The sequence below is a fragment of the Miniopterus schreibersii genome (assembly GCF_964146895.1).
Source record: "Miniopterus schreibersii genome assembly, chromosome: 2".
Classification (NCBI taxonomy): domain Eukaryota; kingdom Metazoa; phylum Chordata; class Mammalia; order Chiroptera; family Miniopteridae; genus Miniopterus; species Miniopterus schreibersii.
Genome location: NC_138102.1, coordinates 76,148,181 through 76,220,269, shown reverse-complemented (window position 1 = coordinate 76,220,269; position 72,089 = coordinate 76,148,181). Strand labels below are relative to the sequence as shown.

At 38.5% G+C, this 72,089-nt stretch overlaps 1 protein-coding gene across 2 annotated transcripts; it reads left to right on the top strand.

Annotated features, from left to right (window-relative positions):
* The first annotated feature begins 17,120 nt into the window (after positions 1 to 17,120).
* SPRYD7 (SPRY domain containing 7) lies at positions 17,121 to 42,406 on the top strand. Of its 2 annotated transcripts, XM_081130134.1 has the most exons (5): positions 17,121 to 17,498; positions 28,986 to 29,102; positions 31,551 to 31,717; positions 35,783 to 35,885; positions 39,708 to 42,406. In XM_081130134.1, the coding sequence occupies exons 1-5, from the start codon at positions 17,393 to 17,395 to the stop codon at positions 39,803 to 39,805; spliced, it is 591 nt and encodes a 196-aa protein (XP_080986260.1). In that variant the 5' UTR covers positions 17,121 to 17,392; the 3' UTR covers positions 39,806 to 42,406. The 2 variants fall into 2 exon arrangements, with proteins under 2 accessions (XP_080986260.1, XP_080986261.1); XM_081130135.1 differs by lacking the exon at positions 35,783 to 35,885 and having other exon boundaries at positions 17,316 to 17,498; positions 39,708 to 40,627.
* The last annotated feature ends 29,683 nt before the right edge of the window (positions 42,407 to 72,089 follow it).

Below are 72,089 nucleotides of genomic sequence, written 5' to 3'. Positions count from 1 at the left end.
GGCTGACCTGTGCAAAGTGAGAGGGGTGCTCCTGATCAAGTACCCATGCAGGAGTGCCTGCCCCTGACTGGAGAGGGTTTATACCAAAGTACAGCTGTATGCAGGCACAAAAAAAATGGAAGAAAGGGCAGGGCCAGTAGAGCACTGAGACTCAGGTATGCAGAGTGGCCCCACCCAGACCCTTCTCCGACTATGAATAATTTAAACAACAGAGCACACATGCAGGGCTGCCTGTGGAGTGAGGGGCATGGCTGGGTGCACAAGGAGCTGTACTGCTCTGAAAGGAAGAAGAACTAGCAAAATATTGAGGTGTGTGTATGCAGGCCTGCCCCAATGGCAGATTGGGCAGTGTTACTAAAGCCTTGGCACACAAGATTGCAAAGCAACCCCACCCAGACTCAGCTCAGACCACAGACGGTTAAAGTAACAAGTGGCACCAGGAGCACATGGAGCAGCCCTGTTTACATCAGGCAACCCCATCTGGATTAGAAGGGCAAGAAAGCAAGCACACACCAGGCTACCCCACCTAGAACTCAGCCTTTCAGGTGATGCATGAGGCACCACACACAGGTGCCCCGACTATAACTGGCTTGCTAAAATTATTCAATACATGGTATACATAGAAATCACTCTTTCAGAACTCGGAGAGACAGCTATTCTATCCAACCCATAGGAACAAACACAGAAAGTCAAACAAAATGGGGAAACAGAAGAACATGCCCTAAATGAAGGAAAAAGGGAAAACTCCAGAGAAAAACCCTAATGAAATGGAGATAAGTAATTTGCTTAATAAAAATTGAAACATTCATAAGCATGCTTAACAAACTGGAGAATATAATAGAGGAACTCAGAGAACACTTCAACAAAGAGGTAGAAAATGTGAAAAAGAACCAATCAGAGATGAAGAATATAATAGTTGAAATAAAAAAGACATTATAAGAAATCAACAGTAGATTAGTTAATACAGAAGAACAGATAGCAACCTGAAGGACAGTATAGTGAAAATCACCAAATCGGAACAGCAAAACCAGCCCTAGCTGGTGCAGCTCAGTTGGTTTGAGCATCATTCCATGGGGTGTCAGATTTGATTCCCTGTCAGGGCACATACCCAGGTTGTTGGTTCAGTCCCCAGTCAGTACATATGTGGGAGGCACCTGATTGATGTTTCACATTGATGTTTCTCTCTCTCTCTCCGTCTCTCTCTCCCCCCTTTCCTCTTCCTCTCTCTGAAATCAATAATAATGTAAAAATAGAAGAGCAAAATCAAAAGAGAATTTTAAAAAATGAGAATAGTATTAGAGATTTCTATGATAACATCAACAACACTAACATTCACATTATATGGATTCCAGAAGGAGGAGAAAGGGCAGAAAGAATATTTGGAGAAATAATATTTGAAAACTTTCCTAATCTAGGAAAGGAAACAGACATCCAAGTCCAGGGAGAGCAGAGAGTTCCAAACAAGATGAACCCAAACAGACCCACACAAAAACATATTCAAAAAAGGGCAAAAGTTAAAGAGTCAATGTTAAAGACAGCAAGAATGACAAAACAAGTCACATACAAGGGAAACCCCATGATGCTATAAGCTGATTTCTCAGAAGCTACTTTACAGGCCAGAAGAGAGTGGCAGGATATATTTCAACTGCACAAAGACAGGAATCTACAACCTAGAATACTTTATCTAGCCAGGATATCATTTAGAATTGAAGGAAAGATAAAGAGTTTCCCAGACAAGCAAAAACTGAAGGAGTTTACCACTATCAAATCAGCCTTATAGGAAATGTTAACAGGTCTTATTTATGCAGAAAAGGCCATAGCCAGAAATAAGAAAACGCAGGAAAGGGGGAAAAAAATCTAACTGGTAAAGGAATACTTTTATTACCTTAATAAATAACAATCACAGTGAATCAAATACTTAAAAGGTTAATAGGAGGATTAAATGAAAATAGTAGCAAAATTAACTATAACTACAATAAGTAATCAGGGGACACATTAAACAAAAAGATATAAAACATGATATCAAACACATAAAAAGGGGAGGAAGTAAAAATGTAGTGCTTTTACAATGCATTTGAACTTAAATGTCTATCAACTTAAAATAGCCTGCTGTGAATATAGATGAATATATATGAACCTCAAGGTAAACATAAAAAAAAAATACACAAAAATGAACAGAAAGAAATCCAATCAAAAACTAAAGAAAACCAACAAGTGAAAATAAGGGAGATCAAGAAAAGAAGAGAGTGGAGAACACAAACAATGAAAAATAATTAACAAAATAGCAATAAGCACATACCTATCAATAATTACCCTAAATGGGAGGATTCTAAGATGGCAGCAGATTGAATGGAAGCTACACTAAAACTCTCCCGGGATCAAACTGGAATTACAACTAAAGTATAGAAAAACCATCCTGAATAATCAACTGAACACTAACGGGAGAGCACGCTCATAATGAAGGACATAAAGCAGAGACTGCATAGAGACTGGTAGGAAGTGTGGAGGTGTGAGAGGGCTGGCTGGGCTCCCACAGGCAGCAGCTGAAGGTCCAGAGGAATATCTCAGCTGTGGGGGGTTCCCACTGAGAACTCTGGGGGTCTAAACCTCAAGCTGGGCAACTCATCCCAGAGCACCAGAACTAAGAAAGGTGCCCACATAACATTTGGCTATAAAAAGCAGCATTGTTTCTGTCTGCTAGGGAGAGACAGCTGGAAATGCAGGCACCCTCTTAAAGGGTCAACACACAAGTTTTCTGTGCAGCCACTCACCTTGGGCTCTGGCAGAAGGAGAGCTGTGTGAGGAGAATCCAGGGATTCTGGCTTGGGGGAAAGAATTCAGAGGGCAGCCATCTGGATCCCTGTGCCATTTGCCCATGTGGCAGAGGACACCTTTCTCAGGCAAACATTTACCTGGGGGGAGGCAATTGCCTCACCCTGTTGGAAAACCTCTTGCCTCACCCTGTGGAGTTTTTACAGTCTGAGGCTCATTAAGAGACTAAATAACAATCAGCCTCTGGGTGCTTTGAGTCTTTGCCTGATCTGCACTTGGACGAAGGGCTTGGAAAAGCAGACAATGCTGAACATCCTGGTCCTTTCCAAACACACCCAGCCTCAGCAGAGGGAGTCACAGCTGTGGAGTGTTGAAAGCTTCAAACAGGGTTCTCAAGGCCAGTCATAAACAGCATCTGACATTGGCCTGCACCAGAGACCATCCAAAAGACTGGGAGTCTGAGAAGACCTACCTAATACATAGAATCAAACCCAAACAGGCAGTCAAAATGGGGAGATAAAAAACAAGCCCCAAATGAAAGAACAAAAAAATGCCCCAGAAGAGATAAATGAAATGGAGATAAGCAATATATCAGATACAGAGTTCAGAATACTGATTGTAAGGATGAACAACAGCATGAGAAAAGATATAGAAACTATGAGGGAAATTAAGAACGACATAGTAGAAATAAAAAATACACTGGAAGGAATAAACAGCAGATTAGGGGAAGCTGAGGACTAGATCAGCAAATTAGGAGACAGGGTAGAAAAAAAGCACTTAATCAGAGAACCAAAAAGAAAAAAAACACCAATTAAAAACAGGAGGACAGCTTAAGGGAGCTGTGAGACAACATAAAACGTAACAATATTTGCATCATAGGAGTGCCAGAAGAGAAAGCAAGGGATAGAGAAGCTGTTGGAAGACATAATGGCAGAAAACTTCTCTAACCTGGTGAAGGAAAAAGTCACACAAGTCCAGGAGGCATAGAGAGTCCCAAGCAAGAAGAACCCAAAGAGGCCCATGCCCAGACACATCATAATTAAAATACCAAAAATTCAAGACAAAGAGAATCTTAAAGGCAGCAAGAGAAAAGCAAGCTGTTACCTACAAAGGAGTTTCCATAAGGCTGTCAGCTGTCTTCTCATCAGAAACTCTACAGGCCAAATGGGAATGGCATGAAGTATTCAACATAATGAAAAGCAAGGATCTGAAATCAAGATTACTCTATCCAGCAAGGCTATCATTCAAAATAGATGGTGAAATAAAGAGCTTCCCAGACAAAAAAGGACTAAAGGAGTTTATCACTACCAAACCAGCATTGCAAGAAATATTAAAGGGACTGCTGTAATAAGAAGTAGAAATAGAGAGAAACATAGGCATAAAGAAATAAAATGGCAATAGGTAAGTACCTATCAATAATAACCTTGAATGTAAACGGATTAAATGCTCCAGTCCAAAGACATAGTGTAGCTGAATGGATAAGAAAATATGACCCAAATATATGCTGTCTACAAGACCCACCTCAGAACAAAAGACTCACACAGGCTGGAAAAAAACACACAAACTTCTGGAGGACTTTAAGGGAGAGATCGACAGCAATACAGCCATAGATGGGGACTTTAACACCACATTGACTTTAATGGATAGGTCATCCAGACAAAAAGCAACAAGGAAACAGTGACTCTAAATGACACACTAGATCTGATGAACTTAATTGACATTTAGAAAACATTTCACCCCAAAGCAGAATATATATTCTTCTCAAGTGCACATGGGACATTCTCAAAGATGGTCCACATGTTGGGAAATAAAACAAGTCTCTACAAGTTCAAGAAGATTGAAATCGTATCAAGCATCTTCTTGGATATTTATACCATGAAATACTATGTAGCTGTAGAACAGAAGGATCCCTTATCCTTTGAGACAGCATGGTGGGACCTGGAGAGTATTATGTTAAGTGAAATAAGCCAGTCAGAGAAAGACGAGTTTCACATGATCTCACTCATATGTGGAATCCAATGAACAAAATAAATTGATGTACGAAATAGATCCAGAGACATAGAAACATGTAACGGACTGATGAATCTGAGCGCTAAGGCAGGAGTGGGTGGGTGGACGGTGAGAAATTAACCTAAGAACTTATATGCATACATGCATAACCCATGGTCACAGACAATAGTGTGGTGAAGGCCTGGAGGGGGGTGCAGTGTGGAGGGGAACAATGGGGGGAAACGGGGAACATTTGTAATTCTTTCAACAATAAAGATAAATTAAAACATAAAAAAATAATTACCCTAAATGTAAATGGATGAAATGCTCCAATCAAAAGACACAGGGTGTAATGGATAAAAAACATGACCCATCAATATGCTGTTTACAAAGACTCACTTCAGATCAAAAGACACAGACAAGCTGAAAGTGAAGGGATGAAGAAAGATATTCCATGTAAATAGAAATGAAAAGAAAGCTGAGGTAGCCATACTCAGATTAGACAAAATAGACTTCAAAACAAAGAATGTAAAAGGAGACAAAGAAGAACATTACATAATTTAAAAGGGGTAAATCCGAGAAGAGAATATAACAATTGTAAATATCTATCCACCCAACATAGGAATACCAAGTACATAAAGCAAATGTTAATAGACATAAAGGCAGAAATTAACAGTAATATTATAATAGTTGGGGACTATAATACTTGACTTAGTTCAATGGGTAGATCATTCAGAGAGAAAATTAATAAGAAAATAATGGCCTTAAATGCTACATTAGACCAGTTTGACTTGAGAGACATTTACAGAGAATTTCATCCAAAAACTACACAGGTTACACATTTATCTCAACTGCACATGGAACATTTTCAAAGAGAGATCACAAAGTAGGTCAAAAAAAATCCTCAATAAGTTCAAGAAGATTGAAATTATATCAAGCGTATTTTATGACCACAATGGCATGAAACTAGAAATAAACTACAGGGAGAAAACTGGAAAAAACAAATACATGGAGATTAAACAACATATTTCTAAAAAAACAATGGATCAAAGAGGAAATCAAAGAGGAAATAAAAAACTTCCTTGAGACAAATGAAAATCAAAACACAACCAAAACACAACCGTACAAAATCCATGGGATGCAGCAAAAGCATCAGGCAAGAACTGTGGGGCAGCTTTCTCCCAGACAAAAGTACTGGCAGAGGTCATTGTTCCTTTGCTGAGATCTCCCTGCCACAGTGCCAACAGGCAGTCACCATATCTGAGTCTCCATCAACCTGGCCCACACTGTTTGCCCCTCTCTGGTGATTCCCGAGACCCACACCCACCCAATTTGCAGCCCCACCGAAGCTGTTTCCAGTGGCTTTTCCATACGAATAGCCTGTCCTCGCTCAGGCTTCAGACTTTGCTAAAATATCTCAAACAAACAGCAGCTGACCTCAGCATTCCCCATACTCTTGCTAAGTACTCCCATGCCCAGCCCTAGCAGCAGCCTGCCTTAGTTCACAGCAAGAACTTGACTTCTCCTCAGCACTTCCAAGCCCAACACAAGTAGCAGCCATTTGCAGATCGCTTTGTAGCTCATGCTGGGTGGCCTCAAGCAGGGCACAGGCAGTAGTTGACTTTGCACCTCCCAGGAGACCCCAGAGCCAGTGCACCTGGTGGTCAGGTTCAGACCACACCAGATTACAACCCTACCACATCCATGAGCAACACACTCAAGGGGCAGACTCAGTGAGCACCAAAGCCCCAATGAAGTAAGTCCTTCTCTATAGGGGCATCTCCTGCACAGAAGCTCTTCCACTGTAGTTGCAGTTGGTCCTCACAGCTGGCTGGCCTGTTTGACAATCTCTACCAGTGATGCCAACAGTATTCAAGGCTCAACTACAATAGGAGAGTGCACACAGCCCACACAGTGGCACACCTAGAGTGCCCAGCTCAGGTGACAGAGAAGGCTGAGCCACTTGGGCCCTACAGGACACCTACTACACAAGGCCACTCTACCAATTCCAGGAGACATAGTACCTCTACCTAATACATAGAAACAAACACAGGGAAGCAGCCAAGATGCGGAGACAAAAAAAATGTTGCAAATGAAAGAACATAAGAAATCTCCAGAAAAAGAACTAAATGAAATGGAAGCAAGCAAACTATCAGATGCAGGATTCAAAACAATGGTTGTAAGGATGCTCAAGGAACTTAGTAAGAAATTCAAGGAACTTAGTGAGAACATCAAAGACATTAAAAAAAGGACCAGTTAGAAATGAAAGATACACTAACTGAAACAAAGAATAATTTACAGGAAATCAACAGTAGAGAAGAGGACGCAGAGAATCAAATCAGCAATTTGAAATATGAGGAATCAAAAGACACACAATCAGAACAGCAAAAAGAAAAAAAAGAATACAAAATATGAAGATAATGTAAGGAGCCTCGAGGACAACTTGAAACACACCAACATTCACATCATAGGGGTATTGGAAGGAGAAGAGAGGGAGCAAGAAATTAAAAACCTAGTTGAAAAAATAATAACAGAAAACTTCCCTTACCTGGTGAAAGAAATAGACTTACAAGTCCAGGAAGCACAGAGAGTCCCAAACAAGATGAACCTGAAAAAGGCCCAAACCAAGACACATCATAATTAAAATGCCAAAGGTTAAAGACAAAGAGAGAATCTTAAAAGCAGAAAGAGAAAAGCAGTTAGTTACCTACAAGGGAGAGCCCATACAACTGTCAGCTGATTTCTCAACAGAAACTTTGCAGGCCAGAAGGGAGTGGCAAGAAATATTAAAAGTGATGAAAACCAAGAACCTACAACCAGGATTACTCTACCCAGCAAAGCTATCATTTAGAACTGAAGGTCAGATAAAGAGCTTCACAGACAAGAAAAAGCTAAAGGAGTTCATCACCACCAAACTAGTATTACATGAAATGTTAAAGGGACTTCTTTAAGAAGAAGAAGGAGGAGAAAGAAGAGGAGGTGGAGAAGAAATAAAAAACATGAAAAATTAAACGGCAATAAATACATATCTATCAACAATTGAATCTAAAAATCAAAATAAACAAACAAGGAATCTAATGAACAAAACAAACTAATGAATAAAGTAGAACCAGAGGCATGGAAACGTGGAACAGACTGACAAATCTAAGAGGGAAGGGGGGAGGGCTGGCGGGAGGAGATTAACCAAAGAACTTATATGCATACATGCACTACCCATGGACACAGACTATAGGGTGATGAAGGCCTGAGGCAGGGCGGGATCCGGGTAGAGGTGGGCAATGGAGAGAAAAAGAGGGGGATATCTGTAATACTCTCAACAATAAAGATTTTTTAAAAATAGGATATATGAAAAACTTACAGTCAATATCATACTTAATGGGCAAAAACTAGAAGCATTTCCCCTAAGAACAGGAACAGGACAGGGATGTCTGTTTTCACCGCTCTCATTCAACATAGTGCTGCAAGTCCCAGTTACAGTGATCAGACAAGCAGAAAAAACAAAAGGCATCCAAATTGGAAAGGAGGAAGTAAAGCTGTCATTCACAGATGACATGATACTGTACATAGAAAACTCTAAAGACTCCACCAAAATAGTACTAGATCTATAAATTAATTCAGCAAAGTAGCAGGATACAAAATTAATATCCAGAAATCGATGGCAGTTTTATACACCAATAACTAACTCTCAGAAACAGAAATTAGGAAAACAATCCCATTTACTATTGCAACAACAAAAAATAAGGTACCTAAGAATAAACTTAATCAAGGGGGTAAAACACCTGTACTCAAAAGACTATAGAACATTGAGGAAAGAAGTAGAGGAAGATGCAAACAGGTGGAAGCATATACTATGCTCATGGATTGGGAGAATTAACCTCATAAAAATGTCCATAGTATACAAAGCAATCTATAGATTTAATGTAATTCCCATTAAAATACCAATGGCGAATTTCACAGATCCAGAACAAGTATTCCAAAAATTTATATGGGACCAAAAAAGACCCTGAATATCCTCAGCAATCTTGAGAAAGAACAGAGTTGGAAGGATCACAATACTGGCTATCAAACTATACTACAAAGCCACTGTAATCAAAAGAGCCTGGTATTGGCATAAGAACTGGCATATAGATCAATGGAACAGAACAGAGAGCCCCAAAAACAATACACCTTTATGGACAATTAATATTCAACAAAGGAGGGAAGAACATACAATGTAGTAAAAACAGTCTCTTCAATAAATGACTTTGGGAAAATTCAACAGGTACATGCAAATAAATGCAACTAGACTACCAACTTACACCATACACAAGAATAAACTCAAAATAGATAAATAGATAGAAGACTTAAATATAAGAATTGAAACCATAAAAAATCCTAGAAGAAAACATAGGCAGTAAAATCTCAGACATCTCTTGGCACAATATTTTTGCCAATCTCCGAGGGCAAGGGAAACACAGGAAAAAAAATAAAAAACAGGGCTGCATCAAAATTAAAAGCTTTTGCACAGCCAAAGAAACCTTCAACAAAAGGAAAAGGGAACCCACCATATGGGAGAACATATTTCCCAATAAATCATCTGAAAAGGCATTAATCTCCAAAATATATAGAGAACTTACACAACTCAACATCAGGAACACAAACAATCCAATTAAAATTATAATGAGGTATCATCTCACACCTGTCAGAATGGCTACTACAAATAAATCAACAAACAAGTGCTGGCCAGGATGTGGAGAAAAGGGAACCTTAGTGCGCTGTCGGAGGAAATGCAGATTGGTGCGGCCACTGTGGAAAGCAGTATGGAGTTCCTCAAAAAATTAAAAATGGAACTGCTTATGACCCAGTGACCCACTTCTGTGTATATATCCTAAGAATCCCGAAACACCAACTAGAAAGAATATATGCACCCTTATGTTCATAGCAACGTTATTTACAATAGCTAAGATCTGGATAAGTGCTCATTAGTAGATGAGTGGATAAAAAAGATGTGGTACATTTATGCAATGGAATACTATGCAGCTGTAAAAAAGAAGGATCTCATACTCTTTAAGACAGCATGGAGGGACCTGGAAAGTATCATGTTAAGCAAAATAAGCCAGTCAGAGGCAGACAAATACCATTTGATCTCACTAATATGTGGAATCTAATGAACAAAATAAACTGATGAACAAAATAGAACCAGAGTTCTATTCTATGAATACATGGAACAGAAAAATGTCAGATGGGGTGGGGGAGGGTTGATAAAGGGAGTTGAAAGCATTAACTAAAGAACATATATGCATAGCCAATGGACATAGACAATAGTGTGGGGAGGGTCAAGATGAGGGGGAGAGGGGGCTGGGTTGAGGTGGGCAAAAGGGGTGTGTGTGAATGGGGGACATCTACAATAATGTCAACAATAAATTTTTTTTAATTGAAAATAGATAATAAAATAACTAGGAATAAATTTAACCAAGGATGTAAAAGACCTGTACTCGGGAAATTATAAGATACTGAAGAAATAAATTGAACAAGATACAAACAAGTAGAAGCATATACTGTGTTCATGGATAGGAAGAATTAACATCATTAAAATGTCCATAACAATCAACAGATTCAACGCAATTCCTATGAAGGTACCAATAGCATATTTCACAGAACTAGAACAAATATTCCAAAAGTATAATGGAAACACAAATGACCCCGAGAAGTTACAGCAATCTTGACAAAGAACAAAGTGGGAGGAATCACCTTACCTGATATCAAACTACAAAGCAAGGTAGTAATAAAAAGAGCATAGTACTGGCATTAAGAAAAAGACATATAGCCCGGCCAGGTGTGGCTCAGTGGTTGAGCGTCGACCTAGGATCCAGGCGATTGGGGTTCGATTCCCGGTCAGGGCACATGCCCGGGTTGCGGGCTCAATCCCCAGTCTTTGCACAATAAGAAAACCATCAACAAAATAAAAAGAAAACCCACTGAATGGAACATATTCACCAATGATACATCTGATAAGGGGTTAGTATCCAAAACTTATAAAGAACTTATAAAACAACACAGAAAAACAACAACCCAAAAATCTAATTAAAAAATGGGCAAAGGATCTAAATAGACACTTCTCCAATGAGGACATACAGATGGCCAATAGACATATGAAAAAATATTCACCCCCACTATTCATCAAAGAAATGAAAATTAGAACCACAATGAGATATCACCCCACACTTGTTAGAATGGCTATCAATAAATCGACAAATAACAAGTGTTGGAGAAGATATGAAGGAAAAGGAACCCTTGTGTACTGTTGGTAGGATTGCAAATTGGTGCAGCCACTATGGAAAACAATATGGAGTTTCCTCAAAAAATTAAAAATGAAACTGCTTTATGACTCAGGGATTCTTTCTCTGGGAATATATCTGAAGAAACCAGAAATAATTATTTGAAACAATATATACACCCCTATGCTCATTGCAGCATTATTTACGATAGCCAAGATTTGGAGGAAGCCCAAATGTCCATCAGTAGATGAGTAGATAAAAATGCTGAGGTACATTTCTACAATGGAATATTATTCAGCTGTAAAAAAGAAGAAAATCTTACCTTTTGTGATAGCATGGATGGACATGGTGAGTATTATGCTAAGTGAAATAAGCCAGTCAGAGAAAGACAAGTACTATATGATTTCACTTATATGTGGAATCTAATGAACAAAATAAACAAACAATCAAAGTAGAAAGAGATTCATAGATACAGAGAACAGGTTGACAGCAGTTGGCTGGGGGGGGGCGGTGTTGGGGTGCTGGGTGAAAAAGTTGAAGAGAGTAAGCAAAAAACAACCCCCCCCCACACACACACACACTCAACCTAATCTCCAGCAAAGGGAAAGCAGCTGGAAAGATGCCAGGGAAATACGGGGAAACTGAATTGTGTGGCTTCAGGACTAGGGCTGGAGGGGCAGCCACCATTGTTCCTATGTTGAACCCTCCTCCCTACACAGCCTGTAGACACAGATGGGCACCAAATCTGAATCTGCATTAACCAGGTGAACACTGTTCTCCCTATCCTGGTGACTCCCTGAGACCTTGCCCCACCCAACTCTCACACCACCTGAGCCTCTTTCAGTGGCTATTCCTCACAAGCAGCTGGCCTCAACCTGTGCTGCACACTCACCTGAAAACTCTCAAAGGTCTGCGGCTGGCCTCTGAATGTTCTGTGCCTCGTGCTGAGTGGCCCCAAGTCTGGCACTGGTGGCAGCCAGCCTCAGTTCACAGCATGGCCTTTCCCACTTGCCTGCAGGTCCAGCACAGGCAGCTACCAACCATGGATTGCTTTGTAGCTCCTACTAGGTGGCCCTGGGTCAGATACAGGCAACAGCTGACCTTGGCCTGCAACAGAGCCCATGCTAAGAGGCCTTAGAACCAATACACTGGTAGCTACCTTCAGACCACACCAGAGCACCACCCATCAACAGTGTATCCAAAGGGCTGGAGGTATCATGCTACCAAACATCAAACTATACTACAAGGCTGTAGTAATCAAAACAGCATTATACTGGCATAAAAACAGACACATTGAGCAATGGAACAGGATAGAGAGCCCAGAAAAAAACCCATACCTAAATGGTCAATTAATGTATGACAAAGGAGGCAAAAATATACTATGGGGCAAAGACAGTTTATTCAATAAATGATGTTGGGAAAACTGGACAAATATATGCAAAAAAAAAAAATTAAAGACTTCCTTTTTATAACATATACAAAAATAAACTCAAAATGGGTTAAAGACTTAAATATAAGACCAGAAAGCATAAAGCTCCGAGAAGAAAACACAGGCAGTAAACTCTTTGACATTGCTCTTATTAATTTTTTTATATATTTCTCCTCAGGTAAGGAAAACAAAAGAAAAAATGAATAAATGGAACTATGTAAAACTAAAAAGTTTTTGAGCAGCAAAGAAAACTATTAATAAAACAAAAGGACAACCTACCTGAATGTGAGAAGACATTCACCAATGATACATCAATGATAAGGGGTTAATATCCAAAATATATAAAGAACTTGTACAACTCAACACCAAAAAAACAAACAATCCAATTACAAAATGGGCAGAGGACCTGGATAGACACTTCTCCAAAAAGGGCATACAGATGGCCAAGAGACATATGAAAAGATGCCCAACATCACTAATCATCAGAGAGATGCAAATTAAAGCCACAGTGAGGTATCACTTCATACCTATCAGAATGCCTACCATCAATAAGTCAACAAACAACAAGTGTTGGCGAGGATGTGGAGAAAAGGGAACCCTAGCACATTGTTGGTGGGTGTACAGATTAGTGCAGCCACTGTGGAAAGCAGTATGAAGTTTCCTCAAAACGTTAAGTTTCCTCCATACTGTTTTCCATTGTGGCTGCACCAGTTTGCATTCTCACCAACAGTGACAGCAGGGATGGATCTTGATAATATCATGCTAAGCAAAATAAGTCAGACAGAAAAAGTTAAGAACCATATGACATCACTCATATATGGGATATAAAGCTGAAATCAACAAATGAACAAACAAGATAAACAAACAAGAACGCACAGACACAGACAACAGTGCGGTGGTTACCAGAGGGACGGGGGTAGGAGGTAGTAAAGGGGAAGGAAGGAAGGAAGGAAGGAAGGAAGGAAGGAAGGAAGGAAGGAAGGGAGGGAGGGAGGGAGGGAGGGAGGGAGGGAGGGAGGGAGGGAGGGAGGGAACAACAAAATTGACCCAGCTATACCACATCTGGGTATTTGTCCGAAGAAATCCAAAACACTAACTTGAAAAGATATATGCATTCCTATGTTCATTGCAACATTATTTACAATAGCTAAGATATGGAAGCAATCTAAGGTTCCGTCAAAGGATGACTGGATAAAGAAAAAGTGGTACATATATAAAATGGAATATTACTCTGCCATAAAAAAAATGAAATCCTACCATTCGAGACAGCATGGATGTACCTAGATGGTATTATGCTAAGTGAAATAAGTCAGATAGAGAAAGACAAATACCATATGATTTTCACCTATATGGGCTCTCAAAATCAATATAAGTGAAGAAACAAAACATAAATAGATTCATAGATACAGAGAACAAGCTGATGCTTGCCAGTTGGGAGAGGGCTTGGGGACTAGGTGAAAATGATGACAGGGTTAAATAGTATAAAATAGCAGTTACAAAACAGTCACCAGGATGTAAAGTAGAGCATAGGGAATATACTCAATAATGTTATAATAACAATGAATGGTGCTGGGTGGATACTAGATTTATCAGGTGGATCACTTCATAAGTTATATAAATGTTTAACCATAATGTTCATATAAATGTTCAGCTATAATGTATACAGTATAGCTAAAACTAATATAATATTGAATATCAACTATAATTGAAAAAAACTTTCTACTTTTTTATTGAATTTATTGGGGTGACATTGGTGAATAAAATTACATAGGTTTCAGGGGTAAAATTCTATAATACATCATCTCTATATTGTATTGTGTGTTTACCACCATAAGCCAAATCTCCTTCCATCACCATTTATCCCTACTTTACCTTCTCCTCCCTCTCCCCACTGCCTTTTGGAAAAAATTTTTAATTAAAAAATAAAAATAAAATCCTGATATGATGTTACACTCAACTCGGAAATACATGCTTTACGTTATTGTCTTAGCAGTTGTAGAGTTCCTGGCATATGTCGCTGAAGCAAACAGGCTTTGCATTTTCAAATAGTCATTCTCTGTTATTGCTTTTGACTTAACCTTCTAACTAACTATTGGAAAACTTTTTTGTAGGTTTTATTTGTGGTTGTTATTTAAAGTGATAGCTGTAAAAGACTGTCAAAAATACCTTTAGCACTGTGCTTTTCAAAAGGAAAGGGTAATTCCTTTGAAAATAATAATGAAAGGATAATAGAATCCCAGATTTAAGAAGGAATAAGGCCTGTGAGCTCATGGATGGCAATCATCTGTCAAGATAGGGAAGTCGGTTTCAGGAGCTAACATATGCTGAGAACACTTGAATTGCTACAATGGGGGCAAAGTGCAATGCACTGGGCAATGCTCCAGCAGATTATTTTTCTAGCCAGGGAAGACTATGGCAATTTTGCCTGTATAGTAATGGTCAATTCACAGCCATCTAATAGTCTGGCTTTCATTGAAGATAGGACTAACTTAAATGACCTGAATGTTTATTATATATTTAATACATGTACTACTTCAAATAATATTTCTGAACAAGTATTTCACCTTATAAATACTAATTTTATTTTATTGTCTATACATGAACTATGGCAGTTTGTAGCCAATATGGAGATTAATGAGCCATACAAAAATGAAGTGTAAATCTGCATTTTGCTGAGAGAACATTTTTAGAGGATTGTAGCATTAATTACAAGATAAATTCAGAATTTGAGAAGCAGCATGATCTGGTGGAGCAAACACAAGCTTAGGAGTCATATTGACGCCTTTGAATCCTACCTTGTTTATTTCCTAGTCATCTGAACCTACATGAGTTATTTAATCCCTCTAAGTCTATTTCTTCATCTATAAAATGGGGGTAGGAGGACAATATCCACCCAGAAACCTTTCAAGAATCCAATTAGATACACATGTGAAAGAGTGCCTACCTCACAGTCAGACAGAAAAATTTTCTCTACAACATTCTATTCAACGTTCCTCTCCCTCTCAGTGGAAAAAAAGCAGAACATTAACACTTCTCCAAATAGTAGTCCAGGATGTCAGTAAAAGAAAATTCCATGTGTAAAATGATTACAAGATAGTACGTTATAGGCAGTGAGGGAGGTGTACTGTCAAGCAGTTCAACAATCACCTTGATTATTGTATGGTAACTAAATCTCAAAGTGCAAAACACTATTTGTATAGACAGCAAAGAGACACGGAAGAAATTCTCTGCAGAAAAATCCTTCATAAAGGATATTTGTACTCAGGTTACTAAAAAGTTATGTATAGGAACCCATTACATGTTAAGTGGGCATTTTATGGTCGGTTTTCCAAGACTTGAACCCTGGAAAAGCCTTCAGGATGAAAACCTTATTTAGGAACAGTGGTCTGAGCCAGCTTAATTCTAGAGTTTGTCCATTTTAGGCGCCAAGTATCTCAAGATATTAAATCGACCAGGGACGGATGATAAAATAGGCAAGGAGGTGATAGGTGACAGCCTTGTGAGCCTCTTACGTGGAAGCAGAAAAGAACAGGCACAGGGAACGGAGGGCTTCTTTTGGGGGCCCAGCAGCCTTCTTGCTGCCTCCAGGCTTCCCTTCACCCTCCTTGGAACCCTCAGTCCACGAAGAGGATGAGCTTGGAAAAGGCTGGTCAAGAATCACCCTCCTGAGATCCGTCCCGTCCTGGAGTGGTCTCCTGCGCGCTCCTGACTGCGTGGCCTTAAGGGCCAAGAAATGCGTATCTCTGCACCTAAAATGCATCCGGGCTGACTTAGAGCCTTGGGAGCACACCCACAGTGCAGTTAATTACTCCTGGGGCCTGTGCATCTATTCAGGATTTGAGGAAATTCTTCAGAAACCAGCCTTCGTAGGGGAACATAGGCTCTCCGTGGAGGCTACATTCTCTCAGCCCAGCGCGCGCACGGGGTGGGATGGGGGAGGTGTTGGGTTTCTTCGGGGCTCTTTCTCATCAGCTCCCACTCCTCCAGCCCGATTTGTCTTTGTTATTCATCCCTAAACATAATGTTGAAGTGGCAGGAGCAGAGTTTTAAAAACACAGCATCCGGACTCCGGCTGGTGTGGCTCTGTGGTTGGAGCGTGGGCCTGCGCGTCCAAGGGTCTAGGATTCTCTTCCCTGCCAAGGGCACGTGCCTGGGTTGCAGTTTCCATCCCCAGCCGGTTGGGGCTCTTGTAGGAGGCAGCCTGTGGATGTCTCTCTCACATGGATGTTTCTCTCTCTCTCTCTCCTTCCCCCTCCCTTCCACTCTCTCTAAAAGCAATGGAAAAAATATCCTCAGGTGAGAATTTAAAAATATATATATACTTAATATATAAATAAATACTTATTTATATATTTAATAAATATAATAATATATTTATATTATTATTTATAATATATTAATAAATGTAACAAATATAATAAGATATTTATATTATTATTAGTATTATTATTTATAATATAAATGTATATATTTTATATATATGTATATATATGTATATCCATCCTCGAGTGAGGATTAAACAAAAAAAACCCAAAAAACAAAAAAACAGCATCAGAGGACCCCTGAGGATGCAGAGGTAGCGAACACCCTCGCGCACCCGTCAGTATAGGGGCTCACACTCGAGGCCGCCCCAAGGGAGAAAACCCCCTGCGCAGGCGCCAGGCCGTCCCCCTCCGGCCGCCCGGCAGTCTAGCCGCTGGCTGCCCTCCCTCCGGCCCCGCCCGCCTTCCCCGCGCCGCCCCGCGCGTCTGGCGATCCCGGGGCTCTCGGGCCTAGGCCGCCTTCACCTCAGCCTGCGCTGCGCCCTCCCAGCCTGGGGCGTCGCTGTCCCTGCCTCCGCGCTCCACACGGACACCTCCGGCGCTCTGGCGGGGCGGGAGGTGGGGGGAGGTGTCACCGCGGTCTAGGGCCGACTGGCGGCGGCGGAGTCGGTGGTCCCTGTGCGATGGCCGCCTCGGTGTTCTGCTGCCTGCCGTGCTGCAGAGACGGCGGAACCGGGCACATTCCTCTGAAGGAGATGCCGGCCGTGCAGCTGGACACGCAGCATATGGGTAAGGGCCCTCCCCTCGCCAGACCCAACGGCCCACACGCGTCGGTGGGCGCTGAGGGGTCCGGAGGCCCACCTACGGCCCCGCCCTGCCGGGCCCCGCCCCCGCTCCTCCCTGGCGACCCAGCCTTGACCCTGTTTGGTCTAGTGAATCTCCTCCGGACGCCTGCCAACTCCACCTCGGCCCGGCTCTGTGTTCAAGGCGACGCAGCTCCTGTCATCGGGAGGTGGGTGTGTGGACCAACCCATTTTCTCTGGAATTTCGCCGGAACCTCCTTGGAGCTGCTGCCTCCCGAGACTCTTCAGAGTCCCCAGGCGAGGGGCGCGGGGAGCGGCTTGGTGCTCCTCCAATCAAAACCTGAACATTTTCAGAGTGCTTTAGGTCTTACCCTGCTCCCCGCTCCTTCTGCCCTGACAGTCAGGTTTCTCTTTAGCCCATCGTTTATGGTTGAAGCTCCATTTATTGGAAGTGATTTTCCTCTCACATTCTAAAATCAAAACGAGGCAAATTGCAGAAGCCTGAAGTCGCGTCTCAGACCCCATCCTGCCACTTCAGCTAAAACCTCCCATTACCTGACTCCTCCTTAGTCACGGTTAAAGGTGGTGTAATTTCATCTGACTAGCTTCTTCCCAGCAGGTCAGGCTATTGCAAAACAAAACAGTTTGCTCCTTTTGCATCCATGTTTTTTCCTCCCAGTTTCAAATGGGTGTATAACTTAGCATCTAACATTCTTCCTCTCCCCTCTGTAGCCTCTTTCACACGTTATTTCTGTTCTTAGACTTTTCCCATATAGTTCCATGTTTCTGGAGTTTGGTTCTAGAAGCAGAGATTTCCCACTGTAATTATTTCAAATAGAGTACTGTCTTTTTGTATATTATTCTATTCTAAATATACTTACACACTTTTGATTTTTCCCACATCTCTCATTGGCTAAAGGACAATGCACTGAAATAACAAAGGCAGTTCTTAATATTTATAGCAAAATCCTCCCCTGCCCAGATTCTTTATAATTCTGGAAACTCTCTGGCCATTATATTTTTATATTTCTATAGCATGTACTAACCCACAAATGTGATAATTGTATACCACTTTGTACGTGGTTATTTATTTTTAACTCTTTGGATTTTCCAAATGTAATACAGAGCCTTAACACATAAATATATGTAGGTATGTATGTATATGTATATCTCTTTAAATTATTTCTTATCCAGTATAATTTATAGACAGGGATTTTCAAATTCTGTAATTTCAGAAAATGTTTTCATTTTATTTATTCATTCAAGTGATATTTATTGAGTGACTATCAGGTGGCAGGCATTGTTTCAGGTGCTGGGAACACAGTAAAGGACAACCATATGTAGTTCCTGGAGCTTATCAATTAGCTTTTGCTCTTTCTGTCTACTGCCAAACTCCTGATTTACTGCAGTCTGCTGTTTGGAGCATTACTTTTTTCTAGTCTCTATGAAGAGCTAGTCACTTGTATTTATTCTACCAACCTTTTCCACATCTGCTCAGCAATTTCAGTAAAATAATGTCATCTCCAAATTTTCTACCTGCATGGAGGTTTTTTCTTAACCTTTCTTCTATTAAGTTCAAATTTTTTAATCACAGAAGAAACCTGATTTTAGAAACTGAATAGCATGAAAGAGAGGAAAGGTTTGTTGTGTTAGGAATACATTTCAAGCATAAATTCAACTTAAGTTGAAACTATGAGAAACATACTGAGCAAGTATGCATGCATTTGGATATGTGAAAGGTATATTAGATAACCTAAAGAATGTGATTGCTTTTTTTTTCTTTAACAAAATAGTCTGTACATTTTATATCCTAACGAATGTTTTCTCTTTTAAAGTTATCACTTATTTTGGTGATGTCACATTGCTCAAAACCATTTTGGAGTTCCTCTATTGGGATTTTCTGTGGCATACCTTTTGTAAATATTTGCATTTTTGCCATATCTTCTGCATTAACTGTGAATTGACTTTTTAGAAATGACTGTCTTCCAAGGTATCCAAGGTAGCTGCTTTGAAAAGGATGCCATGCATTTGGAAATGTCTGATGTTTCTTAAAACACACTCTTTAAAAAAAAATTATTGTTGAGAGTGTTAACAGATGTCCCCTTTTTTCCCCCCCATTGCCCCCTTCCACCTGGTTCTCAGCCTGACCCATGCCTTCACCACCCTATTGTCTGTGTCCTTGGGCAATGAATGTATGCATATAAATTCTTTGGTTAGTCTCTTCCTGCTCCTGTTCCCACTTTGAGATTCACCAGTCCTTTTGATGTTTCCATGCCTCTGGTTCTATTTTATTCATCAGTTTATTTTGTTCATTAGATTTCACAGATACGTGAGATCATGTAATATTTGTCTTTCTCTGACTGGCTTATTTCACTTAGAATAATAATCTCCAGCTCCCTCCATGCTGTCTCAAAGGGCAGTTGATCCTTCTTTTTTACAGCTGCATAGTATTCCATTGTGTAAATGTACTGCAACTTTTTTATTCACTCACCTACTTGGGCACTTGGGCTGTGTTCAGATCTTAGCTATTATAAATAACACTGCTATGAACATAGGGGTGCATATATTCTTTCTGATTGGTGTCTGGGGATTCTTAGGATATATTCCTAGAAGTAAGATCACTGAGTGAAATGGCAGTTCCATTTTTAATTTTTTGAGGAACCTCCAAACTGTTTTCCATAGTGGCTGCATCAGTCTGCATTCCCACCAACAGTGTACTAGGTTTCCTTTTTCTCCACATCCTTGCCAGCATTTTTCATTTGTTGATTTGTTGATGGGAGCCATTCTGGCAGGTGTGAGGTTGATACCTCATTGTCACTTTAAATTGTATCTTTCTGATGATTAGTGATGTGAGCATTTTTTCATATGTCTTTTGGCCATTTGTATGTTCCCTTTGGAGAAATGTCTATTCAGGTCCTCTGCCCATTTTTTAATTGGATTGTTTGTCTTCCTTTTGTTGAGTTGTATGAAATCGTTTATATATTTTGGAAATTAACCCTTATCAGATGTATCATTGCCAGTTATGTTCTTCCATGCAGTGGGTTCCCTTTTAATTTTGATGCTGGTTTCTTTTGCTGTGCAGAAGCTTTTTAGTTTGATGTAGTTCCATTTGTTAATTTTTCCATTGTTTCTCTTGCCCTAGACGATGTATCAGTGAAAATTCTGCTACATGAGATATCTGAGATATGCTGCCTGCATTTTCTTCTAGGATGTTTATGGTTTCATGAATTACATTTAAGTCTTTTATCAGTTTTTGAGTTTATTCTTGTGTATGGTGTAAGTTGGTGGTCTAGTTTCACTTTTTTGCATGTACCTGTCCAATTTTCCCAGCACCATTTATTGAAGAGACTGTCTTTACTCCATTGTATGCTCTTGCCTCCTTTGTCAAATAGTAATTGACCTTAATGGCTTGGGTCAATTTTTGGGTTCTCTGTCAGTTTCTGGGTTCTCATTGATCTATATGCCTGTTCCTGTAGCAGTACCAGGCTGTTTTGATTACAGTGACTTTGTAGTGTAACTTGATATCCCATATTTTGATCCCTCCAACTTTGTTCTTCTTTCTCAAGATTGCTGTGGTTATTCGGGGTCTTTTCGGGTTCCATATAAATTTTTGAAGTATTTGTTCTAGATCTGTGAAATATGCCATTGTTATTTTAATAGGAATTGCATTGAATCTAAAGATTGCTTTGGGTAATGTGGACATTTTAATGATGTTGATTCTTCCAATCCATGAACACGGTATATACTTCCACTTGTTTGTATCTTCTCTATCTCTTTTTCAATGTCCAGTTGTTTTTTGAGTACAGGTTTTTTACCTCCTTGGTTAAGTTTATTCCTAAGTTTCTTAATTTTATTGTTGTTGCAATGGTAAATGGTATTTTTTTTTTTTTTTTTAGTTTGTTTTTCTGAGAGTTCATTATTGGTGTATAAAAATGCCATCAATTTCTGAGTGTTAATTTTGTTTCCTGCTACTTTACTAAGTTCATTTATTATATCTAGTAGTTTTTTGGAGTCTTTAGGGTTTTCTATATACAATATCATGTCATCTGCAAATAATGACAGTTTCACTTCCTCCTTTCCAATTTGGATGCCTTTTATGTTTTCTTTTTGTCTGATCACTGTGGTTAGGACACTGGAAGTGTACTATGTTGAATAAAAGTGGTGACATCCCTGTCTTCTTCCTATTGTTAGGGGAAATGCTTTTAGTTTTTGCCCATTGAGTATGATATTAGCTGAAGGTTTGTCATATATGGCCTTTATTATGTTGAGGTATGATCCCTCTATTCCCACTTTGCTGAGAGTTTTTTTTATCAAATATGGGTGCTGGATTTTGCCAAATGCTTTTCTGTGGCTATTGATATGATCATGTGATTTTTAACTTTCAGTTTGTTTATGCATGTATCACATTTATTCACATGTGAATACTGTGTGAACCTTGCATCCCTGGAACAAATCCCATTTGGTCTTGGTGAATAATTTCTTTTAAATATATTGCTAGGTCCGATTTGCTAGTACAGTGGCACCTCAGTTTTCAAACGTCTCTGTTGACAAACATTTCTGTTTACAAACGTCGTAAAAACAGGGTTTTCCAACATGCTCAGAAGTCGAACATGCCATGTGGCTTCCGCTGAGTGCAAGATCCTGAGGCCTAGCTGTTGGCTATTGAGTCTTCGGTTTTCGAACATTTCAGAACTCGAACGGTCTTCTGGAACAGATTACATTAGAAAACCAAGGTACCACTGTATTTTGTTGAGAATTTTAGCATGTATGTTCATCTGGGATATTGGTGTGTAATTCCTTTCTTTGTAGTGTCTTTATTTGGTTTGGAATTAGGATAATGCTGGCCTTGTAAAAAGCGCTTGGAAGTGTTGCTTCCTCTTGAGTTTTCTGGAATAGTTTGAGGAGGATAGGTGTTATTTCTTCTTTGAATGTTTGGCAAAACTCCCCTGTTAAGCTGTCCAATCCAGGACTTTTGTTTGCTGGGAGTTTTTTGATTACTGCTTCAATTTCATTAGTTGTTATTGGTCTATTCAGGTTTTCTGAATCTTCCTGGTTGAGTTTTGAAAGATTGCATGTTTCTAGGAATTTGTCCATTTTGTCCAATTTGTTGGCATATAGTTGTTCATAGTATTTTCTTACAATCCTTTGTATTTCTGTGGTGTCAGTTGTTACATCACCTCTTTCATTTCCAATTCTGTTTATTTGAGTCCTCTCTATTTCTTAATGAGTCTGGCTAAAGGTTCATCAATCTTGTTTATCTTTTCAAAGAACCAACCTTTGGTTTAATTGATGTTTTGCACTGTTGTTTTTGTTTTTTTAGTCTCTATGTCTTTTATTTCCACTCTGATCTTTATTACCGAGTAGATGCTTGATATGACTTCAATTTTCTTGAACTTGTAGAGACTTGTTTTGTGTCTTAACATGTAGTCTATCTTTGAGAATGTCCCACGTGCACCTGAGAAGAATGTATACTCTGCAGCTTTGGGATGAAATGTTCTGTAAATGTCAATTAAACCCACCTGATCTAGTGTGTTGCTTAGGGTTGCCGTTTCCTTGTAGATTTTTCACCTACAAGATCCATCCAGTGATGTCAGTGGGGTGTTACAGTCCTCTACTATGAAGGTATTGCTGTTGATCTCTCCCTTAAAGTCCTCCAGAAGTTTTTTTATATATTTAGGTGCTCCTACATTGAGTGCATATATGTTTTCCAGGGTTATATCCTCTTGTTGGATCGATCCCTTTAGTATTATGTAGTGATCATCTTTGTCTCTTTTTATGTCCTTTGTTTTGAAGTGTATTTTGTCAGATATGAGTATTACTACCCCTGCTTTTTTTTATTTCCATTTGCATGGAATATTTTTTTCCATCCCTTCACTTTCATTCTGTGTGTATCTTTTGTTCTGAGGTGGGTCTCTTGCAGACAGCATATATATGGGTAATGTTTTCTTATCCATTCAGCTACCTTTGTATTTTGATTGGAGCATTTAATCCATTTACATTTAAGGTTATTATTGATAGGTACTTATTTATTGCTGTTTTTATTCTTTATGCCTATGTTTCTTTCTCTCTATTTCTTTTTCTTATAGTAGTCCCTTTAGCATTTCTTGCAGTGTTGGCTTGGTGGTAATAAAAATCCTTTAGCCTTTTTTTGTCTGGTAAGTTCTTTATTTCACCATCTGTTTTGAATGATAGACATGCTGGATAGAATATTCTTGGTTTTAGATCCTTGCTTTTCATTACTTGAGTACTTCATGCCATTCCTTTCTGTAGTGTAGTGTTTGTGTTGAGAAATCAGCTGACAGCGTTATGGGAATTCCTTTTTAGGTAACTGTCTCTCTCTTGCTGCCCTTAAAATTCTTTCTTTGTCTTTAACATTTGCAATTTTAATTATGTCTTGCTGTGTCTCTCTTAGGGTTGATTTTGATTGGGACTGTCTGTGCTTCCTGAACTTGTGTGACTTTTATGTTCACCAGGTTAAGGAAGTTTTCTGTCAATATTCTTCAGATTCTCTATCCTTTGCTTGCTTTCTTCTCCCTCTGGCAGCCTTATGATATGAATATTGTTTGGTTTCATGTTGTCCCACAGTTCCCTTACACTGTTCTCATGCTTTTTAAGTATTTTTTCTTTTTGCTGTTCTGAGTGATTTTTTTTACCTTGTCTTCTAATTTGCTGATTTGGTCCTCAGCTTCTTCTAATCTACTGTTGATTCCTTCCAGGGTATTCTTTATATCAGTTATGTCATTCTTCATTTCAGATTAGGTCTTATTCATGGTTTCTATATCTGTTTTCATGCTGATGTAGTTCTCATTGAGTTGCTTGTAGTTCTCACTAAGTTGTCTGAGTATCCTTATAATTGTTACTTTGAACTCTTTGTCTGATAAATTGCTTGCCTCTATTTCATTTTGCTCTTTTTGTGGAGATTCCTCCTGTTCTTTCATATGGGGCCTGTTTCTTTGTTTCCCCATTTTTGCTGTTTCTTTGTGTTTCTGTGTATCAGATAAGAGTGCTATACCTCCTGACTTGGTCAGTTTGACCTTCTTGTGTGACCCAGTGGTGTATTCTCCTTGATCTTCTGGGCTGGGTGCTCTGGGAATGACCCTTGTGGGGGTTATGTGGACTCTCCTGTTGAATTTGGTTCTTGATTGTTGTTGTACAGTTTGTTGGTGGGATCAGCCCTTGGGCTTGTTGATTGTGAGTCTCAACCCCGACCACATCGTGCCAACTGTTATACAGGTGCTAAACAATAAAACCAGACCAACCCCAAAACAACACGAAAACAAAACAACAATAATAAAACTAACAGCCACAACAAAAAGACTAAAAAACAAACAAACAACACACACGCACAAGAGTATGAGAAGACAAGAGACCAAAAGAGTTAGAGGAGAAAAAAAAACAAAAAAGAGAGAATATGGAAACAAAGAAGGAAGAGACCAGAAATAGGGTAAGTTTAAAAATTAAAAGATAAGAAAAAATGAATGAAATGTTAATAACTTTAAAAAATAATAATATTGAATAAAATAAAATATAGAATAGGAAAAGAAAAATGGGAAAATAAAATAAAAATTGAATTAAAAATTAAAATTAAAAAATTAAAGAGAATGAGAAAAAAAACCCAGACTAAAATGAAAGATAGCAATAAGAGAATATGGAAAAAAAAAAAAGAGAAGAAAAAGAAAAAACAAACAAAAACCTTGGGATCTATTTCTGGAGCTCACTGGATTTTGCTCAGTTATTATTGGATCTGGACCCTTGGTGTTTGGGTTCTGGGCCTTTCAGGCAGTTTTCTGGTGCAGGCCAATGTGAGTTGCTCTCCATGTCTGGCCCTGGGCAACCTGGCTGAAGCCCTACAGGGCTGATCTCCATGTAGTTCAATGGGCAAGGCCTCCCTATCCCATAGGCTGGGTCTGCTTTGGGACTGGCCCCTTGAATATACTTGCTCTGAGCTGCTTTCCCTTCCCCCATGGAACTGGGCTCTGGTGAGGTATCCAGTCGGGTCAGGATGGTTAAACAGATTTGCATTGGGGGTGGTGCCTGTAGCTAGCAGGAGGGGCAGGCAGGTGCTTCCTCTGCTTCCAATCCCTCTGCTTTGCCTGGGTCACTGGTGCCCCCTTTTTCCACCCCAGGCAGGAGGGGACAAAACACACACACAAAAAAACCCCAGCCTGGCTTGGGTCTAATCTTACAGCACCGCTGGTTCTCACTATGGGGGGCTTCTGCCCAGGCTAGATATCCAAGTCCTCTGCGCTGCCAGGTCCAGCCACATGGGCCCAGATTTCCAGCTCAGAACCATTCCACATGTAGAGGAAGGGGTGGCTCCTCTTCGCTGGAGGTGGGGAAGATCACACCTCTTTCCCAGGGCACCCTTACTGGCCCCGGTCCTGCTCGCTGCCCAAAGTTCTTTCGAGAATAATCAGCCGCTCAAATTCATTGCCAAGTGATCCACTCAGACCTCTGCTGGTCCAGATGCTGTCTGAGTCACCGTGATCCCCCACCCGCCCGCGGACCAAATCACCGCTGATTCCCACTGTCCAGTGCTGCATGGGCTCCCCTTCCCTTCTCTGTTGCTCTGGTTTGGGGATCCCTGCATGAGACTGAGACCCCATACTCCCTGTGGGCAGAATCTGCGCTGCTGCACTTTTCCTCCAGCTTCCCAGCTGTGCTGTTCAGCTGCAGAAGTTGGCTCATCGACTCCGTGTCTTTTCCTGTCCCCTCTCTGCATTCGGCCTTCCGGTCACAGTGTTTCAGATCAGCTGTTTTTCAGCAGGTTTTTCAAACTGAATGTTCTTCAGTTTAATCACAAGTCTGGCCCAGTGCTGGGAGCAAGCAGACAGAACTTCCTTAGACTGCAGCCATCCTGCCCTCCCTCCTTAAAACATACTCTTTGATTATGTTTATTTTGTTTGTTTGCTTTTTTAAATATGATTTTATTGATTTCACAGAGAGGAAGGGAGAGAGAGAGGAACATCAATGATGAGAGAGTCATTGATTGGCTGTCTCCTGCACACCCCCTACTGAGGATCAAGCCCACAACCTAGGCATGTGCCCTGACCGGGAATGGAACCAGTGACCTCTTGGTTCATGGGTCAGCGCTCAACCACTGAGCCAGGCCCTCTGGCTTTGATTATGTTTATATGTGCTCCGACTGTACTCATATTTGCCTTGACTTTTTGATTAATAAAACTATGCAAATTACATAGACCCAAATATAGGATATTTTTGTTCTGAAAGAAATGGAATACACCTAAAATAATTCCCTAATTATTCACAAATACTCCAGAATGTTCCCTGAATATTCGTCTTTTTATATAAAACATCTCAGTAGCTAGCAGAATGCCTTGGAGATAAGAAATGATATTGAAGTTAGAGAATAATAACTATGCTCATAGTTGGTTTTGTAGTTCCAACTGAGAGTAGACTATATATTGTATTGAGGGTCTTCTGATACTTCCATTAACAGCACCTTAGGGTGATATCCAAGATAGTAAGTTATCTACTATAGAAGCTTGGTATTAGAAGATTTTAGTATGTATGGGAACCATAGAGTATTGCCAGTTAAGGAAAACAATACCATTTATTTGTATAATTCTTTGAAATGTGTTTTACTTAGAATGCTTTTAGTTACAAGTAGTAAAAACTGCAACTCAGAATTGTTTAAACAATGAAGGAAATTTATTGGTACATGTAACTGAAAAAAGTACAGAGGCAGCACAAGCTTCAGGAAAGGCTGTTTCTTTTCTCCTCTGCCTTCTGCTGTTTAGTCCTGAAGGCTGGCTTCCATGATAACTTGCAGGAGCTCCCTGGGCTTCCCCATTTAGGTTCAGCGAGAATGAGAGACTGTGTCTTTATCCCTTTGTTTTCTGAAAAAGTCCTGAGACTGTCTTTTATTTTAGTGGCTTAGGTCATATAACCATTTTTCACTCAATCACTGTGGCCAAGAAATGTAGAATGCACTGATTGACTTAACCTAGGTCAAAGCTGTACCCCTGAAGCCAGAGATTGAGTCAACTTCCTTGGAACTGTTTTGATCGCCAGAGGGAAGGCTGTTGGGAAAGGGAAAACAGATGCTACATGTCCACTACAAAGTGCTTAGCAGAGCATATTTATTCATTCATTTCTATATCAGTTATTTGCTGAGCATCTGCTAGATGCCAAACACTACATGGTCTTTGCCATCAAGGAGGAGCTGAGTCCTGGGTGCTCTTCCGTTTAAATTGCTGGAGGTATATTTTGCAGCCAGATGTAAATTATTTATAAAGTTACTCAGATTTTGGAGTTTAACATTTATAATGAGAAATAAATGGATGCTAGTGAATTTTTAATAATCATATAATAGGATCTTAGTTTTACTTTATTTAAGAGAGAGTGTCTGTGATAGAGTCTGAAAATTTAGAACTGTGATTGAGGTTGAAAATTTTGCATTTCTATTATGTATGTATCCCAAATAATTTTTGTTTAAACATAAATTCAGTAGTGAGTTAATGAGATAACTGCCTCCCTGCTAATACTTTTTGTTGCTATGCCCTAGTTTTATTTAACCCCCTCAGAAGGAGTCCCATTAGTCCTAAACCAGATCTTCTTGGCTTACACACTTATTACAAGTGTAATGGTTATACTGGCCACAGATCTTGGGAGTCACACACCTTGGTGTTATGGTATATTTCTTACATAATAGAATTATATGAAGTCTCTTCATGTTCTCTGATATACAGTCTTTCCTTGATCAAGATTTGGAAAAGAATTGGTATTGGGGTCACACTATCAAGAGACAGTTTTTCTTAGTTTCATCTATCAATGTTATTTGAGCTAAACTGAAAATTTCCATGAAAATAAAGTGCTTTTAATGATGTTAAACCTTTATTACATATTTGCAATATGATTGACAATAGCTATCTTATAAACATTTTTAAGATCCTAAAATTAGCATTTTTAATGTTACTTATTTCAAGAACAAAGATGTATGTTTTTTTTCCATATTCCATGTACTCTTCAATTCTTACTCAACTAATGTACTAGCATAGTACTTTGTACCTAGAAATTATTCAGCGAGTTTTTAGTAGAGTTTTAATTCATTTGGATTGAATTAAAAATTATACTAATTTACCATAGTCTCTAAGTGTTTATGCTTTTATTTAAGAGATTTATGAAATCAAATTGATTTATTGGCTAAAAATTAAAGAAAGGTAATCTATTTTTATTTTTAAAGTATTTGAAATATTCAGCATAATTCAGAGTTTGAAACTGCCTAATTAAACAAGATTTCTAGGTACAAATGAATATTAAATATAAATGTTCTCTCAGGAAACAATAGTGAATTAAATATTTAAATAATTTATCATTATTTTCATATTTCAAAGTATATGTAGTATACTTGTTTTTTGTAGACCAAGAGCTAAAAGTGATACAGAAATTAACGTTGATTGTTGGGTAAGAAAATATAAAACTTTACACAGTTTCTGCATTTTTTGTTTAGGAACAGATGTTGTTATTGTAAAAAATGGAAGAAGAATATGTGGGACAGGAGGTTGTTTAGCCAGTGCACCTTTACATCAAAACAAAAGCTACTTTGAATTCAAAATCCAGTCCACAGGTTGGTATAATGGTACTTTACTATTATAGTACTAATTGTTCTAAATATTAGGAGTAATTTTCAATATATGAAAAAGATTAATGAGGTTATGAAAAAGGTCTAAGCTCTTACTTAGTAGATATTTCCTTCCACCTCTTGTTGTGTGATTCTGGTTTAATTAGTTAATTTAGTTAAATTAGATTCAATTTTCACATCTATAAAATGGGATTAAGGGAGCTGCCCTTCCTGTTTCACATGAGCTATATTTATTAAAGTGTTTTAAAGACAGGACGTACTAGATCACTGTAAGGCACTAGCATGATTATTAATATAGTTAATTATTAATGGCAGCTAGGTGCACCATTTCATTTGGTCAAGCATATAAGGTATAGACTTTTACTATTTATTTTAGGATAAAATCAATCTTGTGATCCTGAGTTTTTTTCTTAACTCTTGTTAAGATACCCTGATTCAGTATTATCTGAAGCAATCAGCAGATTTAGAATTCTGATAGAATTCTAAAGTCTATGCTTTCTTGAAAAATTTATGGAGTTTTTTGAATTGTATAACAATTCTACGTTGAGTATCATAATAGTTAAAAATTGGTTAACTTGTGGCAATATTAAATATGGCGAAATTTTTTTTATTGTTTGATTGATTTTAGAAAGAGAAAGAGAGAAATATCAATTTATTGTTCCACTTATTTATGCATTCATTTGTTGATTTCTGTATGTGCCCTGACCAGGGATCCAACCCTCAACCCTGGCATATTGGGATGATGCTGTAACCAACTGAGCTACCCAGCCAGGGCATGGGGAAAATTTTTTTTAAGCTTTATTATGAAGAAACTTCTAGTGAAATACAGCAAGAGTAATATAGGTACATAATAGGAAAACTAGAGTGGAGTAAATCCTACTCTTACCTGACTGGCTTGAATGATATAAAACATTCCTCTGGATAATTGTTTTCTTATTAGTTTTAAATACTGATTTTCTTAAGTGTATGAAATAAATATAATCTGTCCTCCATTCCAATTCTAAGTTTACTCACTGGCTGCAAAATGTCTCTGGTTACTGTGATCTTCTGAAGTAAAATGTATCTTTTCTCAAGAGAAGCAGATATTTTCTTGAGCCTTAAATGTAACATGAATTTTTATGTGGATTTTCTGTAAAAGGTGATAGCCCTAGGATAAATGTGCTATTGGAATTTGTTGCATTGATCTCAATGAAAGCTTGAGACAACTGTGCCAAAGTATATCACAGCATGCACAGTTCTTTAGGAGTAAGGAGACTCTATAACCCTATTTAGAACTGTTGTGCTGTGAAATTAGTTATATTACCTCCTGTCACTCTTAAAATTATCTCACTTTGGAGGATAAATTATAATAGTCAACTTATTTAGGAGGACAAGACAGTGAAGTTCAGACATGCAGCTTTTATTTAAAATATATCTTTATTGATTTCAGAGAGAGAAAAGGAGAGGGGGAGAAAGAGAGAAACATCAATGATGAGAGGGTCACTGATAGGCTGTCTTCTGCACTCCCCCCATTGGGGATCAAGCCCACAACCCTGGCATGTGCCCTGACCGGGAATCGAACCAGGATACCCTGGATCCTAGGTTGATGCTCAACTGCTGAGCCACACCAGCAGGGTGACGTGCAGCTTTTTGATGGTCTCACTCAATCCAGAAAAATTGATTGACAACGTGGTCTTCAGATCTTCCATTTATAGTATTTGTCCTAACTGATTTTGATTAAAAAAAAAAAACTGGGAAGGAAACAGTTTGAGACAAAATTCAGAGATCTAGGTATTCTGTTTGGCTGAGCGCTATTTATTCTGAGGACTGCTTGCTTTAAAAGTGAGCTTAGGCCAAAAGGTTTTAAAGTCACTGATTTAGGTATTGGATAAGAAAATAATTTTACACTTCATCAATAATTTTCTGTCCATGATATTGACCGGGTCATATGTTATTTGTCACATATTAAAGATGTAAAAACTAAAGATAGTAATTTCCCACTTCTCAGAGATAGTGTGCTAGAAATAGAACCCCAGGCCCTTTAAATTCAATGTGTAGCTTCTAAAAAATCATTTTTAGAGAAGAATGAAAGTAGCTAGTATATTTTTTAATATTTACTTACATATTTTTTTGAATTCTTGCGCAGTTCCAAGTGTTTTACTTGAATGATCTCACTATATCTTATAATAACCTTGTGAGGTAAGTACTGTTAGAATCCACAATTCACAGGTGAGTAAGCAGAAAGAGGTTAAGTAATTTATCCAAGATGACATAGCTACATCAGGATGTAAACCTAGGCAGTACAACTCCAAGGCCCACTCTCATCTCCTAGGCTATGCTGTGTCTGCAGAGAACCTAGTATAATTTGCAAACTATTTTTTAAAGATTTTTTTGAAAATAAAGATTAACAAAAAATAGTTCATTACATTTTTAGGAATCTCATTATATTTTTAGGAATCTGGGGTATTGGTGTTGCAACTCAGAAAGTTAACTTGAATCAGATTCCCCTCGGCCGAGATGTGCACAGTCTGGTGATGAGAAGTGATGGAGCTCTGTACCACAACAACGAGGAGAAAAGCAGGCTGCCCGCCAACAGCCTTCCACAGGAGGGAGACGTGGTGGTGAGTTTTCTTGTGGAGTTGTCTTCCACTGTATGTTATTAAACTTGAACTGCTTTTAGTATATGTACTTTTTGCCTGTGAGTTTGTGGTTTGAATTTCAAAGCACTGGGATTATATCTAATGAGGTGGTACATTTTCCAAAGGGAGCACTTGGTGTAGATGCTGCCTCCTTACGGAACTGTCTGCTTTCTACAGCTGTTGCCGGTGAGGGATATCAGTGTGAGCCCGTATTTCCATCCAGGAGAGTTAATGACAGATTGGCTGCTGATCAACATTTCCTGCTTCTCTAACATCAGAGAAATCTTGGCCCACAATTTTAAAAGTTCATTCACCCTTATATTAGGAAATAATAGGTATTTTTGCAGCTGGAGAGCTCTTACAGAAAATTTTGACATTTATTACTTAATTTGTTATGAATTTCTGTTAAAGAATAACAACATTTTATCAGGAGTGTTGGTCTTCATTAAATTTAATCTTATTAAACTTACTTCACTTTCAGAACTCTTCAAAGAAATGGACTTGAAATCCTAAGACTTTACCAAAGCTGCCCTATTGAAAATGTTATCCAAAGATCCCTTTCTGTCTTTTCCAGATACTTCCTGTCATATCGTGTTATCCAAGAACCTTATACACTGAGTTCAGGCTGTCAGCTATTGATTGAGAACAGAGTTCTTGATTCTCCTTTAGCAAAGGTGCCCTTAGACACAGAACTGTAAGTTCCTGGCTCTGGTACCAAGTTGAAAGGAATCTTTAAGTAATGAGGGAAAGTTTCTAATAATAAGATGACACATGCAAGGTAAAGTCAGGCTATTGAATTAAAGAAATGCACAGTATTTTGGAGAAAATGAAGAAAGATGTGGAAAGATTTTAAATTATGGTCTGATCTCTTTTCTGCAATTTAAAAAATATGAAGAACACTTGGTTTTTAAATAGGTAAATTGTTAAAGTGTTTTCCCCCCTAAATTGACTAAAGAAAAAAGATGAAAGACAAAGTTTTTTTTTAAATCTGACTTTTTCTCTTCTTTTGAATAGTTGGTTCTGTATTAGTAGATCATTGCCAGATGTTCATAATATGAAACACCGTTATTCAAATGGTTATTTCTTGAAAGAGAATCTTGAAGTCAAGTTGATGCTGTCAACCTGTTTACACTAAAAGATGAAATTCGAACACGAGAAAGGATAATCAGTAACAAATGTTTTTCTTTGTTAATGTACTGAACTTCTGTGTGTTATTCTTGCCTTCCTATTTCATTCATTGAGATGACTGGTACCACAAATTGACAGATTTAAGAATGTCATTTTTAGTCTGTCAGCATTATTAAATTAGACTTTGATTTTCATGCCCATTTGATAAAAGGAGGACTAAAAAAGATGAAATATATGCCAAATCAAGAAAATAAAACATTATCCTACCATATTAATTTTATCTTCCTAGTTCAAACACTTGAGAACAAATTTCATCAAATTGCTGACAGTGGCATAGGAAAGAAGAATGGATTATAAGCCAGGGAAAACATTCTCATATGTGTAGAATTTCAGTCATATACCACTCTCTGAGGAGAAATCAAGAAAAATAAGCTTTCAACATTTAACCAAATGATTATATTCACACAATAATCGTACAATACCAGTAGCCTACTACAGCACTAGGAAAGCTTACCTGAAACAGTCTATGCTTATTTTTTACTTTTATAAATAGTTTTGAAAAGTGCAAATTACATTCTAAAATTACATTTTTCAGTTTAATTGTAGAGAAGTTTGATAAAAATTCTATGCAATAATAATGGCCAACACTTCTCTAGCATTTTTTATGGGACAGGCACTGTTTTAAGTGCCTGTCAGGGATTAAATTGTTTAATCCTCATAATGACCCTATGAAATAGGTAGAATTATTATCACCATTTTACAGATTAGGAGAAGTTAAGTAACTTCTTGTGCAGGGTCATCCCAGGGTTATAATACAGACAGTTTAATTTCAGAGTCTGTTCACTAAACCTGCAAACAATTATTGATAAATGCATCATTATGTCAAAATCAAGCCTAATATCTAGATCATGTGAAAGGACAGATTAAGTTTGAAAATATTTGAACCAAACGCTACTGATGGGGGTTGGGGTTCTCATATCCTTCTTCACTTCTTTCTTTGGTATTGGGAAGTATTGGGATTTTGCCCTTCTGCTGGAGGCTTGGGTTTAAAACTTGCTTGCTTGCAATAGGTTATGCTGCCACCAGGTGGTGAAGGGTGCCTGGATTACAACCTGATTTGAACTGCTAGATTTCCTGTAGTCCTATAGAGAGAGTTAATTTTAACATTTTGCTTTTTATGTAATTATGTTTTTGTTTTTTAAATGAAAACAGACCTTTTCATTAAAAAAGCTAATCTCAGCTATTAGTTAGCTTTATTATTATATTTAAATACATATACTGAAATGAAACAAAGGCAAACTGTTTATCTTTCTCAATATTCCTTAACTTTTAATAAATCATTGTTTAACCTTGGCATTGCTAAACTTTTAAGAAAATATTTTATTGCACTTAACACATTGACTTATCTAAGCCTTTGCTGTCTTAACTGGAAAGTAAGGGAGTAAAGACTAGATCATCTGTAAGATCTTTTTCTACCCCTAAAAAGCTTTTAAGTTGGTATAATTTATCCACAGTCAGAAATCCTTGAAGTGGTTGCTTCTTGGTCTGTGGTGATTTCTCTGTTGAAAAATCTCTGCTTTCTATTTTAATTCTTGCAAAGAAAGCTCTCTTTTTTCATCAGTCAGTAACTATTGTGTAAAGTTTTAAAGAGTGTTTTAAAAGTTTAAAATTACATGCCAATTAAGAATAAGTATTCCAAAACCATTCCACATAGGTTTAAATCCCATCTCTGCCACTTGCCAGCTGTGCAGCCTTAGGTAAATTATTTAACCTCAGGGTGCTTTAGCTACCTCATCTGTAAAATGAAGACAATAATAGTACCTATCTTGTGAGGATTAAATGAGTAAATATGAAATGCCTAGAATGGAGCTTGCTATCTAAGTGTTTTCCAGCATTTTAATAGTAATAATTGTTATTAATTGTGATTTTCATACCACTAATGCACAAAGTAATATTTTTTTATACCAGTGTTTTGTTTTCAATCTTTTGAACTGCTGCTTTTCTATTTTTCAACTTGATTGTAATTACCAATTATAGTTGACCCTTGCACAATGCAGGGGTTAGGGACACTGACCCTGCACAGTCGAAAGTCCACATATAACTTTTGACTCTCCGAAAATTTAGTTTTCCCTCAGTATCCATGGGGGATTGGTTCCAGGACCTCCTGTGGATACCAAAATCCACGGATGCTCAAGTCCCCTGTGTAAAATGGCATAGAGCGATGCATACAGTTGGTCCACATTTGCAACTCCCAACCATGGATTGAAAACATTACTTGTATATATTGAAAAATATCTGCATATGAGTGACCTACACAGTTCAAACCATGTTGTTCAAGGGTCAACTGTATATTTAGTTGTAAATACCACTTTTACCTTGGTAGTACACTTGACACAATTGAAACCAAGGTAAGAAATACAGAAATGCATTTCTTTTTGGAAATAAGTTGTATCAAGACACTTGATACAACATGAAAGCAGTGACAGATAGTAAGCCCTAATGGTGAAAACTTCAGTGTTTCCCCCACTTCAGATAAAATTCTGCATATAGAAAACAGTGTTTCTGTATGAGTTAAAAAGTTCTCTCTGTTCATAGTATGCCAGTAGTTGTCATATTAAATATTCAAAATATAAAATCTAGATCATCTAAATATAATACTAGGATTTAAACTGATGTCATTTGTTTTATCTCTAATGTAGACTCTTGGGATTTCACCTCCCCCTACTTTCTCATAATCACCGCCATATTTTTTAGCTCAGTTCAAGTAGAAGTCTACTAATTTGTAAACCTTTAAGGAAAGCTATTATGACCCTGTTTAGTTTTTGGTGTTTCATGTTCCACAATTAGTGCTTTCCAACTAGTCAGGCTTTTAGAAACATTTATATTTTTACCATTTTTAATATTTTCTTTTGTTCCTAGGGTATTACATATGACCATGTAGAATTAAATGTATATTTGAATGGAAAAAACATGCATTGTCCAGCATCAGGTATACGAGGGACAGTGTATCCAGTTGTTTATGGTAAGCTAAAATATTTCTAAATATTATTAGATATATGTAAACTTCTTCTAAGTACTTTTTATAGGGAATGTATTCAGTAGGATATCATAGTCCTAATTTGTAGAAGTAAGGAAGGTTTTTATTCCCAATAAAAGTGTATCAGTATTACAGTTTCTGTACAAGTATGTCCTGCAAGAATTGGGTTATTTAAGAGATAACCTTATACCACTTAATTACTTTAATTTTTATTATGGAAAATTTCAAACATGTTTAGAAATAAAGAGAATAATATAATGAACCCTCATGTACTCATCACCTATCTTCAAACAATTATTAACTTGTAGCCAATCAGATTTCATCTAACCCCAACACTCCTAATGATTTCATCTCCTCTCCTTGATTATTTTGAGACAAATGCCAAATATTGTATCATTTTATGCATAAATATTTTATGTGTATATCTAAAAATAAGCTATCTCTCTTTAAAACAACCAAAACAAAAACCCATAGCCAGAATGCCTTATTACTCTGTTCTACTTTATTTTTTATGTTACCAAGTTTAAGTCAACAGGTGTATGGTTTTAGTAGATCTAAAACTATTTTCTCATTTAACTGCTTTATTTAAGTTCTTAGATTTGAGCCATAATGAAAACTAATTATTAACTTTTTGTAGTAATTTCATAGAAAATTAGCAATGTTAGTGAGGACATACTGTTTGGGATGTCAGAAAAATAAACAATAATAAATATAAATATTTAATAATATGATAATAACAACCAAAGCCTGTGTTTTACTTTTTAATGAAGGTTTTTATTAGTCTTCTTTTCTCTAAAAATTACTTTTCATTGATTTTACCTTCTGTATCTTTGCATGTAAAAGTGTTTTTTTTTAATTCTCACCCAAGGATGTTTATTGATTTTAGAGAAAGGGAGAGAGAGAAAAAAACATTGATGTGAGAAAAACATCAATCGGTTGCCTCCCATACATGTTCTAGGGATCAAACCAACAACCTAGGTATGTGCCCTGACTGGGAATCCACCCCGCAACCTTCTGGTGTAGGGGACAATGCTCCCACCAAGCCACCTGGGCAAAAAGTGTATTTTTCAATTCAATTTAGGTTAGTTTTCTTTCCATATTGGGTACACCTAAAAGCAATTCCTTTATTTACTTAAATAGATGGAAATGTAGCTTAATATTCAAAATAGTTTCACCTGAGAAATGAGATAAATATCAGTAGAATGACTGAGTTATATCAATGAGTAGCAAATAAAATTATTACTCTAAATTGTTTCTTTGATTCGGCATTATTTTTAATGTAACAAAGTTATAGGTAGTAAGTTAAATATAGTAAAGTATGTTTTGTAAGTTGGAATTGATAAATCAGTCCAATTAAATCAAGTGGTGTAATACTGTCACAGATAAAAGTAAAACTTGGGCTCCTTATCCTTTGTGCTCATCCCATCCCTAATTCCAGATAATCCAGCCATTCACTGTGTCTCCTCTTCACTCAGTCTCTGGAGAGAGAAAAACCAGATAACACTGAAGAGAACTGTCATTGCAAAGTTGAATTCCAGTGTATCTAAGCTCTCAATATTTTTTGGCAATTCCTTTACATCTTTAAACATCTTGGACCTTCACTGTGCTTCTTGAATTTCTACTCCATTCTCGCAGATGACCTTGCCCTCTAATTTATAAAGAAACAGGCTATTGGGAGTGAATTCCACTTCCCTCCCTTATCCTCCTGAAGCTTTTCTGGATCTACTCCAGTCTTGCCTCCTTTCATCCCTTCTCAGATGAAGTCATACCCTTCATGTTCAGAAAACTCACTGTGTAATCTAGATTTCAAACTTCCCAACTCTGGGACTTCACTTTTTCAGCTCTTTCATCATCTTATGTCATCCACCTCTCTCTTCAATGCCTATAAACATTCTGAGTCATTCTCATCTGAAAAACCCCTCCCTTAAACTCTGCCCCTCACTATCCTATGTTTATTCTTCTCTATATGGCTGCATTTTTATAGAATAGCCTATCCCACTGTCTTTACTGCATCATTCATTTGTTCTTTAACCCAGTTTGGCTGCCTTTACCACCACTTCACTGAAACCACCCTTGTTAAAATCACTAATGACTGCAAGAACATCAAATCCAGCACTTAACTTTTTCCCCCCAGCATTTATTATGAAATATAAGATATTTAGTAATGTTCATTAAATATATCTGTGCAATTTGACAGTAGCTATACAGTGATCACCCATGTCATTACCACAGTCATGATAGCCAACATACTTATCACCCTTAAAATTTCTGCCTCGCTTATAATCCTTCCTGCTCACCTCTCCCCATTCCAGCCCCAACCAGGCAGCCACTGATCTGCTTTCTGTCACTACAGATTATCTTGCATTTTTAGAGTGTTATATCAACAGAATCATGCAATTTGTATTACCTTTTTTTTTGGTCTGGTCTGGCTTCTTTTACTCAGCATAATTATTTTAAGATTGATTAGTGTTATATGAGCAGTAATTCATTCTTGTTTATGTGTGTGTGTGTTTTGTCAAACAGTATATAGTTCATTGTGTGGATGTATCACAATTTGTTTTCTTTCATCTGTTAATGGATATTTAGGTTGTTTCTAGTTTTGTGCCATTAAAAATAAAGCTGTTACAGCCCTGGCCAGTGTGGCTCAGAAAGGTTGTGGGTTCAGTTCCTGGTCAGAGCACATACCTAAGATATGGGTTCAATCCCCAGTTGAGGTGCGTACAGGAGGCACCCCATAGATGTTTTTCTCTCACATCTCTCTCTCCCTCTCTCCCTCTCTCCCACTTTCCCTTTTTCCTTCTCCCCTCTTAAAAATCAGTGAGCGTGTCCTCAGGTGAGGATTGAAAAATAAATAAATAAAATAAAATAAAAAAATAATAAAATAAAATAAAATAAATAAAATAAATAAGATAAATAAGATAAATAAAATAAATAAAATAAAATAATAAAATAATAAAATAAAATAAAAATTAAAATAAAATAAAATAAAATAAAATAAAATAAAATAGCTGTTACAACATTCATGTCTAGGTCTTTGTATGGCTATATGCATTCATTTCTTTTGGGTAAATGTTGGTAAAAACATGTAGATGGTAAATAAGGCCTAGAGTCTAGTTAACAGTATTGTATCAATGTCATTTTTCTGGATTTAATATTGTACTGTAGTTATGTAAGATGTTACCACTGAGGACTTTATATTATTTTTGCCACTTTCTGTGACTATAATTTTTTCAAAATGAAACTTTAAAACAAGTAATATATGTTAATTGTAGAAAGTTTAGAAAATATAAGTTGGCAAATAAGGAAAAATTAAAATTACCCATAGTCCGCCCTGGCCAGTGTGGCTCAGTTGGTTGGGCATCATCCTGTGCACAAGAGGTTGCCACCTGGATTCCCAGCAGGGCACATGCCCAGGTTGCAGGTTCAATCCCCAGTAGGAGCCGATCAAAGTTTCTCTCTCACATCAATGTTTCTCTTTCTCCTTCTCCCTTCCTCTCTCTCTAAAAAAAAAAAAAAAATCAATAAAAAAATCTTTAAAAAAAAATTACCCGTAGTCACACCCTTTAGAAAATATTGTTAATAATATTTTAAGGTATAGCCTTTCAGTGTTTTTGATAGATTTTGCTTTTTGTTGTGACTGTTTTTATCCAGTAGGATCATTTTTGTAACTTGGGCAGATGTGTTTATTCATTTTGCCTAGTGATATTATAGTATTATGGAAATCATACTAGTTTATTTTATAATTATGTGTTCATAGAAATTGAGGTGTTTGCTTCTAATTTATTTTCTATCTTTTTCTACCTCTAGTTGATGACAGTGCAATTTTGGATTGCCAGTTCAGTGAATTTTATCATACTCCTCCACCTGGTTTTGAAAAAATACTATTTGAACAGCAGATCTTCTGAATGTATTTGTTTTTGAAACTTGTATTTCTGCACTGTTAAAAGTGTTTACCATTTAATAAAGCTTTATCTGACCTATAGATGAAAATATATTGTTAAAAATATGCTTGTTAATATTGTTTTAGGAACCAGTGTATTCAGTATATCACCCAGAAATTGTGATTTAAAACACTTATGTTTTGTGATATGAAATCAGCATTTTGGGCAATTTAATTCTTATTTAAATAAGTATAACTATGGGTATGATTAACAGTATTAAGTGGAAATATATATAGATATTTAAAAGGGAATCTTTCTTACATAAAATATTTGTTTTGATAGAGACGTAGTGTTGGGTGGGTTTTTGTCATTATGAAGTTTAGATCCCATTAACTATTTTAAGTTTGCAGTCCAATAATTTTGTGTCTCATGTCCTTTTTTATATAGAGTATAACAAAGTGACCGAAATTTATATTATTGGCAACTTCACTTTTAGTAATTCACTGTAAGATGTACCACTTAAAGTTTAAATTGCTTATTTTGTTTGTATGTCATTGCTTTTGATTTGCTTTGTGAAAGGAGATAAGTGTTCTAGTAATTGTTAGAGTATTTTACTGAAGACCATTATGCTGTGTTGCTTCAATACCAGAGTAAGTAGTGGTTGATTGGTGATACAGTGCACACTGGCAGACACTTAGAATAGTGTGATGCTTTAAACTTAAATGTAAATGAGATTATTCTTTTAAAGACTTTTATTTAAATGTGTGTTTTTCTGTAAGGAATAATAAAATAATAGTAATTAAGGAATATTCAATACTATATTAAATACATTTTTTTCCTGTTCTGTTAATTATACAGTAAATTCACTTTCTCCTTGATTATTTCAGAATTTTAGAGATAAATGAATCCTCTCCATCATGCTGAGCCTTTACCTAGTTTTCAGCAAGAATCTTTTAGTTTACACCCTACTAACCCAAACTGTACACATCTTTGGTACAGTCTCCTTTTCAAATGAACATGCCAAGGATGCATACATTTCACTCCTTCATCAACAAGGGAGCAGTATATTGTACCAAAAAAAAAAATGGGCATTAGAATCAGAGATCTGAATTGTAGTTTTACCTGCTAATTCCGTTATCTCCTCTGGAGAGTTTTTCAGTCTCTTTGAGCCCAGGTACCCCATTTACAAAAAGGATAGTCATACTTTTTGATAAGGTTTTATAACTAGTTAAATAAGGTAATATATGTAAAACACCTTAATCATCAAAGGCACTAATAAATGTAGCTTTCTTGTTGACTCTAATGCAGTAGTTTCCATAGTGTGGTCCTCAGACCAGCAGCATCAGCGTCACCTGGGAACTTATTAGAAATGCACATTCTCAGGCCCCACCCCAGACCCATTGAATCAGAAACTGCTGGGGATAGTGCCCAAGAACATATGTTTTAACAGCCCTTCAGGGGATTCTAATACACACTAAAGTTTGAGAACCAGTGCTCAAGAGAGAATTCTTTGAGAATGTCTGCTATAAATTTTCTAAGGATTTCAGACTATTTTTGACCTGTAGACAAGAGAATCCTGTATAGTATTTTTTTATTTTATTTTTTGCTTATTTGGTAGACAAACACATTGTGCTTTGAAAACATCGATATATTTGATTAACATTCATTTACATAAATCCCAAATTTTACTTCTGCAGATACAGGGTGGGTCAAAAGTAGATTTATAGTTGAGCAGTATTCTCCAAAACTCAAGGTCATCAAAAACAAGGGACCCGGAGAGTATTATGCTAAGCAAAATAAGCCAGTCAGAGAAAGACAAGTATCACATGATCTCACATGTGGAATCTAATGAGCAAAATAAACTGATGAACAAAATAGAATCAGAGATATGGAAGCATGGAACAGACTGAGGATACTCAGAGGGAAGGGGGGGTGGAGATTAACCAAAGAACTTACATGCATATATGCATAACCCATGGACACAGACAATAGTGAGGTGAAGGCCTGGGGGAGTGGGGCAGGAGCAGGGTGGAGGAAGTCAATGGGGTAAAAAAAGGGGAACATCTGTAATACTTTCAGCAATAAAAATTTTAAAAACCAACAAAACAAAAAACAAGGAAAAGTCAGAGAAACTCACTCCCAAGGAGGAGCCTAAGGGGACATGACAAGTAAATGTAATGTGGGATCCAGGAACAGGAAAAGGATATTAAGTAAAAACTAAGGAAATTTGAATGGACTATGGATTTTAGGTAATGTATCCATATTCACCTATTACTTGTAGCAAATATACCACACTAATGTAAGATTTAATAACAGGAGAGACTTCAAGAGGATATATGAGAACTCTAATACCTTCTCAAATTTTCTGTAAATCTAAACTGTTTAAAAAACAAAGTCTATTAAAAAAATTACATTGGCCCGGCCTGGCATGGCTCAGCGGTCGAGCATCGGCCTCTGATCCAGGAAATCTCGGTTCGATTCCCGGTCAGGGCACATGCCTGGGTTGCGGGCTGCATCCCCAGTCGGGGGTGTGCAGGAGGCAGCCAATTGATGACTCTCTCATCATTGATGTTTCTAATTCTCTCTCCCTTCCTCTCCCTGAAATCAATAAAGGTATATTTGTTTAAAAAATTACTTTTCTATTATTAGTTCACTGATAAAATTGCTGCCTTACAAAGAAATGAACTTCTGGCCCCTGGAATTGTTCTAACGGGTGTTTTAAAATGTACGTTTTATTATTATTCAAGTATGGGGAGCCAACAGATCAGGAGACGACTGCCACTGAAAAAGTTTGTTACAGTTCAGAAGAGGAGAGGGCATATCATGCCACAGGAATACACTGGCAAGCACTGGGGTTGGTCAGGAGCCAAACAGAGCAAGGGGAAAGCATGGGCATGAGCCTTTATTGTGGTTTCCACACACAGGGCAGGGTACGCATAGTTAGGATTGGCTAATTTGGATAATTTTAGCAGACTCTGAAGTAAGAGGCTGTCCCCAGTTGTTTGGTACTTAGCCCTGGGGTGATTAGGATGGAAATATTGATGTGGAGTGTGAGAGTCTGGTAGTGGAGGTTGGGGCTCTGAATGGGTTGGTTTGCAAATAAAAGGCAGGCTCCTGAAGGGAGTGTTTTGCTGTCTCTAGGAATTAGCTAACCCTGGGTGGGGCAGCCCCTCACCTATTGGTAAGGCCCCAGATGCCAGAGCATCAAGAATATAGAAAATAAGAAAACATAATTGATGCACAAGCTAGATGACAATCCCAGAGATCTTGTAAATATGGTCCTTCCTTGGATAGAGGCTGATCTAGATGTTTTCTTAAAACTGATGCATTCAGACTGTTCCCAAGTCTCCAAAGAACTTAAATTGAAAACAAGGGATGGAGGATGGCGGATCTCCAGGGATCTCGACTAGGATTTGTCATATTAAAATTGGTGTTAATTCTGGAAAGGGGAGATGATATTCAAGTAAAGTAGAAATCTAGTGCTAGCTCAACAAGGTAAACTTGAGTTCTCACATAGTGTTGTGAGTAGACAGAAGTGACTTACAGGTGATGAACAAGAAATTGTGAGGTTTGGGGATAAACAGTCAAAACTATGAATATGGTGGTTTCCTTGGTATTATTTAAGCTCAGAAAGAGATGTCTGTAGGTACCAGTCCAGTGTGTGGTCACAGTCAAAAGTGTCTATAAAATGCTGATATTAGGAAGGGTTTTGAAAATTAAGCAGAGAATCTCTTGAACCATTGCAAGAAACAAGGCACAAAACTTGTCTCTCCTAATCTATGTATAGTTTGCTTATTGCATTTCAGGTGAAAAGGTGAGTTGAAAACCCAAAGAAGAATAGCGAAAGTGACCCAGAAAAGGCAGGCCACTAGACATGTGGGCCTTTCAGGCTAGAAGTCAAGGCTGAAAAAGAATATTATCCAAATCTATAAAATCATGGTGAGTATGGATGGGTATGGTGAAGTTGGACTTGCTTATCAAATTCCTGGATGGTAATAATTAAGGCAGCAACCCTTGAATCTTAAAAACAGGAATATTTAGAGGCAATAACTTTGTTATTTTCATGCTGTGTAAGAAACAGTGATTGTTCTACCCAGAGTGGTATAGGAAGACATAGTTTTGAAATGGAATTATTAAGCAAGAAGGCATCTTGGAAACCATTTGTCTAAATCGTCACTTCACACATAGGGAAAGTGGCCCAAGAGAGAGGTTTCTTGGCCAAAGTGACATGGTTAGCAAAATCCAGGTAATTCAGCATTCATTAAATGAATATAAGCAATTACCCTGCCATGTGATTAGATAAATCCAGTAAGAGTTTCTAAAGATTTCTAAATGGTTTTTAATGGAAGCCTGAAATTTACGATATATCCTTTTTAACACTGACAGCACGGATGACAGTTTAGCAGTCCTACAAAACTTATCCTCATATAAACTGTTGGAGACAGAAAAAAGGCAGGAGAGACCATTAGATAGATTCATATTTGATTACCCTTATTTAGTGGTTGGTGACAGAAATGATGAAATAAATAAATTCTTACCTTTTGGCTATGTGACAGCTCTCATTAGCACAAATAGACAGCAGTTAATGATTCACCCACTGTCATCCCTGGGTTGTGTGCAGACATGGGGGTGTGGCTCAAAGGCAGATAATGAGAAAACACTTGAATTTTGGTTTTGCGTTATATTCTTATAAAGAGGTTGGATTATGTATACCAAGCCTCAGAAAATTCACAACACTTTAAAGAAGTTTACTACAACATATCTTCTGTAGTTGGTGTTCCTGAATTTTTCTCTAGATTCTGTTTTAACAAACTCATCTTTTAAAAAGTCTCATTATTTTCTGTATTTTATAAATTTAGATTTTATGAAGAGTTAAACTCTGAAGCTCCTTTATTTTTTATTTTTGAAGGACACTTTAAAGCAAATATAATAATATAAATTACAGGAAAAATGCTTAAACTCATCACAAGAACAATTTTCCAACATTTTAGAAGTATGTTTCTTCCTATAAGTAATTGTCACACTAATTATAAAACTGTTCCTGCCTATTTGGTAGGGATCTTGAAAAATAAGACTGACATATTTAATTGACATAAATTAACTATTATGCATAGCTCTTCTCAGAAATAGTGGTAGAAACACAGTAAACTCTTAAAATACCAACATTATACAGTATATTTTATTTTTTATTCTTTTGGAGGTACTGGACTTTTGCATTCAACAAATATTTTTTAGCAAGTTTTATGTGCCAAGCACAAGGCTGGGCTACACATGCTAGGATGGGTGAGTCTTCGCCTTCAAGGAGGTGCATGGCTATGCTTATGGCTGCACAGCACTTTGGCTCCACCAGCAGTAACAGAAGGAACTTGATATAAGCTTGTCTTTTCTAGCATCACAGTGAAAGATTTCATAGTAACAAGAGTAGAATCCTTGGGATTTTATTTTACGCAACTTTGCTTGGGGAATTTGTGTTGTTCAATATATATATTGTTCTTTCTGCAGAATTAAATTTTTAGAACAATGATTCAGAAGTATTTATGCCATAAAAAGGAAAAAATGAAGATTTAAAGCCCACAAAAGGCAGCTTTATACAAGCACAATTGCTTGAGTAATTACTATAAAAACAATACCTTTGCTTTAAGTATTTAAATAGAGTAATTGCTTCACCCTTCTTTACATATTGATTGTTTAAAAATGGCTACTGGGCCTTCCAGTCAAGATGGTAGTATAAAAAAAACATGATACTCAAATCCTCCCATAGCCACATCAAAATTACAACTAAATTTCAGAACAACCATCAGTCAGAACCACCTGAAATCTAGCTGAATGGAAGTCCTACAACTAGGGAATTAAGCCACATCGAGATGGGTAGAAAGAGCAGAAACACCGAATGGGCAGGTCTGACACCATGTGTGGTAGTTTATAATCAGGAGGTATATCTTGGCTGTGGAGGTCCCCTCTGAGAAGCAAGGGGTCCCAGCCCTACACCACACCCCCAGCCAGGGTTCCAGTGCTGAGAACCCTGGAACTTCAGACTGTAAAGACCTGTAACACAGAGGCTGCTGGAGTGCTGGGCAGCTTCTCCTAAAGGGCTCATGCATGGACTTATTGAGACTCACTCTCTCTGACCTCCAGGCTGGGTCAGCAGCTGGAAAGGAACAGGGGACATATGGAGAAGAACTAATTTGGGGGTTTCAGGGAAAGAGCTGGCAGAGGCCATTGTTTCTTTCTGAAACCTCCCCCACAGAGCTGACGGGCAGGTGCCATAACTAAGTCTCCATCAACTTGACTCACACTGTTTGCCCCACCCTTGTGGTTCCCTGAGACCCCACCCCACCCAATTTGTAGGCTCATCCAAGCCATTTCCAATGGCTTTTCCATACAACTGGTCTCACTTGCTTCATGCTTTGGACTTTTAATAAAATCTCTCAAACAAGCAGCATCTGACCTCTTCATACCCTGTACCTCTTGTTAAGTGGCCCCAGGCCTGGCACTAGTGGCAGCCTACCTTGGTTCATAGTGTGGCCTCTCCTGGGCACCTCCAAACAACACAAGTAGCAGTCGTCTGCAGATTGCTCTATAGGTTGTGCCAGGTGGCCCCAGGCAGAACATAGGCAGCGGCTGACTTTGTACCTCCCGAGGCCCCAGGGCCAGTACACCAGGTGGGCAGCATTGGACCACGCTGGGTTACAACCCTACCACCTCCACGAACAACACACTCAAGGGGCTAACATGAGCACCAAAGCCCCATTGGAGCAGGTCCTCTTCCTAGGGTCTGCACCTGCACAGCAGCTCCTCCGCTGTAGTCACAGCTGATCCTCACAGCCACAATTAAGGCTCAACTACAACAGGACAGTATACAGAGCCCACACAGGGGTGCACCTGGAGCACCCAGCTCAGGTGACTGGGGAGGCTGTACCACTGATCCTACAGGACACCTACTACACAAGGCCACTCCACTAGGTCCAGGAGATGTAGCAGTTCTGTCTAATACATAGAAACAAACACAGGAAGTAGCCAAAATGCAGAGACAAAGAAACATGTCCCAAATGTTAGAACAGGAAAAATCTCCAGAAAAATAACTAAATTAAATGGAGGCAAGCAAACTACCAGATACAGAGTTCAAAACAATGGTTATAAAAATGCTCAAGAAACTTAGTGAGAACTTCAACAATATGAAAAAGGACATAGAAAACATTAAAAAAATAGAAATGAAGGATACACTAACTGAAATGAATAATTTACAGGAATCAACAGTAGAGTAGAGGATGCTGAGAATCAAGTTAGTGATTTGGAATATGAGGAAGCAAAAAACACACAATCAGAACTGCAAAAAAAAAATGGATCCAAAAATATAATGATAGTGTAAGGAGCCTCTGGGACAACTTCAATGTAGCAACATTTGCATCAAGGGGGTGCTGGAAGGAGAAGAGAGGAAGCAAGAATTTGAAAACCTAGTTGAAAAGAATAATGACCGAAAACTTCTCACCTGGTGAAAGAAATAGTCATACAAGTTCAGGAAGTGCAGAGAGTCCCAAACAAGATGAACCCAAAGAGGCCCACACCATGACACATCATAATAAAATGCAAAAGGTTAAAGACAAGAAGAGAATATTAAAGTAGCAAGAGAAGAGCAGTTAGTTACCTACAAGGGAGCACCCATAAGACTGTCAGCTGATTTCCTTATAGAAACTTTGCAGGACAGTATGAAGTAGCAAGAAATATTCAAAGTGACAAAAGCAAGGACCTACAACCAAGATTATGCAGCAAAGCTATCATTTAGAATTAGAATTGAAGGTCAGATAAAGAGCTTCCCAGACAAGAAAAAGCTGACGGAGTTCATCACCACCAAGCCGGTATTAAATGAAATGTTAAAGGGTCTTCTTTAAGAAGAATGGAAAAAGCCCTGGCCAGTTTTGCTCAGTGGTTAGAGCATCAGCCCCCAGACTGAAGGGTCCACAGGTTCAATTCCAATCAAGGGCACTTACCTTGGTTAAAGGTTTGATCCCTGCCCTGGTCGAGGCCCATGTGAGAGGCAACCAATCAATGTGTGTCTCTCACATCAATGTTTCTCTCTCTCTTTGTCCCCTTCCTCTCTCCCCTCCACTCTCTCTAAAAAAAAAAAAAAAAAAAAATGGGGAAAAAAAGAAAAAATATGAACAATAAAATGATAATAAATACATATCTATCAACAATTGAATCTAAATAGTAAATGAAAACTCCCCAGTCGGTTTGGCTTAGTTGGTTGAGTGTCATCCATACACCAAGAGGTCACCAGTTCGACTCCCAGTCAGGGTGCATGCCTGGTTTCAGGGTTGATACCCAGTAGGGGGCATGCAGGAGGCAGCCAGTGGATGTTTGTCTGTCATCGATGTTTCTATCTCTCTACCTCTTCCTTTCTCTCTAAAAATCAATAAAAACACATTTAAAATAAAATAAGCAGAACAGAAGCAGACTAATAGATATAGAGAACATTTTGATGGTTGCCAGATGGGAGTGGGGTGGGGAGGATGGGTGAAAAGGTGAAGAGATTTAGAAGTACAAATTAGTTACAGAATAATTGTGGGGGTATAAAGTACAGCATAAGAAATATAGTCAATAATATTCTTGATTCCAAGATGGCAATGGATTAAGTGGAAGCTACACCCACATTCTCCCAGGACCAAACTGGAATTACAACTAAAATATAAAAAAGTCATCCTGAATAATCAACTGAAGACTAGCTAAAGACAATCCTTATGACCAAGGATGTAAAGAGGAGGCCACACCGAGACTGATTGGAGGGCTGGCCAGGCTCCAACAAGCAGCAGCTGAAGTTCCAGTAGGATATCTCAGCTTCATGGGGTTCTCTGTGAGAAATCTGGGATCTAATCCCCAAGCTGGGCTCCCCGGACTAGAGCATCAGGACTGGGAAAGGTGCCCACACAACATCTGGCTGTGAAAACCACTGGGGTTACTATTCCCCAGGGAGAGATGGCTGAAAATGCAGGCACCCTCTTAAAGGGCCAATGCACAAACTTTCTTGTGTAGCCACTCCCCTTGTTATCTGGCAGAGTGAGGGCAGAGTGGACTAGAGCTGTGTGAGGAAAATCCAGGGTTGGTGGCTCTGGAGATAGAGCTCAGAGGACAGCAGTCTGCATTCCTGTGCTGAGTCATCTTTCTCAGATAGACCTTTACCATCAGGCAGCTTTAGCTTGGGGGTGGGGTGGAGTTTATGCCGTGCTGAGCTCTACAGCCTGAGGCTCATCAAGTAACTGAGACTAACAATCAACCTGCAGGCAAAGGCAGATATTTGGGTACTTTGAGCCTTTGCCCAAACTGCTTCTGGGCCAGGAGTAGGAAAAGAACTTGGTGCACATCTTGGTCCTTTCCAAATGCACCCAGAGCCAGAAGAGGGAGCCACAAGCTATGGATCACAAATATCTCCAAACAGGGTACTCAGGGCCAGTCACAAACAAGAGTCTGACAATGGCCTGCACCAGAGACCCTATGAAAAGACTGAGATTCATTACCATTAGTGACCCACTAGCAAAATCTCTGCTCGGTAATCTCTAAGGGTAATAGTGAGTGGTGCCACTTTCATTTCTACCCCTTGGTTCCTGGACTCATAAATCCTGGCTATAAGAGAACCAGTACCATACGCTGAATGCTGATTCAAACCATGTACACCTTTCTGGAGAACCTTGCCCCAGCTCTACAAGAGATTGCCCACCTAGTTGGTGCTGTAACTGAGTCTTCAAAAGGCTATTCTACCATTCTATCAAGCCAGCTGCTTCAAGATGATGGGATCATGGCAAGACCTATGAATTCCATAAAAATGGGCTCATTGCTGCATTTCATTTGCTGAGAAATGAGTTCCCTGATCAGAAGCAATGCTGTGTAGAATACCATGATGGTGGATAAGACATTCTGTAAGTCCATGGTTGGTAGTTCTGTCAGAAGCACTGCATGCAAGGAAAGCAAATCCATATCCAGTGTAAATATCTATTCCAGTAAAAAAAAACCCAGAAATACACTGCTTCATTTTGGGCTCAATGTTGGCCTCTGCTCTGACAGATTGGGCACTCAGTGGTGGCCATAGCCAGGTCAGTCTTGGTAAGTGGGAGCCCATGTTGCTGAGCCCATGCCTAACTTCCATCCCTGCCACCACCACCACTTTGTTCATGAGCCCTCCGGGTAATGACAGTCACCCTCTGGGGAAAGGCTGATTGGTATCCATAGAATGGTTCATCCTATTCACTTGATTATCAAAAGCCTCCTCTGCTGAGGTCACCTTTTGGTGAGTATTCACATAGGACACAAATATCTTCATATTTTTTGCCCATTCAGAGAGCTATTTGCCCATATTGTTCCCCAAATTTTCTTGTCACCAATTTCCCAAGCAGGTTCCTTTCAAATCCCTTACCATCTGCTGAACAATTGGCCACAGCCCATGAATTGGCATATAGTTGCACATCTGGCTATTTTTCCTTCCAAGAAAAGTGAACAACCAGGAGGAGCATTGCCTAGAGTTCTGCCCACTGGGAGGGTTGCCCTTCACCAGTCTTCAGGGATGTTCCAGAAGGAGCTGTAGTGTTTTAGCTGTCCACATTCAGGTGGTGCCTGCTTATTGTGCAGAACCATTTATAAACCAGGCCCAACTTTTCTCTTCCTCTGTCAACTGGTTGTGGGGAACTCACTGTGAGGTCATAGGTACAGGCTGAGGGAGAGAAGATAGTGTAGTAGGAGTGGGGACCAAGGACATTTGAGCCTCTTCATGTAACTTACTTGTGCCTTCAGAGCCTGCTCAGGCCTAATTACATATATACCACTTCCATTTGATGATGGAATGCTGCTGTACACGCCCAACTCTATGACTTGGTGGGTCATACAACACCCAGTTTATGATGGGAAATTCTGGTTGCATGTTAATTTGGTGGCCCATAGTTAAGCATTCACTTTTTACGAAGGGCCAGCAGCAGGCCAACAGCTGTTTCTCAAAAGGAAAGTAGTTATTCACAGATGATGGCAGAGTTTTGCTCCAAAATCCTAAGGGTCTTTGCTGCAATTCACCTGTAGGGACCTGGCAAAGGCTCTAAACAGCATCCCTATCTGCCACTGACACTTCAAGCACTGCTGGACCTGCTGGATCTTATGGCCCCAGCCACAGAGCAGCTTGTATGGAAGTCTAGACTTGTTGCAGAACCTTTTCTTGTTCTAGGCTCCTCTCAAAATGAGCAGTGTTTTGAGTCACTCAGTAAATGGGCTTCAGTAACATACTCAAATGAAGAATACATTGTTCCCAAAATCCAAAGTGGCCCTCAAGGTGTTATTCCTCTTTTTGGGTGCAGGAGGGGATGGATGCAATTTGAGTAGCAAAGAGTTATGCTCCATCTCTTAGAGGACAGAGTAACTACATAATTTATTTGAAAATTTTCAGCTCAGGAAATTTGTCTGTTCTCCCCATTATCTATTTATTCAATCATTTACATCAGTATGGACTCATGGATATTTGTTTATATTTTGGCTTATAATCCAATACTACTTGATTAATTTTGTTGCTCATATTGTTCCAGCTCTGGACATTGGGACCAGTGCTTTATAAGGCAGCTTGGATGATTCCAATGTGCAGCCAAGGCTGAGAACCACTACTTTAAGTAAAACATTGTTTAGAATTATACCACCATGAAAGCACTGATTTCCCTTAAATTAGGACAGATGTAAACTGAAAGTAAAAAAGAACCTCAGATAGAGTCATGTGTGCCTGTGGATACTAATTTATATCCACAAAGGGCAGTTAGTAAGAGTTTCTCCCATTCACCTCCCTTTCCAGTGTAGACTTTGGGAATACACAAAATAATAATACTTGTTTCTTGTTAGGATAAATTTTAAGTAAGTATCTCAAGACTCTGGAATTCAGGTCTTGAATCAATAAGATGAGAGTTACCTAGTTGCCCAGAAAAAGAGAAGACAGTGAGCCATGGCTGGTGTGGCTTGGTGGTTAGAACATTGGCCCATGCACTGAAGGGTCTCGAGTTGATTCGCCATCAAGGGCGCATACCTGGGTTGCAGGTTCCATTCCCAGCCTCGGTCAGGGTGTATGCAGGAGGCAACCGATCCATGAGTCCTTCACACATTGATGTCTCTCTCTCCCTTCCACTCACTCTAAAAATCAATGGAAAAAATGTCTTCGGGTGAGAATTAACAAAAATAAAAAGTATAGAAGACAGTGACCCTCTGATAACCTCAGTGATTAGAACTCTGCTGTGTTTCTGCAGACACAGGTGGTTAGTAGTCTTGGCACCGGAGGCCTCAGAAGCTTCACCTTCAGGGAAATCTCCATAGCTGACTACATCTAGGTCAGACATTAACAGGGCTTCTCCAAGGATCCCTGGGTGGTCTCAGCACACAGGAAGTCACTGTTTCCTTATTCTGAGGTAGAATGCCTTTCCCCAAGCACGGGCCCAGCCTAAGGGATAGCTCATTTCTAGCTTTAAGAGTTATAATTTGGGTTTGCTATTGAGACAGCCAGTCATTTCAGCAATCTTTCAGTAACATCTAACAGCAATAGCTGTCATATGAATTGGGACGGTTAGCTAAGAAGGACAAGTGGAGGAGAAGGAATTTTCCTAGACCAGCCTTGGCATAATTTTTATAGAACAATGGCTCTCCAAGTGTGTCCCTAGACCAGCAATTTCCTCTACCTGGGTTGTTTTTCCCTCAGGTCTTAGAATGGCAGCTCCTTTTAATCATTCAGGTCACAGCTCACCAGTAAATGCCATTCCTTTGAGCTGCTGACTCATGATTAATCAAAAGTGGACACTCAAACACATCATCTTACTCAGTATCTTATTTTATTCCTCCATACCACTTTTTACTATATGATACTTTGTTCAGAGATTTGTCTATTGGTTTTCTTTCCTTTGAAAGTGCCATGAAGGCAGTGACCTTGACTGTCTCATTCACCACTGTATCCCCAGAACTGAGGTCAGTGCCTCGAACATCACAGATGCTCAGTAAATATTGGTTGGACAAATAAATGAATAAATGAGCCTTGGCATCCTTACCTGTAAGATTGGGGCTTCCATTCATGCTTATTGCTCTGCCTGGATGGCTTGTTTCTCTTTGCCTGGCTGACTTCTACTTGTATAAGATTTTTGCTTGTCACTCTCTCAAAAGTACCTTCCCCCTCTTCAAACCAAGTCAAATCTCCTTGTTCCTTGCACATTTCATTAACTAGTACTTAATGTCTGCCTCTCTCATCAACATATCAGCTCCAAGATTGCTGGAACCATGTACATTTTGTCCAACCCTCTATTTCTTCTGCCTAGCACTGTGCTTAATGAATGTTTTGAATGAATTAATTTTGCAAAATGAAGTTAATACTTAACTGGATTTTTATGAAGAGTTGAGATTTTATGTGTAATATGTTTAGCAGAGAGTTTGGCACATAGTAGGTACTCAGTCATACCAGCAATAACAATAATAAACAAATGTTAGAGCTAGAAGGGACCAGACCAGTCACTCAGCAAACTGAAGCTAGAACAAAATACACTCACTGACTGGTTTTGAGAAGGATGCACTTTGGAACAAAAAATAAATACCTATTAATAATATTGACGCCAGTGGGACCATTAAATCTCATAGTTCTTTCTGCATTTTCTTTGACAACTGTGGTGTGATCAGGTCAAGGTCTTGGTTAGCTGTACAATGATTCTCTGTTAATCTTAGGATGAAACAAGTTTTATGAAGCCTATAGATTATTCAATCTGGGCACCCTCATTAAGAAAAACAATAGCCCTGGCTGGTATGGCTCAGTTGGTTGGGCATTATCCTCATGCACCCAAAAGGTTGCTGGTGTGATTCCTTTTCAAGGGCACATGCCCAGGTTGTAGGCTCGATCCCTGGTGGGGTGTGTGCAGGAGGCAGCTGATTGATGTTAGCCAATTGATGTTACATTCTCACATCAATGTTTCTCTCTCCCCCTTTCCCTTCCTCTCTCTCTAAAAAAATAAAATAAATAAATAAATATATAATTTTTAAAAAAGAAAGGCAGTATAGAACTACAAATAACTACATTAAGTATGAAAGGGAATATTATGAACATAAAACAACAAATTTTTTAAGTTTACAAATACTACAAACATACAATTCAGAAAAATAACATAATCTTTTTATTAATTGATTGAATCACTTCTATAAGATTCTTTTCACTACATTTTTTGGCTGCATACTCTTTAATCACCTGTTATATGATGATCATTTTTGTAGAGAGAAGAGAAAGATAATTTGGTCTTTTCTCTGGCAAAATTGATTGAAATTTGTTTTTATTATTGATAAATTAGAAACATTTTCTGCAGCTTTACAACTCATGATTTGTAATGCTGTGAAAATATTTAACATTGCTATATAATTTGGGAGAATCTTTATCAAGCTTCTTCATATGTGAACTATAAGATTTCAGAGCATGATCAAGCATGTTCTTCACAGGAGAAAACCTTCCAATCAACAGAACCAAATTCTCTGCCCACAGTTTTTATCTTTGGTAATTAGAGTGTTCCACATATTAACTTCTACTTTGTATTTCAAGCCTTGCTTCTCTTCCAGTACCTAGATTATTCTGGTGCTGGACACCACAGAACATGTTCATGAAGCAACATGAACTCTGGCCATGTCTTTTCATGTCACAATATTAGATAAGTTAGCAGAGTGGACATCTGGGGAAAGATGGGAGCCATTCCTACATCTAGAGAGCTCACACTAACTTAACTGTGTATGAAATGATTGTGAACCATGAACTATATATGAAGCAAGCAAGCAAGTAAAAATTTATTGGCCACATTAAAAACATGCTCAGGACAGTGAAACAAGGAAGGGCATAGAAGAAGCAACAGGAGAGCCTCACTGGGAAGTCAGAGATAAGAGGGCCTTGGAGACAGGTTCAGGGGGTTAGACTGATATGAGCTGCCGCTGCCCATTGTTCCCCTGGTTGCAAGTCTCTTGGGGTCTCTTGGAGTTTAGGAGATGCTTGTGGGGGAAGGGAATGGCTAGGGCATGCTCCCTGAAGGGAGAGCATGCACTGGGTCTTTTGTGTTAAGGTTATTTCTCTCTCTTGCAGGTGGGGATCTTATGGGAGGGTCTCAATAGAATATTTATCAGTTTTCCAGGTGTGCTCTTTCAGGGTTGTGGTCTCCAATGATTGGTCAGCATCAAGGCAGAGGGTCATTAGGCAATGCATATGGTCCTGAGGCAGCCACAGCTCACTTGTCCCGTTTTGTTGCTTTTCTGGGCCTAGAACAGAAATACAGCTGAGGCCTAGATGTTATCTTTAAGGTGGAAAAGGTCAGGGGGCTCTAAACCACATAACGAGCTATATGAAAAGTCAGGAAGTCCAAACTGCATGATCAGCAATAGGCTAGGGGAAGATAGGTTACCCTGGGGGCGAGGTTCCTGTTTTCCCAGTTTTCCCCTTGGTAGACATCAGGGGCATTTTGTCTTGGTGAATTTCTGTACCTGGTCCATTGTCCTTGCTCTGCTCATGTCTGTTTAACTGTCTATAACAAGATGCCAAGTGCCTATGGCCACTCCAACACTACCCAGCACAGGGGAAGTGTCACAATGAGGAAGTTGGAGTGAAAAAGTCAGCTAGTTGTGGTTAAACTGACTTCTTTTAGTAAATTTTACAAAAACACATGGCTGTGTGAATATGTTGGCAAGAGTCTTTCCTAGGACTTGGAAGAGCTAGTGGAAATGAGGGGCACAAAGCTTCTATAATGCTATTCAATGAATTAAATAACTGCATGAATGAATAAATAATTAATAAATTGAGAAGGTGAAGAAACATTCTCAGCATTAGAATTTTCTAGCTGATGGGCTTGAAAAGTCTGACCAAGGCAGCATGACAATCCAGTCTCTGGACCCCAGTGCAATTCCTTTTCTATAGGATCATGCTTTAGGTATTGATGATGTGCAGCAAGTCTACAAACCAGCAAGTATCAAATTGAAGTTTCAAAAACTCCAAATCTCTAGTGTTAACAAGCTATTCACCCTGTAGATTTTTAATTTAAAATTGTCAAATAAATACACCACCTATAAAGTTATCGTGCCAAAAATACTGAACCTGAATCTTATCAAGCTTTTAAGTCTAACTACAATTTGTCTGGAAATTTTGAAGACAGAAGAATATATATTAATCAAAACCACAGAGATGCAATCTGCAATCTGGAAAGCCTACAGAATACGTATCCCAACTTCAACACATAAATAGCAAAAAAGGAAAAAGAAAAAGCTAAAAAGGGAAATACATATTTTAAAATGATTTTTAAAACTTACAACTAATTGCAATGTGTGTACTTTATTTGAATCTTGATTCTTTTAAAAACCTGTAAGAAACATTTTGACGTGTATGAGACAATTGGAATTTGAAAACTGACTTAGTCCAAGAGGTATATACTTGGAAAAACTTAAATTATCAAGTGGAATATAGTACATATTATGACCATCACCTTTGAAAACTCATTATTTTATAATTATAAAATAGTAAAAGGTAAAAGCACTATCTCCTTCCTTACTCATGCCTCTCCTCAGAGTTGATAATTTAGTGTATATACATTCTTTACTCATGCATATGTATAATTATGTATATAACATATATTTTAATAGTTGCATATAATTACTTTTAATAGGGCTAAAAAAAAAAACCCTGTCAATAGATATTGAACTCCATTTAATTATATGCATGTTGACATATTTTTAGTGGTGAAATGTACTGAAATCTGCAACTTACTTTGAAATGAATCAGATTGTTAGGAGTCACATCAGAGCAATGGTGGCATGAGAGATACCCTTGGCCTCTCCCCTTGAAATTTCAACAAATTAACCAACTATACTTCAACAGAGAATTTCCTACTCAATACAGAGGTATGCCTGAGAGACCTGTGCATTGAAACATCTAAACGTGGGCAACCAGGAATAAGCAGGGAGATGAGAAGGGAGGAAAGCTCAGACAGCCCTCAGATGCAGCCCTACAGCTGGGAGCTTACAGTGCAGCTGGGAGAAGAGCGGAAGCCAGTGGCAGCAAGCGCTTCCTTTGGCCAGGAGGAACAGAGAGCTGTGGGGGTCAGTTCAGCAGGGCTAGCAGGAAGAACAGTGAATGAGCCAGCAGATGCCTGACAGAGCTAAGGGTTATGCTGTGTAGCTGTCCATTATTGGGCAGGGGTTTTTCTTTAAAAGAAACAGAACCAAAGAGCCCTGCCACCCTTTGGACTCCTAAAACTCTCCTCCCATTGCCTTCCATGTCAGGTCAAGGAACATTTTATTTGTAAACCAAGAGCTATTGCAGCGGAACTGCTGTTTATTCCTGTGACTGATCCCTGGGTTTGGTGTTTGGGGCTGGACCTCATGAAGGTCCAGGGCCTGGAGTCACCAGTATGGTGAAGGCAAAACAAATCCCATCCCCAAGCAGCACAGTTGTGCTGTCTTATGGAAGCCATGGAGGTCAAGTCTGGTAAATCAGAGGTAACAATATCTTGCAATTCAGTGCCATCTACTGGAAAATAGTAGGAAGACCTCTTCAGAGAGCCTTACTACAGAAAGGATATTTATGCCTAGACAAAGAGAGTGACAAATACCATCAATAACCATGGTAATGAGGATTATCAGAAAAAAAAATTTAAAATCCCCAGAAAGCAAGCTGGAACACATGGAATAATGTGATGTAAATGACAGAGATTTCAAGACTGCAGTTCTGAAAATACTCATTGAGATGCAAGAAAATACACACAGGCAATTCAGTGCACTCAGAAAACAAATCAATAATTAAAACAAGCACTTTACCAAAGAGATTGAAACTTTAAAAAGAACCAATCAGAAATCCTGGAAATAAAGCATGCAATTAAGGAAATTAGAAATGAGCTACTGAGCATAGAAACAGAGCTCCCCAGATGGAGGAAAGAATTAGTGATATTGAAGATAGGATTCTAGAAATGATGCAGATGGAAGAAGAGACCTGAGGATAAAGAAAAATGAAAGAGCTCTACAAGAACTGACTCCATCAGAAAAAGCAATGTTAGAATAATACACATTCTGGAAGAAGAAGAGAGGGAGAAGGGAATGGAGAGTGTATTCAAACAAATAGTGGATGAGAACTTCCCAAACCTATAGAAAGAACTAGATCTTTGAATGCAAGAAACAAACAGTTACCTCAATCCAAAGAGGCCCTCTCCAAGTCACATTGTATTAAAACTGTCAAAAATTAATGACAGGGGGAAGATGGTGGCACTGTGAGAAGCAGCAGAGCGTCCCCGCTCCCAACCATGGACTTGATTTACTCCTAAAATCCTACATAACCAGCTTGAAAAAACCAGAGAAACATACCTGAGTGGACGAAGTGTGAGTAGGGTGAACTGAAGAAACACCATGGAGTCCGGTAAGGGGGGGGAGGGAGGTCATAGGAAGCCTGTGCTGGGCTCCAAGCCCAAAGGCTTGGAGGCTGCAAAGCTCCCTCCCATCGGGAGTGTGGACTGGCAGCCAAATGCGGGGATCTCACACCCAGAGCAGAGGAGAGGGGAAGGAGCACCCCACACACAAGGCAGAGGGGCCCAGGGAAGCGGAGAGTCCGCGAGAAGAGGATGACACCTTCCTAGGAAACAAAGCCTCTAATGGCAGACGGCTCCTTCCTAGTGAAACAAAGCTTCTAGTGGTGGCTGCGACCGGTGTCTAATGCTCAGGGTGCCGACCATAAGAAGGGTTGTCCCAAAATGTGTGGCACTCTAGTGGTAAGGGACCAGAGGACTGAGCTGAGCAGCTGCACACAGGGACCCTCTGCCTCCCTGTGGGGCATTGTGTTGAGCCCCAGAAAGCACTGAATCTGCGTGGCTCAGGGGGGAGGGGAGGAGCCCTCCTGCCCTGAGCTCCTGGAGCCCAGAGGCTGGGATCTGTGACCAGCCCTGAGGGAGTGTGTCCTCCTGCCCTGAGCTCCTAGTCCTGAGAGGCTGAGATTGGTGGCCAGCCCTGAGGGGGCCCATGGTGGCATGTGAAGCTGCCCCAGCTTTGCTGAGACCCGCGGTGTGGGGAGCTGCATGGAGCTGACTTTGGGTCCCCTCCCACTGGGGGCCTTGGCACAGGTGGCGGGACTCTCTTGCAGGGAAGACTCTCTGCCTGTGTGTTGCTTTGTGTGTTTGTGAGTTTGATCACAGAATTGGCTCCCACCTTTCCAGCATGCACTGGGCAGACAGACCAGTGGAGGCTGGGATTGGGGTCTTCACAGTAGACTGTCTGAAGGGCGGGCCTGGTGCGACCAGCCAACCAGAGCTGAGCAGGGAGAGGTGGAGCCTGCCAGCCTTTCCTGCAGCCAGGAGCACCGCCCCCAATGGAAAAGGGGCTGGTCCCACTCACTGAAGCCCCAGACACCCCCGCAGGGCACAGTCCTGAGGGGGAAGGGAGAGCAGCTCACAGGAGGATATTATAAGAATAGGACTCTCAGGGACTGTTGTTTGGGAACTGGAGGAAAAGCTGAAAATTCCTGCTGGGGGCTGGGCAAGCAGAGGGCTCACCAGAACATTTTTTTTAATGGAACTCACTGATCCCAGGCTGCTGAAATGGCCCAGACAGAAAAGGCAACAGGCTGAAATCAATCTGAAGCTGCAGCAGGCCAGTGCCTGGGGAACTAGTATCAGAAGACAGGGTAGGGACTAAGGAGCTGGCTGTGGAGCAGAGACTAACTCCCACAGAGTGAGTGCCTAACAGCGAAACGTCTAAGTAAGGGAAGTGATACCCTGAGCTACACTAGCCACCCTGCACACTAAAGACTCTAAGGAAGGCTCTGGAGTAAGACCAGGCAACTACAAGATTGCAAAATAGCTGACAAGAAGAGGTGGTCCATGGAGAGCTTCAGAACAACCATCTACCTAAGGACACCAGAGCCAAATCTAGACAGCTCCTCCCACTGGGTGATACACAAGTACCTCCCAGGAGAACTGAAATCGGCACACAAAACAGCAAGCCACAGACAACATAAGCAACCCAGAAGAAACCCACCTGATTGACTGTATTTTTTTCTTCTGTTTTTTTGCTTTGTTTTGTCTTGGTTTTGGTTATTTGCTTTGTTGTTTTTTTGTTTGTGTGTTTGTTTGGTTGGTTTTTCTCTTTTTTCCTTAGGAAGAAGAGAAAGGGAGGACATTTTATTTGTTTTTTCTCTTTTAAATTTTACAATAATTAAAAAAAATTTTTAAGCATTTTTAACTAAATTATTTTCTTTTTTATAAAAGACTTTTGTCTTGATTAGCTTGCTTTTAGTTTAGTTTTGTTTATTTGCTTTGTTTTGTTTTATCCTTGCTTCTACTCTCAAGACTATCTTGATATCCTTGCTTAATGACTGGGACTTTATCATTATAACCAACAAGTTTACTGCTTTCCTCTATAGTTTCCACAAAATCTCTCCCTGCCTGGGCTATATCTCTCTCTCTCTCCTCTCGATCCATTGGCATAACTTTTTTTTCTTTCTCTTTTTTTTTCTTTCTACTTTTCTTTTGTTCTTTTGTTAGCCTCCTTTCAGTCTTCCTGTCTTTTTGTTCGATTGTTAGTTTCTCTTATTTTCTTTATTGTATTTTTGTTTTCTCATTTTCAACTAGTATCCTATTCCTATTCTCTCCCTTAATTTTTTGCTGGCCCTTCTTTCTGAATCTTTTCTCTGCTTCTGTTATCTCTCAGTAGCTTCTCTATTTTTTACATTTTAGTTTATTATTATTTTCTAAATTTTCACCACTATTAACAACAATATACATCTCTCTCTCTAAGCATTACTTTTCTTTCTCTCTTTTTCTGAAGCTTGTTTTTTGTGTGTGTGTCCTACCTTCACTCTCCCAGTTGTATTTTCATGTGGGTTGTTTCCATTGTGACTGTTAAGATATTTTGTAAAATACCTCTTGGTTCCTAGAAGTTAAGTTGTGTATTGTTCTGCCTTGCCAGCACCCACCCGTATAACAGCTTACATGACAAGATTGGGGCTGAGACACAGTTAGCCAACCTGAGAGGAGAGTCCTCCCAAGGGATGATCACTGACAATCTAGACCCAACCACAACAGGAGAACATAAAGAAACCACAAAAGGGACACCCACAAGAGTGACATGCATAGAACAAAGAGCTCAGAAGTATTTGGAAAACACACCTCTGGGCTCCACTGGATCCACAAGACAAAATCCCATCCTACAAGACTGGGAGACAGCAAATATATCTAATATATAGATACAAACACTAAGACCTACCAAAATGGGGAGACAAAGAAACAATCCCTAAATTAAAGAAATGGAAACATTGCCAGAAGTCTTTGATGAGATGGAGTTAAGCAAGTTATCAGAAACAGAGTTCAGAGTATTGATGATGATGATGTTCAAGGAACTTACAGAGAAAAACAAGGCAATAGAGGATAAGATTAAGGACTTTAGGGAAAACATGAAAAGAGAGATACATAACATAAACAAAAACCAGGCAGAAATAAAGAATGCTGTATCTGATATCAAGAATACATTGGAAGGAATTAAAAACAGGCTCAATGAAGCAGACGCTAAAATATGTGACTTAGAAGACAAGGTAGAAAAAAATCACTCAATCAGAGCAGCAAAAAGAAAAAGCACATAAAAAGCATGAGGACAGTGTAAGGGAGCTTTGGGACAACATGAAGCGAAACAACATTCGCATTATAGGAGTGCCAGAGGGGGAGAAAAGAGGGCAAGGGATAGAAGACTTGGTGAGAAAATAATGACAGACAACTTCCCTAGGCTGGCGAGGGAGAAAGCTACACAAGTTGAGGAAGCGCACAGGGTTCCAAACAAGAAGGACTCAAAGAGACCCACTCCAAGACACATCATAATTAAAATGGCAAATATCAAAGAGAAAGAGAAAATATTAAAGACTGTTAGAGAGAGAAAAGCAGCGACCTACAAGGAAACCCCCATAAGGCTGACAGCTGATTTCTCAACAGAGACTCTTCAGGCCAGAAGGGAGTGGCATGAAGTTCTCAAAGTAATGAAAAGCAAGAACATGCAACCAAGTTTGCTTTATCCAGCAAGGCTATCATTTAAAATTGAAGGTGAAATAAAGAGCTTCCCAGACAAAAGAAGGCTAAAGGAGTTCAGTATCACGAAACCAGCATTGCAAGAAATGCTAAAGGGACTGCTTTAAGAAAAAGAAAGAATAGTGAGAGAAAGGTACATCACTATAAAGGGGAAAAATGGCATTAAATAAGTTGATATCAATAGTAACCTTAAATGTAAACGGGATAAATGGTCCAATCAAAAGACATAGGGTAGCTGAATGGATAAGAAACAGGACCCAAATATATGCTGTCTACAGGAGACCCACCTGAGAACAAAAGACTCACACAGGCTAAAAGTGAAGGGATGGAGTAAAATATTCCATGCAAATGGAAAGGAAAAGAAAGCTGAAGTAGCAATTCTTATTTCTGGCACAATAGACTTCAAAATAAAGACCATAACAGGAGACAAAGACGGTCACTACATATTACTAAAGGGATCAATCCAACAGGAGGAAATAACCCTTATAAACATTTATGCACCCAATATAGGAGCACCTAAATATATAAAAAATTACTTGGGGGACTTTATGGGGGAGATTGACAGCAATGCAATCATAGTGGGGGGAAAACAGACCTTAAATGACTCACTACACCTAATGGATTTAACTGACATCTACAGAATATTTCATCCCAAAGCAGCAGAATAAACATTCTTCTCAAGTGCACATGGAACATTCTCAAAAATAGACCACATGTTAGGGCACAAGGCAAGTCTCCACAAATATAAGAAGATTGAAATTATATCAAGCATCTTCTTGGACCACAATGTTGTGAAACTAGAAATCAACCACTATAAAAAACTCAAAAATATTCAAACACATGGAGGCTAAATAGCATGTTATTAAACAATGAATGAGCTACCAAGGAGATCAAGGAAGAAATCAAACACTTCATGAAAAGTAACGAAAATGAACAGACAACAACCCAAAATCTATGGGACATGGCAATAGCAGCCCTGAGAGGAAAATTCAAAGCATTACAGGCCTATCTCAAGAAACAAGAAAAAGATCTAATGAACCATCTAACACAACAACTAAAAGAACTAGAAAGAAAACAGCAAGAAAAGCCCCGAGGAAATAAAAGGAAGGAAATAATAAAAATCAGAGCAGAAATTAGTGACAGAAACTAAAAAAAAATACAAAAAAATCAATGAAACCAAGAGCTGGTTCTTTGAAAAGATAAATAAGATTGATGCACTTTTAGCGAGACTCACTAAAAAACAAAAAGAGATGACCCAAATAAATAAAGTCAGAAATGAAAGAGGCAATATAACAACTGACCCAACAGAAATACAAAGGATTGTAAGAAAATACTATCAGCAACAATATGTGAACAAATTGGACAACATGGAGGAAATGGACAAATTCCCAGAAGCATACAACCTTCCAAAGCTGAATCAACAAGAGGCAGGAAACCTGAACAGGCAAATAACAACTAATGAAATGGAAGCAGTAATCAAAAAACTCCCAGCAAACAAATGTCCTGGCCCAGATGGATTTACAGGCGAGTTTTACCAAACATTCAAAGAAGAACTAACACCTATTCTATTCAAACTATTCCAGAAAATTCAAGAGGAGGGAAAACTCCCAAACTCTTTTTATGAGGACAGCATCATCTTAATCCCAAAACCAGATAAAAACACTACAAAGAAAGAAAATTACAGGCCAATATCCCTGATGAACGTAGATGTTAAAATCCTCACTAAAATACTAGCAAAGCAGATCCAGCAATACATTAAAAAGATCATACACAACAACCAAGTGGGATTTATTCTGGGGATGCAAGGATGGTACAACATCCTCAAATCAATAAATGTGATACATCACATAAACAAAATGAAGGACAAAAATCATATCATCATATCACAGATGCAGAAAAAGTATTCGACAAATTCCAGCTGTGATAAAAACTCTCAGCAAAGTGGGAATGCAGGGATCATACCTCAACATAATAAAGGCCATATATGACAGACCTAGAGCCGACATCATACTCAACGGGCAAAAACTAAAACCATTTCCATTAAAAGCAGAAACAAGACAGGGACGTCCACTTTCACCACTCTTATTCAACATGGTACTGGAAGTCCTTGCCACATCCATCAGACAGGAAAAAAACATAAAAGGTATCCAAATTGGAAAGGAGGAAGTAAAAGGGTCATTATTTGCAGATGACATGATATTGTACATAGAAAACCCTAGACTCCATCAAAGAACTACTAGATTTGATAAACGAATTTGGCAAGGTAGCTGGATAAAAATCAACATCCGAAAATCAATGGTATTCTTAATCACCAATAGTGAACTTCCAGAGACAGAAACTAAAAAAAAAAAAAAAAATACCATTTACCATTGCAACTAAAAAAATAAAATACCTATGAATAAACTTAAAAAAGGATTTAAAAGACCAGTACTAGGAAAACTACTTGACACTGAAAAAAGAAATAGAGGAAAATTTAAACAAGTGGAAGAATATATCACGCTCATGGATTGGAAGAATTAGTATCATTAAAATGTCCATCCTACCCAAAGCAATTTATAAATTCAATGCAATTCCTATTAAAATACCAACAGCATATTTCACAGACCTAGGACAAACATTTCAAATGGGACCAAATTTATGGAACCAAAAAAGACCCCAAATAGCTGCAGCCATCTTAAGAAAAAAGAACAGAGTGGGAGGGATCACATTACCAGACTTTAAACTGTATTACAAAGCCATTTTAATCAAAATGGACTGGTATTTGTACAACAGACATATAGACCAATGGAACAGAACAGAGACCCCAGAAATAGGCCCATGCCATTATGACCAGTTAATATTTGACAAAAGAGGCAAGAGCATCCAATGGAGTAAAGACAGTCTCTTCAATAAGTGGTGCTGGGAAAACTGGACAGATACATGCAAAAAAATGAAACTAGACCACCCACTTTCACCATACACAAAAATAAACTCAAAATGAATCAAAGATTTAAATGTAAGTCACGAAACCATAAAAATCCTGGAAGAAAACATAGGCAGTAAAATCACAGACATCCCACGTAGTGGAATTTTCACTGATACATCTCCTAGGGCAAGAGAAACAAAAGAAAAAATAAACATATGGGACTACATCACACTAAAAAGCTTCTGCACAGCAAAAGAAAACAGCCTCAAAATACAAAGGAACCCCATGGTTGGGGAAAATATATTTGCCAAGGATGTATCTGACAAGAGACTAATTTCCAAAGTGTACAAAGAACTCATACTACTCAGCAAGAGGAAGACAAACAATCCAATTAAGAAATGGGGAAAGGACCTGAATAGACACTTCTCCAAAGAGAACATACAGATGGCCAACAGACACATGAGAAAATGCTCAATGTTGCTAAGCATCAGAGAGATGCATTAAAACCACAATGAGGTATGACTTCACACCTGTAAGAATGGCTACCACCACCAAATCAACAAACGACATGTGCTGGCAAGGATGTGAAGAAAGGGAAACCCTAGTACACTGCTGGTGGGAATGCAGACTGGTGCAACCACTATGGAAAACAGTATGGTGATTCCTCAAAAAATTAAAAATGGAACTACCTTTTGACCCAGTGATTCCACTCTTAGGAATGTATCCTAATAATCCTGAAACACTAATCAGAAAGAATATATGTACCCGTATGTTCATAGAAGCACAGTTTACAATAGCTAAGATGTGGAAACAGCCCAAGTGCCCATCAGTAGATGAGTGGATAAAAAAGCTGTGGGACATATACATTATGAAATACTATGCAGCTGTAAAGAAGAAGGATCTAGTACCCTTTGGGACAATCTGGATGAACCTGGAGAAAATTATGCTAAATGAAATAAGCCAGTCAGAGAAAGACAAACATCACATGATCTCGCTTATATGTGGAATCTAAAGAACTTAATAAACTGATGAACAGAAGATTCAATGACATGGAAGCATAGATCAGACTTTTGAATGTCAGGGGGGTGGAGGAAGGTGGGTGGGTGGAGGGGGAGAGGGTAACCAAAGAATTTATATGCATATAGGCACAACCCAAGGACATGGACAATGATGGGGAGAGGGACTGGGGAGGGGGCTGGGACTGGGTGGAATGGGTCATTGCGGAGAAAAAGGGACATCTGTAATATTATAAACAAAAATAAAATTTAAAAATTTAAAATAAATAAATAAATAAGAAAAAAAATTAATGACAAGGAAAAAATTCTTAAAGCAGCCAGAGAAAAGGAAAAATTAACCTACAAAGGAAAACCCATCAAAATTATATGTGAGTTCTCAGCAGAAACTCTACAAACCAGAAGAGAGTGGCACCAAATAGTCAGACATCTGAAAGAGAGAATTTACCAGCCATGAATAATATATCCAGCAAAATTATCCTTTAAATATGAAGGAGAAATAAAGACATTCCCAGACATACAGAAGCTGAGAGGTTTTATCACCAGAAAACCTCCATTGCGGGAAATACTCAAGGGAGTTATTCTACCTGAAACAATGAACATAAGGTCACAGCACTATGAGTAAGATCACCAAAAAACTTACACCATAAACAGGCATAATTTGTGACAACAAAAACATAAGGGGGAGGGAGTAAAGGTCTAAACTGGCAAAGGAGGATGAACATCAGATGCACTTGAAAGAAAAAAAACTATTATACATATCCATCTTTGTTTTATATACCTAATGGTCACCAGACTAAAAAATCCCCAAACCAGGACACATAGCTTAAAAAAAGAAGACACAGAGGAAAGAAGTATGAAACACCACAAAACAAAAACAACAGACAGGAGTACAAAGGAAAAGACCCAAAGGAGGCACAGAGCTACCAGAAAACAAAAGATAAAATGGCTATAGGAAATCCTCATACATCAACAATTACCCTGAATGTAAATGGTCTGAATTCACCAATAAAGAGGCACAGAGTAGCAGAGTGGATCAAAAAACAAAATTAAACCATATGCTGCCTTCAAGAGACACATCTAAGCTGCAAAGACAAAGGTAGATTCAAAGTAAAAGGGTGGAAAATGATTCTTCAAGCAAATAACATTCACCAGAAACCAGTGTAGCCATACTTATATCTGACAAAATAGATTTCAAGATAACAAAGATAACAAGAGACAAAGATGGACACTTTATAAGGATAAAGGGGACACTACATCAAGAAAATAAAGCCCTTCTATATATATATGCATCCAACCAGGGAGCACTGAAATATATAAAGCAACTATTCACAGAACTAAAAGGAGAAACAAATCAAAATACAATCATAGTTGGGAACCTTAATACTCCATTGACAGCTCTAGACAGGTCAACCAAACAGAAAATCAATAAAGAAATATCAACCTTAAATGAAATGCTAGACCAAATGGATATAATTGATGTTTACAAAGCCTTTCATCCCAGACAATTAAATTATACATTCTTCTCCAGTGCACATGGAACATTCTCAAGGACAGATCATATGTTGGGTCACAGAACTAGAATCAATAAATTCAAGAAGATTGAAATTATACCAAGCATATTCTCAGACCACGATGCCTTGAAATTAGAAATCAACTGCAAAAAGGAAGTAAAGAAACCCCCAAATTCATGGAGATTAAACAACATAGTACTAAAAAATGACTGGGTCAAAGAAGAAATAAAAGATCAGATCAAAAGATATATAGAAGTGAATGAGAATGACAATACAACATATCAAAACTTCTGGGATGCAGCAAAAGCAGTAATAAGAGGGAAGTTTATATCATTACAGGCCTATCTCAAGAAACAAGAGAAATCCCTAGTAAACAACCTAACATCACATCTTAAAGAACTAGAAAAAGAGGGACAAAAGCAGCCCAGATTCAGCAGAAGAAAGAAAATCATAAAAGTTAGAGCAGAATTAAATGAAACAGAGAACAAAAAGACTATACAAAAAGACTATACAAAAAAATAATAAAATCCAAAGCTGTTTCTTTGAAAAGATTAACAAAATTGACATACCCCTGGCTAGACTCACTAAGGAAAAAAGGGGAAAGACCTATATAAACAAAATCAGAAATGAGAGAGGACAAGTCACCGCAGACATCACAGATATACAAAGGATCATACCAGAATACTATGAAAGACTATATTCCACCAAATTCAATAACCTAGAAGAAATGGATAAGTTCCTAGAAATATATTACCTTCCTAGACTAAATTAGGAAGAATTGGAAAATCCAAATAGACAGATCAGTAGTGAGGAAATTGAAACACCCATCAAAAACCTCCCAAAAAATAAAAGTCTGGGACCAGATGACTTCACCAGTGAATTCTACCAAACGTTCAAAGAAGATTTAAAACCTATCCTTCTCAAACTTTTCCAAAAAATTGAAGAAGAGGCAATACTTCCTAACACATTCTATGAGGCCAATAAAACCCTGATACCAAAACCTGGCAAAGATGACACACGCACAAAAGAAAACTACAGACCAATATTTCTGAAGAAGGCAAAAATCCTAAACAAAATACTAACAAATCGAATACAGCAGTACATCAAAAAATTAATATATCATGATCAAGTGGGATTCATTCCAGGGGCAGAAGGATGGGTCAACATAGGTAAATCAATCAATGTAATACAACACATTAACAAAAGAAAGGATAAAAGTCATATGATCTTATCAATAGATACAGAAAAAGCAGTTGATAAGATACAACACCCATTTATATTTAAAACACTCAATAAAATAGGAATAGAAGGAAAATGTCTCAACATAATAAAGGTCATATATGGTAAACCCTCAGCTAATATCATACTCAATGGTGAAAAACTGAAAGCTTTTCCTCTAAGATCAGGAACATGACAAGGATGTCAGCTCTCACCACTCTTACTCAACATAGTTCTGAAAGTCCTAGTCAGAGCAATAAGACAAGAGGAAAAAAATAAAAGGCATTCAAATAGGGAAAGAAGAAGTAAAACTGTCACTTTTTGTGGAAGACATGATTCTGTTTACAGAAAACCATAAAGACTCCACCAAGAAACTATTAGAAATGATAAACAAATACAGTAAAGTTGCAGAATACAAAATCAATGTACAAAAATCCATTGCCTTCCTGTATACTAACAACAAAACTTCACACAAAGAAATGACAAAAACAATTCCGTTTGCAATTACAACCAAACTAATAGAATACTTAGGAATAAACTTAACAAAAAAGGTGAAATACCTATATATGGAAACTACAAAGCATTATTAAAAGAGATTGAAAAAGACACATTAAAATGGAAAAATATCCTGTGCTCATCATGGATTGGAAGAATCAACATAGTTAAAATGGCCATATTATCCAAAGCAATATACAAATTTAATACAATCCCCATCAAAATCCCAATGTCATTTTTTAAAGAAATAGAATGAGAAATCATGAGATTTCTATGGAACCACAAATGACTCCAAATAGCCAAAGCAATCCTGAGAAAAAACAATGAAGCTGGAGGCATCACGCTATCTGACTTAAAATTATACTATAGAGCTACGATAATCAAAACAGCATGGTATTGGCACAGAACAGACACACAGATTAGTGGAACGGAATAGGGAGCCCAGATATAAAGCCACTTGTATATAGGCAGATAATTTTCAACAAAGGAGCCAGAAACACACAATGGAGTAAACATAGTCACTTTAATAAATGATGATGGGAAAACTGGAAAGCCACATGCAAAAGAATGAAACTGGATAGCAGTTTGTCCCCATGCTCAAAAATTAACTCAAAGTGGACCAAAGACCTAAATATGAGACCTGAAATGATAAATTACATAGAAGAAGATGTAAGTACCAAATTTATGGACCATGGTTGTAGAGAACATTTTATGAACTTGACCCCAAAGGCAGGGGAAGTAAAGGCAAAAATGAATGAATGAGACTCAATCAAACTAAAAATTTCTGCACTGCAAAAGAAACTGAAAACAAAACAAAGAGGCAGTCAACCAGATGGGAGATGATATTTGCAAACAGTAGCTCCAACAAAGGTTTACTTTCCAAAAACTACAAAGAACTCGTAAAACTCAACACCAAACAAACAAACAACCCAATCAAAAAGTGAGCAAAGGACCTTAACAAACACCTGTCCCAAGAAGACATACAAACAGCCAATAGATGTTCAACCTCACTAGCGATTAGGGAAATGCAGATCAAAACTATAATGAGATAGCACCTCATACCTGTTAGGGTAGCCACAAGACAAGCAATAACAAGTGTTGGAGAGGTTGTGGAGAAAAGGGAACCCTCATTCACTGCTGGTAGGAATGTAGACTCATACAACCACTATGGAAAGCAGTCTGGCAATTCCCCCCAAAATTTAAAATAGAGCTACCATATAACCCAACAATCCCTCTCCTATGTATACCCGAAAAACACAAAAACATGTATTTGCAAAGATATATTCACCCCTATGTTCATTGCAGCATTATTCACGGTGGCCAAGACATGGAAATAACCAAAGTGTCCTGCGGTAGAGGACTGGATAAAGAAGCTGTGGTACACAATGGAATACTACTCAGCCATAAGGAAGGATGAAGTACTGCCATTTGCAACAACATGGATGGGCCTTGAGAATATTATGCTAAGTGAAATACATCAGTCAGAAAAAGCTAAGAACCATATGATTTCACTCATATGTGGGATATAAAACTGAAACTCCTGAACACAAACAGCAATGTGGTGGTTGCCAGAGGGAATGGAGTGGGTGTGAAGGGGGTCTTAAATACATTGAAGGGAGAAGATATGACTTTGAGTGGTGAGCACACAAAGCAGTATACAGATTGTGTAACATAGAAACCCACACCTGAAACCTATATGTTCATATTAACCATTGTCACCCCAACAAAATTTAATTTTAAAAAAATAAAAGAAAAAGAAATGAATTAACATAGTAAGTTAGATCAATGGATAGTATATGTCAGTCTGCTAGACTGACATAACAAAATACCACAGTCTGGGTGGCTTAAACAACAGAAATTTTTTTTCACAGTTCCAGAGGCTAATGGTCTTAGATCAAAGTGCTGACAATGTAAGTTTCATTCTGAGGTCTCTTCTCTTGACCAGCATCTCATCCGGTGCTCACATATCCTCTTACAGTGAGACAAAGAGAGCTCCCTATTGTCTCTTTCTATAAGGACACTAATCCTATTAAATTAAGGCCCCAGCCTTATGACTACATTTAACCTTAATTACTTCCTTGGGGGCACCATCTCCAAATACAACCACACTGGGGGTTAGAGCTTCAACATACAAATTTTGGGAGAGGCACAAACATTCTCCATAACAGATTAATAAAGGGATAAATAGATATAGGGTAAAGCACATGATAGTAAAACATTGATTGTTGAATCTACATGGCAAGTATATGGGTGCTCACTGTACAATTATTTAAACTTTACTATATGTTTAAAATTTTTCACAGTAAAATCTTGAAAGAAAAGAGAGAAAGTCCAGGAAAATCAAGTGCAGTGAGGTTGCATAACTGCCTGAGGTCACAGAGCTAAGAATTATCCCAGCCAAGCCTTGAGCTCTGTTCTTTCCTACTGCCAAGCCTGAGCTTCAGTATGTACACTGACTCTCCTTAGCAATCAACTCACTCCCATTTATTCCTCTTTCACACACACAGAAATGGTGGTGTTATCCCCATTTTACAGATGGGGAAACAAGCCTACAGAACCCAGGAATTGCCCAAGTTCATTTAGCTGGGAAATAGGCACAAAATTCACCCCACTTGTGGCTCATCTTCCCAGATACAGTGTATAGAAAGAGATTATGCTTTATCATCTGATGAACTAATATTTAAAAACTGCCCCCAAATAAACTGCTTTTAGTACCTGGGGCAGAGGAATGAAGAGTAATGGTCTGGAAACTAAAATGGAGAGCAGGAAAGTCAGTACCCCCACTTTCTGACCCTGAGGTATTTTGATGTGAGAGGAAATTCAACCTCCACTCTACAGGGTTGAAGATCTTGAGAAATTGGCAGGTTCAAACAAAAAATGAAGGAAATGTTTGGAGGATCCTTGGTTTCCTCATTTCCAAAGTTAGTATTAATAATGCTTGACTCAAATGATGGGTATAAGAATGAAATGAGGGGGGAAAAAAAGAATTAAATGAGGTATGTGCAGTGCCTGACACATAGTAGCAATGCATTTTATTTATTGGTTTTGTAGCTTTTTGAAGTATAATTGATATACAATAAACTACACACATTTAAAGTATATAATTTGACA

What these genes read in the sequence shown, in the direction of transcription:
- SPRYD7 (XM_081130134.1), top strand. Translation starts at nt 17,393, where the DNA reads ATGGCCGCCTCGGTGTTCTGCTGCCTGCCGTGCTGCAGAGACGGCGGA. An exon ending in ATTCAAAATCCAGTCCACAG is followed by an intron (nt 29,103 to 31,550) that starts GTTGGTATAATG and finishes TTATATTTTTAG; the next exon opens with GAATCTGGGGTATTGGTGTT. An exon ending in AGTGTATCCAGTTGTTTATG is followed by an intron (nt 35,886 to 39,707) that starts GTAAGCTAAAAT and finishes TTCTACCTCTAG; the next exon opens with TTGATGACAGTGCAATTTTG.